Here is a 71,360-nt window from a genome sequence, read left to right on the forward strand (position 1 = left end):
AATGTCTGCTCAGTAATTGATGGGCGAAATTTACCGGTAATTTCTAATGTATTCACGTGTCTGTGACTCAGTCTGATACTCCAAGGTAGGCCTAAGTGGGCAGGAAGGTGGAGGGGGAGTCTTCTTTGATTGTAAACACATGACCACAGCAAGACTTAAAAAAAAAAAATCCTGCCCAGTAGGCTATGCCATTAAAATAATTACTCAGGAAAAGTTGCCATGCCAAAACCTATGGCGACAGACAGCCAATGAACCTTCAATATGTGTGGCTTTTTACAAAAATGCTTATAGCTAAATCACAAAAATCCACTGGCCCAATGAAAACACATGGAAGAAATACAGTTCCATATACTGAGGAATTAATGTATTCAAATCAATGGTTAAGAAAGGGTCAAACAATCTGAAATTTTGGAAGAAGCAGACTGCTTCTGAACAAAGCGGTACATCTTATGTTTAGCTGTGTATAAAACTGATATTAACAAGAAAACCAAACAGGCAGAACCCGTGGGTCTGATCCTTTCTGCTTTCTGTTGGGGTGAGTTTATCATAGCCCTATTAACTTGAGAAACAAAGTATTGCTAAGCGCGTAGGCCTAGCTAGCCTACATAGCATAGCCTACGTCAGAGTCATTAGCCAAATATCTATGACGCTAATGGCGATTTTCGTTATGCCTGGAATGTTATATTTAAACAATGTTTAAAGTGGCAATCCTTAATTTTTAAGTTTTGGTGGGTCTGGTGACATCTGTGATGACTGGTGGTCACAAAGGTTCGTTTTCACACTATCTACTAACTATAAAATATTACAGGAACACGTCAAGTGCTCAGAAGATAATCCAGCGCGTTTTAGACAAATAATACTGCCTAGAGACAACCAAAAATGTTGTCTTGTGTCGGTAGTTTGAGAAACACATCAAGCTTTATTTCAAAGACGCTTTTTGGATTTTAGGCGCTTGCTTTTTGCATTCGGTATGCAAGTTCCTATGCGTGCATCATCGCATTTGAATCGGTGCAGAACAAATTAACTGAATAAACAAAACAAAAAATAAAATTAATTGATATACATATACATATGTACATGTACAGCCTCTGGAGCCAAGCAGCTTTTGAGTTACTTAAAGTGTCTTGCTTTAGACCTTGAGCTACTGATTGCCTGGCTGGTTATCAAAAAAGTCTCTAAAATGTACTTTGTTTCACATAAAATTGTTTGGACCAATCAAATTAACTAATATAATGTGGAAAAACCTGCAGAAAGTGAACGCTCAGTGTATTTAGATGTAATTGAAAACAGCACCCTCTAGTGCACACTCATTTCATTGTACTTTTGCTGAGATTGAAACACTTAAATGGTCTTGTCGTCCCAGGGTTGTTTCTATCTTTTTGGGGGGCTTAAACGAGATATTGTTTGGGGAACCCCTTATTTCTAGCACTGCCTCAAGAACTCGGATGAATCCTGTGGATAAATTAGATCAAGAGCATGGTTTCTTACAAAATACTTATCACTGGTAACATTTACATGAGTAAAAACAAATTACATTAGTAATATTTCTAAATATTTCTATTGCACACATTAAATATAGGATTGGGTCAAGTATAATAAATGAATGTACCTGGCATCAAGATAAAACTGAAAAAAACTTTAAATAAAACACAAATTCAGAGTTCACAACAGCTTACAGTAAGTGTGGCTCCAATCAAAAATTCATGAGCTGCTGTTTAGATGGGTTTTGAAAATTTTCAGAAGGACAAGAGTCATGGGCTGTTTAGATGAGTTTATATCATTTTCAGAATGACAAAATTCATGAGTGATTAAAATGGGTGTAGAACATTTTCAGGAGGGCTTCTGTTCAGTGTGAATTTCTGAATGAGTTTTAGAACACCTGCTGATGAGAGCAATGGTTCCTGAGACTGAACATGACAATCTTGTTGTAGATATGCAGTGCCCTCCAAAATGTTTGGGATGAAAACATCTTTCTTGATTTGGCTCTGTACTCCACAATTCTAGATTTGTAATGAATGTACATGTCAAAAGTGCAGATTCTCAGCTTTTATTAAAGGGTATTTTCATACCTTTTGGTTTCAACATATCAAAATTACACAGCACTTTTTCTACATAGCCCCCCACTAAAATAGTTGAATACAGAGGCAAATCAAAAAAAGAAAAAAGCCTGTGTCTTTGTCCCAAACATTATAGAGTGCACTGTAGTGTATTTACTGTATCCTGGTGCTTTACATTTCATTACAAAAGCCATGGTGGAACTGCCCCTCTGGCAATTTGGTCAGTCCACTTTTGGACCATCCATAATCGCAGTACCCACCCCCACCCCCTCCCTCCTGGCCATGACTGGAAGCACTGCTTACGCGAACCTATGGATCCCTGTCAAAAATCCTGTCTAAATGAGCCAGTTAATGGTGTCCACTTTGCCCAGATGAGCGCTTGGTAGCCAAATCTTAGGCATCTTTATTTAAGGTTGAATAATAATTTGTGTCCCATTTTAAGCTGACTAGCATTTTTGACTATGCTTCTTTTTTTTTCTTTCACCCTTAAGTTGGGTTCCTGAATTGCTTCAGTAAATGCAAAGCTGTACACATGTGTTGAATACTAAAAGATTCATAGACTTCTAGCTCTTCTGTCTGCATGCCGGACAAATATACTCTAAACTGGATAGAAAGGGATTCCAGGCGAGAAATTTCTGACGTGAGCAATAACTTGTGTTCTGGTTCAGGTCAATTGGCTTTTTGTCAAGTCACCACCCCAACCATTTGCAACGATTAAGTAATAACTACTAATTAAACACAGGTGATGATTGACAGCAATGTATTAAATTTAGTGCCATTATTTAGGGCCATAGACAAATATTGTACAGGCAGGGGATGTTTGATTTTGTTACAAACAGTTAGAAATTTGAGAGCTTGTACATAGCCTTCACAGAATTTAATACGTTTCAAATAAGAAATTCAGCAAGTCGTACCAATAATAGATTAATCTGAGGCAGAGATATATTAGATAAATGAAATAAATGGCAAATGTCGTGTACACAGTTAAAAGAAAAATTCAAAGTTCTAAAGTAATTACATTTGATCATTGATAGTTATTTAACATTGACTGACAGAACATCCATGTGAAAAGATTCAAGACTCATCATCTGCATTGGCAGTTAATTCCAACAGACAAATATTGTTTTGCCTTTTAAGATTAGTAAATATTTTTTTGACTGTTTGAAATTCACCCAGTGCCATTGAAGTGCTATGATCTTGAGCCAGTAATTTGCAGTTGCCCTGCTTGAATCTGCACTTCCTCTCAAAACCTGGAACTGAGTCTTATGGTAAGGTTGTCATGCCGATTCTGTACATTTCCTTGGGATCAAAAATACTGAGCGAGTGTTTTGATCCCAAGACATTTTATGAGCTACTTGATGGAAATATGACTTATTTTTGAGTCGATTAAGGTTTTAATGCATTACAGGTCATTCTGTAAGGTAGCAAGGTGCATCGGCAAAAAGGCTTTCATATCTGTTGTGCTGTATTTTCCTTTGAGAGAAAATAAAGCATCCACATTTAATTGTCCCATCTGTTTATTCATGTGTGGCTACAGGTATGCTCTCAGTTGTTTTGAAAGGTTTTTTCATTTAGATTTTCTAAAAAGCTTTTTTTCTAAGCCTCCCAGCTGATGGTATTTAAAAAATATACAATGATAAAAAAAAATAAAAATTTAGCTTCACCCATTTCTTCCAGTGGAAGTTTTGCACTTAAGAACACATCTGTTAAATATGGAATGACATCCAGCCACCACTCCCCCATTCCCCCTCTGGTCTCATCTCAGACCTTAATTGATGTTTGCTTGTTTTTAATTGTTAGCCTGTTAGTTATCCCCTGTGTGATTTGTTGTTAAATCCATGTTGACGTTGTGATTTCATCCATGTGTGCAGCCTTTCTGGCGAATCATTCTACACTTCACTCAAAATCATGCTTTCCCTAGTGTGCGTGTTTGACATTTCATCCATGTTCCATGTTTCTTTGAAAAAAAAAAAAACGGAGACATTTGCATTACATTACAGGCATTTTGCAGATGCTCTTACCCAGAATGACTTACACAACTTTTTACATTGCATTCATTTATACACTGAAGCAGTGCAGGTTAAGTTGCTCAGGGTGCAAAGGCAGTGTCCTGGGAATCAAACCTGTGACCTTGTGGTTACCAGAACAGTTCCTTACTTACATTATACTACACTGAATGGTGATCTACCTACTGTATAACAGATTTATAACTTGATCCCTTTTGGGAGCTAACCTGGTCAGCTAGCTACGTAGCTAGATACTTCTATTGGCTAGCTTGCTAGATAGTCTGATAAACAAGCTAGATAGATGACCCAGCCATCTAGCTAACTAGATGGATAATCCAGTCAGCAATCTGGATTCTAATTCAAAGTCATTTAAATAATGTACTCAGCCAAGACAAGCCAGTGACACAATAAAAAATACTCCCAAGAATAACTATCCCCTTTTGCCTCGCTGTCTGTCTGACTTTCATTGTTTCACTTCCCATTAACTGAACACTGCCCTGATTGGACGCACCGGAATAGCACATGTCCAATCAAATGGTAAATGGACTGCATTTATATAGCGCCTTTATCCAAAGCGCTTTACAATTGATGCCTCTCATTCGCCAGAGCAGTTAGGGATTAGGTGTCTTGCTCAAGGACACTTCGACACGCCCAGGGCGGGGTTTGAACCGGCAACCCTCCGACTGCCAGACGATCGGTCTTACCTCCTGAGCTATGTCGCCCCAAAATGATCAGATGAATGTGTGAAGCCGAGTGAACTTGTGTGATCCCTAGACCTTAAACCAGAGAGGCTCAAGTGTGAAACCAACTAATAAATGTGCAAAATGTAAATGAGAAAAAAAAACAATTTATGCACTCATACGCTTCGTATTATCCCCTTGGCATAAATCAAAGAGACAAATAATTATATCTGAACAGTTTCAAAAACTTTGCTCACGGGAAGAACGACTGACAATGCACTTGCGCTCAGAATATGTGTATTTGTAAGTTGCATTTAATTTTCTATAAATAATTGAGCTTTTATTTGCTTTTAGTAGGTTATGCTTCATTTTGTATACGTGATTTCACGCTTTTCTCGTGGTGTAGGAAGTCGTGTTTCATTTTCCAGGTTCAGCACATGGGCGTGGCGATGGTGCCGCGAGTCGCGTTGGTGCCTCGTAGCAGGAAGGTTCTGAGGTCGAGTCCGCTGCGTCTCCTTTCGGACTACGCGTGCCGTCCCCGCGTCCGCACAGGCTTCCTCCCACGGCCCAAACACATGCAGGTCAGGCTGGTCTAAATCATCTGTGGGCCGTTAATGTGTGAGTGAAGTAGGAATGTGTGTGTGCCCTGCGATGGATTGGTGCCCTGTCTGTGGTGTATTCCTGCCTTCCGTCTACTGCATGCTGGGCTAGGCTCCAGCCCTCCCCCCGGGAGTTGTAAGTGCTTTTAAAATGGATGGATGGATTGTTTAGCTTTAAACGGATTGATCTTTTGAAAGTTGACTTTTATTTTGACAGTGATTTTATCAAATGGCTTCAGTGGATTAATTCATCGATAGAGTGAAGTGTAATTAATTGCAGTGTTTAATAGCCTCGTGCCCATGCTCCCTCTGTCAGGGAATCGGGTTTCGATCGCTGTTCCCCTGGATAAATCGAGATGAGTTCTGGTCTTGCTCTGTGTGGCTGCTCTGTCTCGAAGTCCTGGGCCCTTTTAGGGAGCGTAATGTCGCTACATGAATCTGAAACATGGAGAGATTAGACCCACCCGGTAGTGATTTAATCTCAGTGTGGCAAACAATAATCCCCCCCACCCCCACCCCATCTCACTAGCAGAGCTGGGGGAGAGGAGGGGAGGGGAGGGGAGGGGGGTGGGGGGAGGGAGCTGGAAAGGTGACGGTGGAGAGATGGATTGAGGGAAAAGATTAAACAAAAGCAGAGAGCCATTCTGATGAACTGCTGTGCTCTATGTAACAGTGCCTTACACTTATTTTGACAATATTTTTTATATTTACTAATTATTATTATTATTACTATTATTATTATTATTATTACTATTATTATTATTATTGTAATAATAATAATAATAATACGGCTTCTTAAATAATTAGTTGTCCTCTTTAGCATTCCCTGCACTGTCTTCAGTTGATAACTTAACTTATGTTGAAAAATATGATAAAAACAGAATTGGACAACAGCAGTATGTTTAACAGTGGTAATGTACTGTACTAAGTGTGTTTCTTTACAAAACCTGACATCACACACCTTCCTTTCTGAATACTCTGTTCTACAATGTAGTTGCTAGTAATTTATATCTCTAGCAAGCATGAAATAAGATAAAATTATATTAAAATAAATATAAACAACCGTACCCTCATTTATTCCAAAATGTTTACTGTCTCTTTACAGCTAACTGTAAGTATGGCTGCCTGCTTGAATGCTATTTTTATTTTTTGATGAGTTTTGATTTGACATTTTTAACGCTACGGAATGTGTGCATTCGTAATGTATTACCGTGAATCCTTATGTGGAAAAACCTAATTTAAGGGCAATAATGTTTTCCATCTGATTCTGTTTCATTATACTGCCTCTGCATTTGCTGAAAACATTAGCTGTGTACCACAAAACACCAATAGATGGCATTGTATGTCAGCTCCAATGCTGTCCAATGCTAGAACACGGAGGATAGCTCTGTTAAGGCAGGTTGGATGGCTGCGGGTGCAGGTAAGTTATGTCTGTGCTCTGCTGCTTATGTCTGCAGCTCTATGCCCCATTCTTCCCTTCGGAACTTTGTATTGGCTGAGCTTGATCGAGGTCTGTCCAATCAGAAGCACGGTTCCACAATCCTGGTCTCGGAGCTGAGGTTCTAGAACTCTGGTCGCAAAGGTGAACTGTGAATTTGTACATGAGACCCCCATCTCCCTGGCAACTTCATTGATATCCATTGAAGACATTGTTGCCATATTTATGTCCCATGAATACACAGGTATTACTGAAATGGATCAGTTAAATAATTAGAATACTTTGAACCAAATCATAATTGGTATTTTGATTTAGAAGGGTCTTGTTTGAGAACAAGGCGGCCCTGCTTCCTTTCTCTTTAATCCCACGGCCAAATTAAAGTTTCTGATTTTCTGAGAACTTTTTGGAATGAGCATTATTATAATCTTATTTATATTCACCGCCATCTGCCAGGGGTCCTGTCTGGCAGTGATGCTCCAGCAAATTCAAATTCTGCTGCGTTGGCTGTTTACTCGGTAAATGTAGCTGTGTTATTCACGTTGTGTGTTGTGTATCACGCGCAGTGAGTACACCATGCTATTTGTTCTTTATTGTGTCTGCTGATTGATCCAGAATTGTAACCAATCAGAAGTGTAAACTTTGAAGCCCCAAGCTGCCACAATGTCCACCTCTACAAACTGAAGAAAGTCTTTTAATAGCATATTTTATTTCCTATTTAAATGCACGATTCATTTTATCCTTCACACAGCTTCCAATAAGTTTTATTTTATAGCTTGTGTTGCCAGATTGAATATAAATATTCAATTTATTTTGTTAGTTTTTTTTTTGTTGTTGTTTTGAGTTTACTGGAGATAAATATGGTCTATAGTAGTCATCTTACACAAAGCCAATCAGATTGTGTTTGTCAAGAAGTGCAGAAGCCTTGTTTATAATGCCATAGGAAAATCTTCCCCAGATTACTGCATGCAAATGCGTCAGTGATTGTGGGGTCAAATCTACCTCCAGCTTTTAAAGATATGGGTTATGAGTCCTTCATTCCAGATGTCAAAGATAATCTTTCTCTCTCCTTATCCCTTCTTCACATCCTATCACTCTTTCACTTTTGCTTACTCTCCTACTCCTTTTTCACACATGATCTATGTCTATCTATCTCTCACTCCTCTCCTCTACATCACTAACCACCCCCTCCCTGAGAGAAAACAGGAGAAGAACAATATCAATCTTCTGTGATCTGTGAAGGGATTACAGGGCCTTCACACACAGTCTGTCATTAGCATGTCAGGGACAGTTCAACACACAAAGATGCTTTTCTTGGTGATCACAAAGCGAGGAAAGGAATGGCATTTCAAAAGAGAGTGATGATTTCAGAACAACGAGGAATGCTTCAGTGTGGGGAAAATAAGTTTATCTTCTTTCAGCATATTTCACAAAATTGTTTATGACTAATTCTAAGCAGCAGCTACACAATCTAAATCATTCCATGTGTTTTATTTGGTCAATGGTAGATGGTTATTAATTAATTCCAATATATGGTCTCATTTGGATACATTTATATAATGTATAAAAGGCAGATGTGTGTGCAAAATGTGTAAAAGTTTGACATGGTGTGCGTTGCTCCATGTCTAAGATAGACATTAACATGTGCGGGAAAAATGTTAATGATTTCCTGTATCTTATTTCTCTCTTTCTGCACTACGCGATGTACCGACAGGGGTTCGTGGTTTCACCAGTAGAGGGAGGAATACACAGAGCGTCGTTGAAGGACTGCGTATTTGTGTACTCCCTGTGAAGACATGGCATTTTAAATAGTTCCAAAGAGGTTCTTTTTCGCGCTTTCGTTCTGTCCCCTATCACCTTGACGCCGGGAAGAACAGTCATCCTGACAAATTTTCCAATTGCCATTGCACTATTTAGTGTAAGATAAATATATGTGTATATTTGCAGTATTCAAATATGTATGTGTAAATAAAACGAATACTCTAATTAAAAAGTAAATAAAAAGCTCACAAATAAATAATATTACAGTATGCGTGCACTTTACAGATGTCCAGCATTTTATGTCGACGTTTCATTTGGCACAAGTGCTTGCCCGTCCCTTCCCTTTAATAAGTTTCTAGGCTACCATCCCCTTTAAATGACTCGATTTGTCTGTAATCCCGAATTGATGGTTTAAATGCGGATAGGTATCGGGAACCCAGGGAGGACGGGAGATTCAAACATTACGTTAACAAACATTTTTTGTCTATTTTTTCCAACCAAACTGTCCAGCTTGTTGCCTTTAAAAACATAGTAACGATTCCAGTGTCTCGAATAGCAAATATATTTCTTTTTAACTGTATTTGATATTGGGAAGTGTCATGTGAAGCGCTCCATCCAAATGCATCAGGAGTTGGCGGAACTGAAATGTTCTTTTTATACTGTAGAGATGTTAACATTTATAACAAAGTATTTTATATGCGAATAATTTACCCGAAGTAACACAAAAAGGAGTATGTTTCTTTCAATGTGAATTGGAGAGAACAGGATCCAGCGGCCGAAGTCCGACATGTATGACAAAAACCGCAAAAGTAAGAACGCGTTATCTCATTACTTTTATTTAATATTGGATGGGTGGTATTTTGTTAATATCGATTTAATATGCATAATGTATAACTGAAGTACCTTTTTACATGTTTGCAGTCAATTATGAATATTGGCAAAAGATTGTAGCCTATATCCTACTACCTGTCACTATTAGAGCTCTCAACGGTCAACGCGTTTGTGCGTATGTGTGTTTGTGTGTATTTTTTTTTTTCGTGTATAATTTAAGGTGAGACAATAAATATTCGGCCATTACCAAGACAAGTGATATAGTTACACTGACCCAAGTGACCCAAAAGTTAATTCCAAGAGTTAAAAGCGAATAAAACTCTTGTTCTGATATCTTGTTCAAATGATGCGTATTCTATTTGTTCTAATTATGCATTACTGGTTGTTTTTAAATTCTCTGTTGTGTCGGTATACTAATTTGATATATTAGCCAGGGATTTCAAAACTACCCATAGATGTCCAATGTGGTGACTGGTAACTTGACTATCCTATCTGTTGGGAGTGAATGGACACTGGACACTGAGCAGTTCAACATTACGTTTCCAAATTGGACTTGATCACAGTAAACTTGTTCTTCTGTAAAAATTACGTTATAATTTTAAACAATTTTCTTTTTGGCCCTCGTCATGGCTGTTCAACTGGAAAACAAGATTGATGGTCAGGCAAAATATAAAGCCATTTCACTTACATTTTATTGACTTGTACTTGCAAACAGAATTCACAGGAAAATAGTTTGTGATCCGTCTTTAATTTTGGTATTCGCAAAACGGCCTAATGTTGTCTAGAGTGTTCTGTGCTATGCTGCTATATGCTTTTGATTGCTATTCAAGGCCCAAGACCATAGGCTACGAGATTAGTCAATGTAATTGTTAAGTAACATCGTGTAACTGCGCTAACAGAGCAAAAAGTTGCAGTACTAGTGAATATGAAATTGATTATTTATGATGTAAATACTTTATTTCCGACTGCTGAGGCGGTGTGAACATCCGCACAACAAAGTTTGTGGAGGCCCGTGTCGTTCCTGCCCTCTGTATCCAGGTGTCAATCTTTTAGCGACAGTCGTGATATTTACTTTCCTGTCCTAGTTATTGCATTACCATATAACATATTTCCCTTTTTGTTTGTGAATATGGGACCCACAGATTTGTGATTCTGTGTGTGTGTGGGTGTGTACTGATCTCTCATACGTGTATTTTAGGGAAGCTGGGGGCACTGTTTCAGACACAGGTCTTGAAAAGTCAAGATGTGATTTAGCATTATGACTGCGCAGGACCATGTGAACGTGTTCATGTTTTGGTCCTTTTTTATGTGGTAATGTACATGTACCGTAACTATTACTGTACATATGACGTGGTGGGTTGTATGATTCTCCATACATTGTGTAACGCTTGCATGATAATATATATCTGATGATAATGATAATAATAAAACAATGCATTTACAGCATTTGGAAAGGAAGACACGTGTGATTCTGCCCTCTCCTCGGTTTCAGTGCGGTTTACTTTACCAGCGTTACATTGAGCCTCAAGCCGGGCACCCACCGCACGCGTCGCGTATGCGTCGCGTAAACAGCAGGGCGAAGCAGCACGGCGCGACGCGTAGGGTGTCTCCACTGGTTCCGTTTGTGTCGCGCAAAGGCTTGCGTAAAAGCTATATATTCCTAGTAGCTCTCGCAGTCTGCAGTGGGCTTTTACATCGTGTATTTCACGTTTGTTCACGACTGTTGATTATGGGTTAAGTGAATACTTTGGTGAGAGACCTTTTTCAGTTTGTTAATTTGGTAATATTTCGTTAACTCGTAAATAGCCTACGTGAGAAAGTAAACGCTTTCAAGAAGTACCATAAACTTAAATCGCAACGTAGCCTGCATAACAATCAATCTCAAACTGTATTAATTTATTTGCTTGGTTAACAAGCGTGCCAATTTCATGAAGAATATGTAATGATCATAATAATAATAAATAATCCGTAATCAACCATTGGGAATTCCCGTGTTGTCTTGCCATTCACGTCAAAACATTTATAGGATCAGATTTAGTAAAATCAGCTAATCATGAAAAAGTCAGTAACAGTTTTAATCTTGAAGGGATATGAACACCACAACGCCATGAACACCGGAAGCTTTGAAGTACAAGTGCAATAAAGGCTTGCTTACAACTTCATTTATAAAATAGGTGCATTTTCATCGGCAAAACCACTAAATAATCTGATTTTTTTAAAGCTCTGTGGATTATCTGATTTTTATTAACAAGCCCTTTTTGAAAGCACGGCGAACGAAGACATCGGAGAAGTCAAATAGGCTGAGCAATGGTTGGTTAAAAACTATCTTCCAATACTCGAGCTAACAAACCGCTGCTCGGTGCATTCCCTTTTACGTCACTCAATAGCCTACGTCTTTCTGTGGTGTATTTTCAAATTTACCCCACCCCCTCCGCAAAATAAGACAGCGAAACTAAGTTTGCCTTTTCCCCAGGTTCCAGTTATTTATTTATTTATTTTTACAAAACGAAAAGGCTTGTATTTTTTTTTTTTTTTTGGTGCTTATAAAATATCTGGGAGGTAACTAGGGACACACCCCCAGTAATGTTTGCCTTTTCCCCAGGTTCCAGTTATTTATTTATTTATTTTTACAAAACGAAAAGGCTTGTATTTTTTTTTTTTTTTTTTGGTGCTTATAAAATATCTGGGAGGTAACTAGGGACACACCCCCAGTAATATAAGGATGAAATATAAATCAGAGCATGTATAACTAGCATTTTAGAGCATATTTCTGTGTATAAACAGGCCATCGTGACGCGCGACAAGCCGAAAAAATAGAACTGAAGCGAAAAACTACGCTTCAGTTCGCTTGTGTCGCGCGAGCTTCGCAGCCGGTACGCGACGCGTTCGCATCTGGTGGAGACGACGTCGCCCGCTGCCGTTGTAATAACAGTACTTCAACTACGCTTCAGTTACGCGCGTAATACGCGCGTAGTGCGCTCGCGGCCGATACGCGTGCGGTGGGTGCCCGGCTTCACACTTCACTTCCGTTATTTGCACCCCCGATGGTATACGAAAAGAACGGATGGGGCCGGCGTTTTTGGGGAAGGTTGCCGTCGGGTTCCATGGCGCTCTGTCCAGGGCCGGTGTCACTGACTTGGGCAAGACCAAAAAACGTGAAACGTGGGGGAGGGGCACCCTTACCTCTGCTCACTTTAATGCTCTTACAAAGATCTCACACCGCACCATCTTATCTTCGTCTAATAGGATTTACGCCCCGCGGCTCAGGCCGTATGGTAATAATATAATTATAATAAGCCCTTAGAGTAGTTGTGTGTGTGTGTGTGTGTGTGTGTGTAGAAAGAGAGAGAGTGTTAACCTTGGTCTGCTGGGCTCAATGCCATTGGCTGGTTTGTGCTCATGGGACCACAGGTACTAGCACACAAACCCTGTCCCAGAATGCCGTTCTCTCCCACAATCCTGTTGGCGCTCGCTGTTCGAGCGCAAAAGTAGGTCACAGCTGTCCTCCGCTGCCCAGCTTTTCAACCTCGGTTAGAGTCTTTCGCTCATCTGCCCGTGCGTTGCTTCGCGTTCTCTCACCTTCACTCTGTGCCACCTCGCCCGCTCGATCTGCCTTTTCTTTAATCTGCTTCTTATTTTCACATTTTAATCGTATTCATGTGGATGGACGAGTACTCTTTCTGAGGCATGATCACTGTCTGATGTTCAGAAACGGTTCTGCGGTGATTGTCTACACCTGTGTCAGTATAAATATAGAAAATAACCAGTTTTCTGTGACTCACAGATCACGGCTTTAATACGTGGGTTAATGGGTTCCCTGACTTTGTTGGTTTGTTACACTGTTGTCTGTGGTTGGTTATGCATGTGATTTGGTGGAGGCAGTTTCCCTCTACAGTGTGTCAGTACTGCAGTGAGAGGCAATGGACCTCATTCACAAAACCTTTTCTTAAATTTTCACAAAACTTTTTTACCTTTGTTCTTAAAAATGTTCCTACAAAAAACCAATATGAGATGCACGACACAAGTGCAGACCTTTGTTTTTGTGCATGTCCCAGGTATATGAGATGTGGACAAATACAGGTAAGAGAAAAATGACGAATGCCGAAATGTTCTTCTTACACGCAGTTTACGATCAAATGTGATGGTGCACATGTTTCGGGAATGAGGCCCAATGACTCTGAGGTGGGTGCATCAGTACTGTGGTCAGTGTCTCTCTGAGGTATGTGCGTCAGTACTGCGGTTAGGGTCTGTGTTTTCCCCAGGCATGTGTGTGTCCATGCCTCCCTGCGGTGGTGTGCACGTAGGGAAGTGTTGAGCAGATGTTCTCTGTTCCACAGGCAATGGACCGGAAGGGTTCTCCAACGCCAGCGAGGCGGAAGGCGGAGGTGACGAGGAAGAGGAGGAGGAGGAGGAGGAGGAGGAGGAAGGAGAGGGGGATGACGGAGGAGACGACGAGAACGGCGATATGGCGTGGCAGGACTCGGGGGAGAACGGAGGGATGAGGATGAACAGGACCGTCACGATGAACTCCACCACCAGCTCCACCGGCACACAACGCAAACGGAGCCAGCACGCCAAGAAGCAGGCACCAGGGGGCAGCACTGTGCAGCGCGCGCCCCGGGCCCTCTTCTGCCTGCGCCTCAACAACCCCATCCGCAGGGCGGCGCTCTCCATCGTGGAGTGGAAGTATCCACGCTGAGGAAGTACTTACTGACAGGGGTGATAAAGTACATACTGATTGTGGTGAAGTACATACTGACAATGGTGATAAAGTACAACCTGACTGGTGATAAAGTACATACTGACAGTAGTGAATGAGTACATATTGACTGTGGTGATAAAGTACATACTGACAGTAGTGATAAAGTACATACTAACAGTAGTAATAAAATTCATACTGACAGTAGTGATAAAGTACATACTAACAGTAGTAATAAAATTCATACTGATAGTAGTAATAAAGTGCATACTGGCAGTAACGATAAAGTACATACTGACAATAGTGATAAAGTACATACTGACAGTGGTGATACAATAGACTGCAATAACATTCAGTTAAGCTTTCGTTTCATGTTAAGGGAAGAATGTCAGAACTTGAAGAAGAGAGCAAGAAAAAAAACTTAAACTTTTCTTGCTTAAAACCACTTTTTCCTTCTGTGCTTCAAGTGTAGGTGAAGTTTATTTTTCCCTTTTGCTGCTACAGTTTCCGTGCGCATTCCGTGAGAGTTTTGTGAGGTAGCGTCAGAGCCCCATGTTTCCCTTAAGGGTGTTGAAGTCGCACAGAGACGGGTGTGCGCTGTCTCAGTGGAGTTGGTTGGTTTCCTTAAACGCCCCCCAAAGGCCTTTCGATGTCTTCATCCTGCTCGCCATCTTCGCTAACTGCGTGGCACTGGGCGTGTCCAAACCCTTCCCGGAGGACGACTCCAACGCCACCAACCACGACCTGGTGAGTAGGGACGATGATGAAGATGGTGATAGCGCTGATAATGATGATGATGGTGGTGGTGGTAAAGGTGATATGGTTAGTCATCTGTATATTTTCTTGTGATCTTTATGGCATGTTTGGACGGTAGTCACTCAAAATAATTATGTCTCATAATAACAGGTACACGATTAAAAGTGATAATTATAATGTAATGATGATTACAGGAGGTAAAATTGCAGAAAGCTGGGATTGGAGTGTTTCGTAATGAAAACACTAGAATTTGAGGTATCTGATCTTAAAGACGTTCTCATATCCGGACAACATTACATTTTGCACATTCCTTTTTTGCGTTAGTTATTTTTTCCTCACTTTAATCCCATTTGATGGAATTTGCGCCTGTTTTGAAGAGGTAATAATCCCACGTGCTTCATTCAGATTTGATCCAATAAAGAGATTTTCCTCATTCTGCTCATCTCTGTGTAGCTGTGGGGGGCAGATTCTTCTCTGCAACGTGTTACACCTCACGACTCCTCTTTCACCTCACAACCCCATTACACCACACAAAGTCCATTACACCACACAGAATTCATTACACCACACAAAGTCAGTTACACCACACAAAGTCCATTACACCACACTGCACCCCGGTACAGCTATTTTTATGCACATTATTTGTCACTAGTGCTGCCTAAAGACCATCTCAGTGACAATGTATTTATGCTTAGGACACAATACAAGACGCTTTCCATTGATAATCTTTTGGCATATGCTTAGTGTTATTTTTAACAGCACCACTGTATAATAATAAATAATAAGAAACCAATGGACATCTCAATTTTAAAATGTAAAGGCACACAATGTGACATATTGGCTGGGGGCAGAGGGGGTAACATCATAAATAGCCTATTTGCATCAACCAAAAAAAAACTCTGATATCATCTTATTATTCTTGTTAATATCATTCATACTCTACATATCTCAGGTATTTTGGGATTGCCATGGTTACTCTTGTTTGTTTGTGCTTGTACCATCCTAGCGTCATTGGAGGCTTCTGACTGTTCTGTTGGGCAGTCTTAGCAGCTGCTTCCTCTGTGAAAACACAGTTGTTTGTATTTGGATTAGTGAATGACTTTTCAGCCCATCTACTCTCATTATTTACTTACTTCCTTAGAAACTTTGCCAACCCTGTAGCATCTTCGCTAACTGTTTCTCCTGAGAACCTCAGTCTTAACAAATGAGACTGCAGTCTTAAGCGTTTTCTTTGGATGCTCCTGGAAACTGATGCGGTCTAGGGGTTATCAACCAAGGTGGACTGAGTGTGGTAAAATGGCACAGGTCCCTAACATTTCTACCCACGATCTTTAAGTCTGTTAGAGCTTATTATACACTATTTACTGTACATTGTGTCTGCAGTTATTAATATTCATGGGAAGGCTCTTTCCCTAATCGCTGATGATAATGAACAGTTCTGCTTTAGCCCACATGGGATTCCCGGCCTGACTGTATTAATGCAGCTAATTAATGAGCCCAGACCCCTGTGGGTTTTCTCTCAGTTTTCTGTGCTTTTGTATGTTCTGCTGGTTGCCATATAGAAAGCATGGGAATCTTCATTTATCCAGTCTCTCCACAGGGATCCCTGAGCAAACCCCCTCCCTCCCAAGACTGAGGGCAGGGTCACTCCAATGGTCCGTGGCTAATGGTTTTAGCGTATGCTAGGCAGTGTAGCCCAAGGTTTTAGCATTGAGTTGTGTAGCTAATGGTTTTAGCACTGACTTGTGTAGCTAATGGTTTTAGCATTGTGTTGTGTAGCTCATGGTTTTAGCATTGTGTTGATGGGTTTAGAATTGTCTTGTGTAGCTCATGGTTTTAGCATTGTCTTGTGTAGGTCATGGTTTTATCATTGAGTTGTGTGGTTCTGGTTTGTGGTAGTGTGGCTAACGGCGTGAGCCTGTATTAGCCAGTGGAATAAAAGCACTGGTCCTGTGCAGAAAGGGAAATAATCCTCTCCCTGTACGACACATTACTGCCAACATCATCTGCAGCCTGGCGAAGGCCAGCTGAGGCTACTGGGGAGGAGGAGCGGGGCATGAAAGGGGAGTGAAGGGTTTCAGGAGGATAGGAAGGTTGAAACGGAGGAAAGGGGAGAGTGAGAGTGAGAGCTGAAATTGAGAGATGGAAACGGGGTTTTGGGGCAAGGGGCAGGGAGATGGAGGGAGTTACAGGATGAGAGAGAGTTGGGGGGATGTTGAAACTGCCTGTTCGTTTGGCTGCTCTGGGCCTCGATAAGCAGCTTACTCTCCCCCTCCCTCTCCCCCTCTCACTCCCACTCTCTCTCCCTCCCTCTCTCCCACTCTCACTTCCACTCCCTCTCCCCCTCTCCATCTCCCCATCTCTCCCTTCCTTCTGCTGTCCATCTCTTTCTCCCTCTCATCATATTTGCCCCCTCCTCTCTCTGAGCCATCCCTCTCTGCATCTCCTCTTTCTGTCCTTCTCAATCTCATTGTTGAGGTGTGTGTGTATGTGTGTGTGTGTTTGTGTGCGTGTGTGTGCGTGCATGTGCATGTACGTGTGTGTGTGTGTGTGTGTGTGTGCATGTGTTTGTGCGTGTGAGTGTGTGTTTTTGTGTGTGTGTGCGTGTGTGCGTGCATGTGCATGTGTGTGTGCATGTGCGTGTGTGCGTGCGTGTGTGTGTGCATGTGCGTGTGAGTGTGTGTGTGTGTGTGTGTGTATGCATGCACCAGTCTGAACCCAGATTATGACGGATTGGTAATCCTCTGGAAGTCCACATTAAGCTCCCCTCTGGGGTGCAGCTATTGCCCTGCTCTCGGCTACACCACCACCCAACTACACCACCCTGGACCCACCTACACCACCTCGCACCCAACTACACCTACCTGCCCTCCACCCAGCTACACCACCACCCAAATACACCACCCTGGACCCACCTGCATCACCTTACACCCAACTACAACTGCCTGCCCTCCACCCAGCTACACCACCCCAAAATACACCACCCTGGACCCACCTGCATCACCTTACACCCAATTACACCTGCCTGCCCTCCACCCTGCTACACCACCCCCCAAATACACCACCCTGGACCCACCTGCACCACCTCACACCCAATTACACCTGCCTGCTCTCCACCCTGCTACACCACCACCCTGCTACACCACCCTGGACCCACCTGCATCACCTGACACCCAACTACACCTGCCTGCCCTCCACCCAGCTACTCCTTCCTGCTCTCCGTCTGTGGGCAATGTTCAGCTCCTGTTAAGAAAATTCACCTGCTGAATAATTAGAACCAGAGCATGTGTTAATTATGGATTTTAACTTTGAGCTGCAGCTCTCTGTGGTTTAAGTCCTGATCCCCCACCCCAGCTGATGGAAAGCTGTAAAGCTTCTGTACAGTAAACTTGTGTGTCCCCCCTGTTGTATTTCAGCCTGATACTCTAGATTCTGTTTAGCATTAGCTTGGGTCTGTCTCAGTATCCTCTGGCCTGGGGTTACTGTTAGTCAGGACCCTGCTCATTTAACTCAGATGGGTACGCTTGCAATGCAAGAGCACGTGCAGCTAGTCACTCTGGATAAGACTCTCTGCTAGGGGAAAGTAAATGGCAATAATCAACCCCGTATGGATGCGTGAGCATTTATCTGGAACAGCGCGTTTCATCGTAACCTTCCGTAGAGGGATGAGTATGAGTGAAACTGAACTGAATTTGGCCAAATTGAGTCGGACTGACTGACTCATGCGGCCTGGGGTGCGCCTGTGACCCTGCAGGAGCAAGTGGAGTACGTCTTTCTGATCATCTTCACCGTGGAGACCTTTCTGAAGATCCTGGCGTACGGGTTAGTCATGCACCCCACCTCCTACATCCGCAACGGCTGGAACATGCTGGACTTCGTCATCGTCATCGTGGGGTACGCTGCATCTCTTTTCCCTTTCTCCGTTTTCTCTGGTACTCTGAGTCTCTCCCCCCGGTTCTCCCCTCAGCCCTCCCCCCGGCCCTCTCCTCCAGCTCCTCCCGCCAGCCTTCCCCGATTGGTACACAAAACATTTAAATATTGACACAATAACTTAATAAATCAGCACTTGGGGAGACATTAGACGAAGAGCAACTCCAGTAACTACATGTTCTTGTGGGGAAAAATGATTGACTTCATATTTTGACTGCATTGTTACCATTGATCTACATTGGAACGGGAGGCTGAAAGACCTGGACTGGAGCCAACCGCTGTCGCTAGTGAGCTGCGTCTCTCAACAAAACCAGGAAGTGAGCTTCAAAAAACAAAGCCCAGTTTTGGCCGCTTAGATTTGACTGACAAGGCAACATGTCGAACGCTGTTTGTTGGAACAGCGAGCTTTAAAGCAGTGGGCAATGCAGTCCAGATTCACAGGCTATAGATCCTTTACACGGCCCGGGCTTCAGTTTGGGCTGACCGACCCTGTGTGTTCCTCATGGTTTTATGGCTGAGATTACCCATGGGGCAGTGGGCCATAGTTACCCATCATGTAGTGGGCTGGCATGCAGTGAAAGTGTTCACTTCTGAAGCTCCTTGTTCATCAGAGGGCACGTTCAAAGGAAATAATGTCAAAATTTTGTTAAATTTTCTTATGTAGGTTTATTTATGTGGGAGTAACCAAACTATTATTGGTACATAAGAAGCATGCAAAATTAATTTATTTCCATATGTAATTGTTATGATGCTTTTTTAGCTTTTCATCTGTATTTATTATGCGTATACAAAAAATTGATCCAACATTCAAAGGATTGTAGCTTAACCATGGATTACTGACACAGGGACGCTGCTAAATTTGCTTCATCTTGACGGGCGAGCTGAATCTTAAAATGGAAGCCGAAGCTGGATTCCACACGGAGAAGAGGAACAGAGTGAATATGTTGGTACTGAGGATAGCTGTAGCTCATTTCAACCCCTCTCCAAACATCAGTGAAGACGATGTGGCACTTTACTGGACTTAATGTGCCTTTGTGTGTAGCATGAAGCTTTGCGGTTCATTTCGAATGGAGGGGGAACGTTTTGGGTCCAAACTAATTTGAGATAATGTCGCTCTGAGGGGACTGGGGTGGGGGGATGGGACTGCCCTCACTGATTGTACCAGGGAAAGAGAGTCATCGAAATGCGCTTTATTTTTTGGAAAGTATATCACTTTTTATCAAAAGTGGAGGTCTATGAAAGCACTTGATAGAGTAAGAGCTGGCTAACATACTAAAACACGCATTTCAGAAATGACAATATACGCATTCAAACGATTCCGTTAATAATGCGATGTGGCCAGCAGCCAATCCCGTTTGTCCGTGCTAAATCCCCTCTGCCTGTTCCTTTCCGACCCGCGACTCACTGAGGTGTGTGTGTGTGTGTGTGCGCTCGTGAGCCCAGCTTTGCGCATGGACAGCGCTGAAGTGTGTGTGTGTGCGCTCGCGAATCCAGCTTTGCGCACGGACAGCGCTGAGGCGGGGCTTAGGAGGTACGGCCAACTCACGCTGCTCTTTTATTGATTGGCAGGAGTGCCAGCCAGTTAAAACTGAATTACAAATCACTTGCTGGTTTTCAATTTGAAGCAATTTTTTCTACTTTCTCATTTTCTGTGAGATTTTCATCCTTTCCCCCCAGCAATCGATATCGCCAAAATAAATTGGAAAAGTGTCCAAAGACCTAACAATCATCATATTTTGTGACCAGTCAGCACACCCATATGAGATATATCTTGACACTTTCTCATTTGTTAGAAATTATGCCTTTTTTAAATTCTGTGGTGCTTTGGAATTCTCCACCCCAATTTTTCGCAGTAATAGAGCTCCATCAAGCGTTTCACCAAATGCAAGTTTTGGGTTGTTTCGTGAAATGCCAGCGATGCATTCAGATTAGCCGTTAGCCAGAAGAGAAACAGATGAAAAAGCGAAATTATTTAAGGTCAGCAGAGAATTATCTTAGCCGTGTACTGTATGAAGCGGGAAAGTGTAATTATGGGGAAACAACAGGAAGTAAACAGCTTGTCACATATATGACATCATCGGCTTTGCACTGAACTATGGCAGATTGTGGCAAGGAACTGGCTGCGTACGCTGACCTTCAAATGAAGCTCAGAGGAATGGGAATATCAAAACGTGTAAACGTGTGTGTATGTACGCCTGTGTAAGCGTGTGTGTGTGTAGGTACGCCTGTGTAAGCGTGTGTGTGTCTATGTAAGCGTGTGCGTGTGTGTGTGTTGCAGGTTGTTCAGCGTGGTGCTGGAGACGATGACCCACAGGCCGGGGGATGCGCATCACATGGCGGGGAAGCCGGGGGGGCTGGATGTGAAGGCCCTGAGAGCCTTCAGAGTGCTCCGCCCCCTCAGACTGGTCTCAGGAGTACCCAGTGCGTCCCTGCGCCCTCACACACTCACACACTCACTCACTGCGCCCTCACACACTCACACACTGCGCCCTCACACACTCACACACTGCGCCCTCACACACTCACACACTCACTGCACCCTCACACACACTTACTGTACACTGACACACTCACACACACACACACACACTCACTCACTCACTGTGCCCTCACACACTCACTCACTGCGCCCTCACACACACACTCACTCACTGCGCCCTCACACACACACACTCACTGCACCCTCACACACTCACTCACACACTGTGCCCTCACACACTCACTCACTGCGCCCTCACACACACACTCACTGCACCCTCACACACACTCACACACTGCGCCCTCACACACACTTACTGTACACTGACACACTCACACACACACACACTCACTCACTGAACACACGTACACACACACTTACTGTACACTCACACTCACACTCACTGCGCCCTCACACACACTCACTGACTGTACACACACACACACACACTGTATACACACACACTCACTCACTGAACACATACTGCACCCACACACACTCACACACACTCACACACGCACTCACACACACACACACACACACACACACTGTATACACACACACATACACACACTGTATACACACACACACGCACTGGCACACATGGACACGCATACTGCTGTGTTCTCTGTGTTTTTGGTGTCAATATCAGCTTTTGTGTGTGTGTGCGTGTGTGTGTGTGTGTGTGTGTGTGTGCGCACGTGTGTCCAGGTCTCCAGATCGTGTTGAACTCCATCATGAAGGCCATGGTGCCCCTGCTGCACATCGCCCTGCTGGTCCTCTTCGTCATCATCATCTACGCCATCATCGGCCTGGAGCTCTTCATCGGCAGGATGCACAGGACCTGCTACTACATCGGCACAGGTCCCCACAACGCAGCTCCTGCGTCAGCTTCTCCCATCAAACACACTTCGACAACAAATTATATTCAGAGACATGCTTGGGTCATGTGACTGTGTGGTCATGTGACTGCTTGGTCAGACTCTAAAGCTCTCTGGTCCTGCTGGTTTCCTCACCAGCTCCATAATGTTTGGGCCAAGAACTTTTTTTTTTTCTTGATATGGTTCTGTATTATTTTTACTATTTTGTACAATTTTAGATCAAACAATAGAAGTTTTTTTTTTAATACACTTTGGTTAAAACGACAGGACTTTTATACATACGTAGCCCCCCTATTTCTGGGTGCCGTAATGTTTGGGACATATTAATGTTATGTAAATGAAAGTCGTCATGTTTAGTGCTTTGCTTGCAATGATTGCATGGATGCAATGAGCTCACTGTATACAGAAGCAATTCAGGTTATGTAGCTGAAGGCAGTGAGATTGAACCTGCAACCTTTAGGTTACCAGCCCAGTTAATTATGAATGGACGCATTTCTTCTGAAGGGCTCCTATTCGACGAAAACGTTATTAATCGCGCTGTAGTGTACGATTATGGCAGCACTGTACAGTTGCCGTAGCATTGTGTAGGAGTGTGTCCGGACTTAAAGAACACAACTGAAGGATGCGTTTCTCAAGTCTACTTGTGTCTTTCAAATGGTCCAAGGAACATGTCGTCAGTTAATTTAATCTGCATATCTCTCTAAACCAGTGTTTCTCAACCCTGGTCCTGGGGACATGTTTTAGATGTTTCCCTGCTCCAACACACCTGATTCAAATTAATGGGTCGTCATCAAGCTCTGCAGAAGCCTGATAACGACCCATTCGTTTGAATCAGGTGTGTTGGAGCAGGGAGACATCTAAAACATGCAGGTCAGTGGGTCTCCAGGACCAGGGTTGAGAAACACTGCTCTAAACCTAACAGTCTGACCTCAATCGATTACGTAAACCAATAACTATCGCTTAGGATGTACATTGCAAGGCTTTTAGCAGATGCTCTTATCCAGTGCGACTTGCACAACGTTTTACATTGCAACGGCAATGTCCTACCTAGGAATCGAACCTGTGACCTTTCGGTTACAAGACCAGCTCCTTACCCATTACGCTACACTGCCGCCCCCATGTGCAGTTAGCCGTGTCCCGCGCATTGTAGCCTCGTAGCATTTAGCTTGCCGTTGTTCCTGTCGCGGCGGCGGCGGTCAGGTGACGCCCGCGGCCGTCTCTCTCTCTCTCTCTTTCAGACATCAACGTGGAGGACGACCCCGTGCCGTGCGCCTTCGCCGGGCACGGCCGGCAGTGCGCCGTCAACGGCTCCGAGTGCCGGGGAAAGTGGGACGGGCCCAACGGCGGCATCACCAACTTCGACAACTTCTTCTTCGCCATGCTCACGGTCTTCCAGTGCATCACCATGGAGGGCTGGACCGACGTGCTCTACTGGGTAATTCCCCCCGCGTGTCTCCTTCAGCGATGTCCCGAGCCAGGTTTCCAGACCCGAATCCGAGTACAGTACCGTTCGGTACCGGCCAACACCGATCCGATGCGGATATTTTTGTTGTCATTTGAATTTTTAAACTCGTTAGACTGGCTGGCCTACACACAAGAACACTCAGCTCTGCCTTAAATCAGTAAAACAATTCTATGGCAGGCAAGATGAGCTTATACGAATTATAAAGAAAATGAATAATTCTGCTTGAGAATAAATAGGCCTAAATACAGGTGCACAATATGCTGGTCCTCTTCGTCATCATCATCTACGTCATCATCGGCCTGGAGCTCTTCATTGGCAGGATGCACAGGACCTGCTGCTACATCGGCTCAGGTCCCCACAACGCAGCTACTGCGTCTGCTTCCCCCATCAAACGCACTTCAACAAGAAATTATATTCAGAGACATGCTTGGGTCATGTGACTGTGTGGTCATGTGACTGCTTGGTCGGACTCTAAAGCTCTCTGGTCCTGCTGGTGTCCTCACCAGCGCCATCATTTTTGAGCTAAAAACTTTTTTCTTTCTTGCCAATGGTTCTGCAAAACCACACATTGCTACAGATATAGCCTACCTAAAAATGAGGTAGGCTATACCACCCAGCCCTTTAAAGTGGTGTAAAAGCATTAGCATCAAGCTTGAAGATTCCAATAAAAGATTTTTAAAAATAACTGAAAAGTCTGTTTCTGTACCTCTGTGCACCTGTGTCTCTGTGTTCCGGTGCTAATCTCTCTCTCCCTCCCTCTCTCTCTCATTCCCTCCCTCCCTCTCTCACTCATTCCCTCCCTCCCTCTCTCTCTAGATGAATGATGCTATTGGCTTTGAGTTACCCTGGGTCTACTTTGTCAGCCTGGTCATCTTTGGCTCTTTCTTTGTGCTCAACCTGGTGTTGGGTGTGCTGAGCGGGTGAGTGTCCTAAAACTCAGCAATCAATGCAGTGTATGCTTGTTTATTTATTTGTGGGTGTGTGTGTGTGTGCATGTGCGTGCGTGCCTGTGTGTCCACGTGTATGTGTGTGTGCACGTGTGTACCTGTGCACGTGTGTAATAGGCTGTTGTTTCCCCAGAGAGTTCTCTAAGGAGAGGGAGAAGGCGAAGGCTCGCGGGGACTTTCAGAAACTGCGTGAGAAGCAGCAGATGGAGGAGGATCTGTGTGGGTACATGGAGTGGATCACTCAGGCCGAGGACGTGGACGAGGAGGATGAGGACGGCAGTAGACGTGAGTCTAACCCTGCCCAGCCTGTGGTCCCTGAATCACTGCTCTCTGTCCTCACTCCGAATCACTGCTGCTCTCTCTCTCCTCACTGTTGCTCTCTCTCTCCTCTCTCTGACTCACTGCTGCTCTCTCTCTCCTCACTCTGACTCACTGCTGCTCTCTCTGTAGGTCTCACATTGGGGGACCTGTCTGATAAGAAGAGAGGGAAGTTTGGCTGGTTCAGTCATTCCAATGAAACACATGGTATTTTCTCTATTCTTTTTCTGTCTGTCTGTTCACACGTGTTGCACTCAGAAATGTGCCTGTAACTGGGGTTCTCATCTTTCACTGGCTGTTTCTCTCTTGCTCTCTCTCTCATTCGTTCTCTCATTCAGCAAGTCTTCCTGCCAGTGAGACAGCATCTGAGAACACTGAGAACATTGATGAAGAACACACCGACTGCTGTGCAGCCTGCTGGTAACACCCTGAACACTACTCACCACCTGAACACCACCTCCACCTGAACACTCTCCTCACCTAATCACTCTACCCCCACCTGAACACTCGACTCTCACCTGAACACTCTACCCCTACCTGAACACTACTCACCACCTGAACACCACTTCTGCCTGAACACTCCAGCCCCACCTGAACACCGCCTCCGCCTGAACACTCTACCCTTTCCTGAACATTCTACCCCCACCTCAACACTCTACCCACATATGAACACTCTACACCTACCTGAACACTCTACCCCCACCTGAATACTACTCACCACCTGAACACCACCTCTGCCTGAACACTCTACCCTTTCCTGAACACAACCTCTGCCTGAACAATCTACCCCCACCTCAACACTCTACCGCCGCCTAAACACTCTCTGCCCCCACCTGGACAGCGTTCAGGTTTGCTCATTTTTCATATTTTAAAATCAGAACTATTGTTTTGAAGGGAAAATGCATGAGGAAATTAATCACCGAGGATAATTACCAAAGCTAATTCAGGGAAGCTCTGTATCTGTGTGGACGTTGAGAACTGATTTGTTTTTGTTGAATTGCATTATTCCTCTGTAATTTACTTAATTATTTACTTATTTTCAATATTGCTGCCAGTGCTCGGATTATGAAAAACCCTCTCTGGTGAGTCTGATGTCGACATGCATTATATAATCATTCGTATTTAGTGTCTGTTTAGGGAGGGTTCTGATTGCATGTTTGGCCCTGTTAGGCTGTGTGATCCTGTTAGTGTGTCCTAATGTGTGGTAATGTTAGCACATGGAGTCCTGTTAGTGAGTGGGGTTCAGCTCCCAGACAATAGGGCCTAGGACCATCAAACCACTGCTAAAGTGTTCACAGACAGCGGCCCCGAGACGCAGAGCCTATGCTTCGGGCGTTACCACCCCGCGCGATTTTACACGAATATTTCCAACTGTGACTTTAAGCTGCCATTCGGAAAAAAATGCAGGAGGAGGCTCTGTTAGCAGATTGAGCCATGTTAGCATGTGTGGTTCTGTTAGCACATTGTGCAGAAACACACACTGACGTGGAATCCTGTTATCATGTAAGATCCTATGAGTGTGAGGTCCTGTTGGGGCGTGGGGTCCAGTTAGCACATGTGCATGGTGAACTGTTAGCATGTGAGGCACTGTTAGCGCATGGGGCACTGTTAGCACATGGGGCTCTGTTAGCATGTGGGGCACTGTTAGCGCATGGAGCACTGTTAGCATGTGGGGTCCTCTTAGCGCATGGGGCACTATTAGCATGTGGGGCACGTTAGCATGTGGGGTCCTCTTAGCGCATGGGGCACTATTAGCATGTGGGGCACGTTAGCATGTGGGGTCCTCTTAGCGCATGAGGCACTGTTAGCATGCGGGGCACTGTTAGCGCATGGAGCACTGTTAGCATGTGGGGTCCTCTTAGCGCATGGGGCGCTGTTAGCATATGAGGCACTGTTAGCATGTGGGGCACTGTTAGCATGTGGGGTCCTCTTAGCGCATGAGGCACTGTTAGCATGTGGGGTCCTCTTAGCGCATGAGGCACTGTTAGCACATGAGGCACTGTTAGCATGTGGGGTCCTCTTAGCGCATGGGGCACTGTTAGCATGTGGGGTCCTCTTAGCGCATGAGGCACTGTTAGCATGTGGGGTCCTCTTAGCGCATGAGGCACTGTTAGCATGTGGGGTCCTCTTAGCGCATGAGGCACTGTTAGCATGTGAGGCACTGTTAGCACATGGGGCACTGTTAGCATGTGAGGCACTGTTAGCGCATGGGGCACTGTTAGCATGTGAGGCACTGTTAGCGCATGGGGCACTGTTAGCATGTGGGGTCCTCTTAGTGCATGAGGCACTGTTAGCATTTAGGGCACTGTTAGCATGTGGGACACTGTTAGCGCATGGGGCACTGTTAGCATGTGGGGTCCTCCTAGTGCATGAGGCACTGTTAGCATTTAGGGCACTGTTAGCACATGGGGCACTGTTAATATGTGGGGCACTGTTAGCATGTGGGGTCCTGCTCATGCGTTCTGACGTTATTGTGTGCAGCCGGATTGTGCGCCGCTGGAATCGCGCCAGCCGCAGGAATTGCCGCGTCGCGGTGAAGTCGGTCACCTTCTACTGGCTGGTGCTGCTCCTCGTGTTCCTCAACACCGTCACCAGTGCGTCTGAGCATTACAACCAACCTGAGTGGCTCACTGAAGTCCAGGGTGGGTTCTGCCCTCTGTGCCAGTCCCTGTCCTCCACCCACTAACCATGTCTGCATCACCCAGTAACTGTGTGTGTCTACCACCCAATAACTGTGTGTTTGTCTTCTACCCAATAACTATGAGTCTGCACCACTCAATAACCGTGTGGTTGCACCACCCAGGACAGGTCTACATCACCCAATAACTGTGTCTAAATCACCCAATAACTAACACTCTTTCTCTCTGTCTCTCTCTCCTCCTCCTCTCTCTCTCCCCCCCTCTCTCTCTCTCTCTCTCTCCCTCCCTCCCTCTCTACTTCCTCCAGACATTGCCAATAAGGTGCTGCTGTCTCTGTTCACGGTGGAGATGTTGCTGAAGATGTACAGCCTGGGGCTGCAGGTGTACTTCGTGGCCTTCTTCAACCGCTTCGACTGCTTCGTGGTGTGCGGCGGCATCGTGGAGACCATCCTGGTGGAGCTGGAGATCATGCCCCCTCTGGGGATCTCCGTGCTGCGATGCGTGCGTCTGCTGCGCATATTTAAGGTCACACGGTACGTTATGAGCGCTCCGATTGGCTGTCGCTGCCCGATAATAGCCTGTCACCTGCACAGGCCGGTGGGTGGGCCTGATGGTTTGACTGGCGCGTTTGTGCGATGCAGAATTAGTGGACTTGTGCAGCGCTTGCATTGAAAAAAAACCCAACGGCATGCAGACATTCTTGCCCTTTTAGCTGACCCTTGACCTCTTCCCCAGCCACTGGACGGCTCTGTCCAACCTGGTGGCGTCGCTGCTGAACTCCATGAAATCCATCGCCTCGCTGCTGCTGCTCCTCTTCCTCTTCCTCATCATCTTCGCCCTCCTGGGGATGCAGCTCTTTGGCGGGAAGTTCAACTTCGACGAGACGCAGACCAAGCGCAGCACCTTCGACACCTTCCCACAGGCCCTGCTCACCTGCTTTCAGGTGACCGCCCCCCCCCCCACCCCCCGCACCGCTCCCCCACATCCCCCACACCCACATCCTGTACTCTCCAGCATATGCAGTATGTTATCCTTCGCACATTATACACTTTATATCCCGGTGAAGTACACTGAAATAGATCAAGGGGTTGCCCTTGATAAGCAGAAATCAGGTGTCTTAGCGCTGGACCAGCCCTAGTCGGATAAGATTGGAGGCCCCTGATGCAGTGTGATGGGGTATTACAGTATCATTCCACTGGAAACCAATGGAGATGGAACGTCCTGTGCTTTCTCCACCTGACTGCCTGTGTAATTCCTGCTGGGCCGGTTAGTTCTGCTCTAGTGATATAGTTACATTTTTATCTCCGTACGTGACCCCGTTAAGCCTATTTATTCTATTCTCTGTCTCCTAGCAAATTTTTTTTTCCTTTTCAGAACTGTTATAGATCTTAGTATCTTTAAATAATTTGAAACCAATTAAAAATATATATATATAGCTTAATGTGAAGCAGGACTACAGACTGGTTGCAGAATGCTGCAGGTTGGAGGATATTTCCACCCGGTGAATCCTGTGGTCTGCCGGCCGTTTTGGCCTGAGGGTTTAGGGTTAGGGTTATACCTGCCCAGGGACAACAGATGTAAATTAGCTGCTAGCTAACTCTGGTGCGATTACCTTTTAATTGTGCACTGTCTGTAAAAATAAAAAATAAAAAATAAATAAATATTTGAAGCAGGATATTTCCACCCGGTGAAGCCTGTGGTCTGCAGGCGGTTCTGGGCTGGCTGAGGGGGTGACTTCCTCCTCGTCTGTGCGCGCAGATCCTGACGGGGGAGGACTGGAACGTGGTGATGTACGACGGCATCATGGCGTACGGAGGGCCCAACTTCCCCGGGATGATCGTCTGCATATACTTCGTCATTCTGTTCATCTGCGGAAACTGTATCCTCCACTCCGCGGGATCTTCCGAAGTCGCCCGCGCTCCTCTATCCCTCTACGTCTGTCCGTCTGTCCGTCCGTCTGTCTGTCTCTCTCTCGGCCCCGTGCCTGCAATTCCAGGTCATTCCTCCGGTCACTTCTGGTCCCGCTGTGGTGGAGTGAGCTTCCCTCTGCAGTCAGTACAGCAGAAAACCCTGCCCATCTTCCACTGCTGTCAGAACAGCATAAACCTTGCCCATCTTCCCACTGCAGTCAGAACAGCAGAAAATCCTGCCCATCTTTCACTGCAGTCAGAACAGCAGAAACCCTGCCCATCTTCCACTGCAGTCAGAACAGCAGAAAACCCTGCCCATGTTCCCACTGCAGTCAGAACAGCAGAAACCCTGCCCATATTCCCACTGCAGTCAGAACAGCAGAAACCCTACCCATCTTCCACTGCAGTCAGGACAGCAGAAACCCTGCCCATCTCCCCACTGCAGTCAGAACAGCAGAAACGCTGCCCATCTCCCCACTGCAGTCAGAACAGCAGAAACCCTGCCCATCATCCCACTGCAGTCAGAACAGCAGAAACCCTGTCCATCCTCCCCACTGCAGTCAGAACAGCAGAAACCCTACCCATCTTACCACTGCAGTCAGGACAGCAGAAACCCTGCCCATCTCCCCACTGCAGTCAGAACAGCAGAAACCCTGCCCATCTTCCCACTGCAGTCAGGACAGCAGAAACCCTGCCCATCTTCCCACTGCAGTCAGAACAGCAGAAACCCTGCCCATCTCCCCACTGCAGTCAGAACAGCAGAAACCCTACCCATCTTCCCACTGCAGACTGAAGAGTCACCTCTATAGTTTGCATCATGTCTGACCCTCTTTCGCTGCCCTTTCTTTCATCATTGATGTTCCTTTGGAGTTAATGGTGTTGTGTTATTTGTTTTGGTTACCATGCAGATTGTTGGCATGTTAGGTTAACAGATTATGAATGGGCCTTCAGTGCCTACTTGCTTATAATTGCACTCCTGTATTCCTATGACTAACAATGATGTTCTCCGCTTCTGTCAGTCTCTCTGGACAAGAGCTTCGGCTAAGTGTAATGTAATGTGATGTAATGTGATGTAATGTCTCGCTCTCTCTCCCGCTGTCTCTGTGGGTTCCTTGACCGCCCCTGTCAGACATCCTGCTAAACGTCTTCTTGGCCATCGCTGTGGATAACCTGGCCAGCGGGGATGGAGATGGGAAAAAGAAAAAGTAAGGAGTGAGAGGCCGGAGTGTAGCACAGTGGGTAAGGAACTAGACTTGTAACCGAAAGGTCGCAGGTTCGATTCCCGGGTAAGGACACTGCCGTTGTACCCTTGAGCAAGGTACTTAACCTGCATTGCTTCAGTATACATCCAGCTGTATAAATGGATGCAATGTAAATGCTATGTAAAAAGTTGTGTAAGTCGCTCTGGATAAGAGCGTCTGCTAAATGCCTGTAATGTAATGTAATGTAATGAGAGAGGGGAGGAGGAGTGGATGGAGGGAGAGCAGACGGGGGGGAGAGCACAGAGCGCACGCGTGTTCAGAACCTGGTTCTGTGCTGAGGGACCATGTTGTTTTGGTTTTTCAGAGTTGAAAAAGAGGTGGAGGCTGAAGATATAAAGGTAAAATGTTTCTGCAGTAGAAACACTGTTCCCCTGTGGTTCTGCCCAGATCTGTCAGATAAACTGTAGTGACTCCTCCTGTACGCACTCTTTAGTATTAGTGGAGTAACTCCTCCTGTACTCACTCTTTAGTATTAGTGGAGTAACTCCTCCTGTACTCACTCTTTAGTATTAGTGGAGTAACCCCTCCTGTACTCACTCTTTAGTATTAGTGGAGTATCCATTCATGTGTTCTCTGTAGTATTAGTAAAGTAACCCCTCTTGTAGTTGATCTCTAGTATAAGTGAACCTCCTCCTTCTGGTATTTACTCCTTCTCTATGCAGGTTGATATTGAAGAGTATGAGGAAGAGGAAGAGCCAGAGGAGGGTGAAGAGGCAGGTGAGTATGAGACAAAAATGTGCTCACAGTAGACAAATGTCATAACATAACCACATCTGTTAATGTGAAGTATTTGAGGAGAGTTGCCTGTTTTAAGGTGTTTGAAGAGAAGTGACTGTGTTCTTAAGCAGAGGTGACTGTGTGTATAAGGTGTTTAAGGAGAGCTGACTGTGTTTATAAGCAGATGTGACTGTGTTTATAAAAAGAGGTGACTGTGTTTTTATAAGGTGTTTAATGACTGTGTTTATAAGCATAGGTGACTGTGTTTATAAAAAGAGGTGACTGTGTTTTTATAAGGTGTTTAATGACTGTGTTTATAAGCAGAGGTGACTGTGTTTATTAGCAAGGTGACTCTGTTGTTCTCACATATGCTCTGTCTCCCCCCAGAGGAGGTTAATGAGCTGGATTTAAATGTGGCTGATTTCGTACCTCCCAAAGAAAAAGTTCTCCCTATTCCTGAAGGAAGTGCCTTCTTCTGCCTCAGCAACACTAACCCGTGAGTTACTGCACACACACTACACAAACACTGCACTTACATTGCACACACACAACACATACACTGCACTCACATTACACACACACTACACATACGCTGCACTCACATTAAACACACAGTACACATACACTGCACTCACACTGCACACACACTACACAAACACTGCACTCACATTGCACACACGCTACACACATACTGCACTCACATTGCACACACACTACACATACACTGCACTCACATTACACACACACTACACATACGCTGCACTCACACTGCACACACACTACACATGCTGCACTCACTGCACACACACTACGCATACACTGCACTCATACTGCAGTGACTGCACACACACTACACATACGCTGAACTCACACTGCACACACACTACACATATGCTACACTCACATTGCACACACACTACACTAGACTCTTCTGCATATGGCAGCACACACAACACATGTTCCTCACAAACACACACACACACACACACTGCACACGCTACTCATGCTGCACACATGCTACACACGCTCCACACGCTCTAATTTTAAAGTTATTCCTGATACCGTACGCACATTACACACATGTACCACCGTAAGGTGCCTGCTCCCTTGCTGTTATAGTGTTAAGCAGTGCAGATAATGCTACACGTCTGCGATGACGTCATGAACTGGGCACTCCACAAATGGGCGGGGCACTCGGCATTCTGGGATTGATTCAGTCCAACAGCCTCCCATCAGTTTCATTCACTCAGATCATTAGCAGTATAAAACTATGGGAATTAAACTTCCAACAATTGCAGTTTTTGACTTTCTGTGCTTTCTTATAATCCCTTCTACACGCGCTACTTCTCTCCATGTCTTTTCTCCACCCCCTCTTATCTTTCTCTTTTTCTCTGTGCCTGTTTTTCTTCCCTCTCTCTTTCTCTCAGGATTCGAGTCGGCTGCCACGTCTTGATCCATCACCACATCTTCACCAACCTCATCCTGGTCTTCATCATCCTCAGCAGCATCTCATTGGCTGCGGAGGATCCAATCAGAGCTCACTCCTTCAGGAACAACGTAAGGTTCCTGCAGTCACGTTACAGAAAGCAGCGCATCTACTGTGGATCTGTGATTTTTACAAGTTAGCCAGCATTTGCCGGAAAAGTGCCTTTTCATGACTAACCTGTATATACTCAGTCTGGTGTGTGTCCTTTCAATTCATGTGTACACTTGAAGAAGTACGTGTTCCTTAGGGTGATCAAACTCCAAGTTTGATCTGTTCTGTAAAAGGAGCAGCAGGTGTGTGAGATGTGGAGATTGGCTATGTAGTTAATGACATGAACGGTGCCAGAGTTTGAGATGGTGCTCATCGCTGATTGGCTACAGAGGGCTAATGGACTCGTGTTCTCTGTGTCTCTCCCAACAGGTCCTTGGCTATGCGGACTATGCCTTCACATCCATATTCACCGTGGAGATCTTGCTGAAGGTAAAACGGTCTGTGGCCTTACGAGGTTTTGTTGTTCATTTTTGTGGCTAAAATTCACGTAACGTGGACATGTAATCAGCCGAATCATCTCTTTGGTTATGCATGAACCAGATAACCGATTTAACATTATGATACAGATGGAGAAAAAGTGTTAAGTGGTGTAACGGTCAGTGTGTTAACCTCCTCTCTTCTCGGTCTAGTTGAGCGTACACAGTGTTAAGTGATAGCAGTCAGTGTGTTAACCTCCTCTCTCTCTGGTCTAGTTGAGCGTACACAGTGTTAAGTGATAGCGGTCAGTGTGTTAACCTCCTCTCTTCCTGGTCTAGATTACTGTACACGGTATTAAGTAATGTAGCGGTCAGTGTGTTAACCTCCTCTCTCTCTGGTCTAGTTGAGCGTGTGTGTTAACATCCTCTCTCTCTGGTCTAGTTGAGCATACACGGTGTTAAGTGATAGCGGTCAGTGTGTTAACCTCTCTCTCTGGTCTAGTTGAGCGTACACAGTGTTAAGTGATAGCGGTCAGTGTGTTAACCTCCTCTCTCTCTGGTCTAGTTGAGCGTGTGTGTTAACATCCTCTCTCTCTGGTCTAGTTGAGCATACAGTGTTAAGTGATAGTGGTCAGTGTGTTAACCTCCTCTCTCTGGTCTAGTTGAGCGTACACAGTGTTAAGTGATAGTGGTCAGTGTGTTAACCTCCTCTCTCTGGTCTAGTTGAGCGTACACAGTGTTAAGTGATAGTGGTCAGTGTGTTAACCTCCTCTCTCTGGTCTAGTTGAGCGTACACAGTGTTAAGTGATAGCGGTCAGTGTGTTAACCTCCTCTCTCTCTGGTCTAGTTGAGCATACACAGTGTTAAGTGATAGCGGTCAGTGTGTTAACCTCCTCTGTTCCTGGTGTAGTTGAGCGTACACGGTGTTAAGTGATAGCGGTCAGTGTGTTAACCTCCTCTCTTCTCGGTCTAGTTGAGCGTACTCAGTGTTAAGTGACAGCGGTCAGTGTATTAACCTCCTCTCTCTCTGGTCTAGTTGAGCGTACACAGTGTTAAGTGATAGCGGTCAGTGTGTTAACCTCCTCTCTCTCTGATCTAGTTGAGCGTACACAGTGTTAAGTGATAGCGGTCAGTGTGTTAACCTCCTCTCTCTCTGGTCTAGTTGAGCGTACACAGTGTTAAGTGATAGCGGTCAGTGTGTTAACCTCCTCTCTCTCTGGTCTAGTTGAGCGTACACAGTGTTAAGTGATAGCGGTCAGTGTGTTAACCTCCTCTCTCTCTGGTCTAGTTGAGCGTACACAGTGTTAAGTGATAGCGGTCAGTGTGTTAACCTCCTTTCTCCTTCTCGGTCTAGATGACCGTACATGGTGCTTTTCTGCACCAGGGATCTTTCTGCAGGAACTGGTTCAACCTTCTGGACCTGCTGGTCGTCAGTGTGTCGCTGGTCTCCTTCTTCCTTCAGTGAGTGCGAAACGCGTCCGGTCCTCCTTACCGACATGGTTCAGGTCACGGTCAACATGACCGGGTCCCACGGTCACTGCAGCAAAAGATGGAACTGCATTTTTAATCAGCGCTGCCCGGAGATGCAGTGTTTCTCTTTGTGTGTATCGTATGCACAAACGGTCCACTGGGGAAAACAGTATAACAGAAGGCAGAGAAAATACCAGAAAATTCAAACATGGCGTACAATGCCTGCCACCATGATTCACACCTTTGGTAAAGATGAACAAAGAAGACTGCCTAAATAAGCAATGCAATACTATAAGTACTGAACACAGGGATGGAAATACTTGTGAATATTTTGATTTATTCCACTGTGCGAGTCCTTTTGGAGGGCACTGGATATTGTACTCAAAGGCGACCTCTGTTGGACAAAGGCGCATATTGCACCTGAAACTCCCGTTTGATGAGTGACAGACAGATCATATTTCGTTTTTACGCCTGTCGCCTGTGTGTGTTTCACAAAGCGAGGGGGACATCACTGTTTTTTTTCAGTGATGTTCAAAATGCTTTTATGCAGTTAGATTTGTGGGATTTTATGGAAGTATACAAAAGTTAGGGCAATCTTATTTTACATTGTGGTGTTATATTTGGTTTTTGTCTGCTGTCCCTTTCTCTCAGCTCGAGCACGATCTCCGTGGTAAAGATTCTCCGGGTCCTTCGAGTTCTTAGGCCTCTACGAGCCATTAACAGAGCCAAGGGCCTGAAGGTGTGTGTGTGTGTGTGTGTGTGTGTGTGTGTGTGTCTGTGTGTGTGTGTGCGTGTGTGCGTGTGTGTGTGTGTGTGCATGTGTGTGTGTCTTTGTGGGGGGGTGTTGTGTGTGTGTATGTTTTTGATAGTATGTTCATGTTCTTCCATGGATGAGTGTGCGTCTGTGTTTTCAGCCTCGTAGAATGTCTAAAAGTTTCAGTTTAAAGATTATGTCTAATGTGTGTGTGTGTGTGTGTGTGTGACTGTCTGTCTCCAGCACGTGGTGCAGTGCGTCTTTGTGGCCATCCGGACCATTGGGAACATCATGATTGTCACCACACTGCTGCAGTTCATGTTCGCCTGCATCGGAGTGCAACTCTTTAAGGTACTTATGAAAATACAATATTACACTAGACAGTCTGATTACAGGTGATACTACTACACTTCAGTGATTATGCTACAGGCGGTCTGGATATGCAATATTACATTATCTGACTAGGTCCGACTATAGTTGATATACAATTTCACTTCAGTATGTTTGCACTACACAGTTTGATTACATTTAGAAATACATTTAGAAAATGCAGTTAGAAAGTCTGGTTGCAGTGAATGTGATTACACCACACACTCTCTGTGCCATTTTACCTCGTTACTGTCGTCTTCCCTGATTTCCTGTGTTTGCTTGAGTTCCCTTGATTTCCTGTGTTTGCTTGTGTTCCAGGGGAAATTTTACCGCTGTACCGATGAGGCAAAAAGCACCCCAGACCAGTGCAAGTGAGTCATTCTGTACCCCCCAATACTCTGACCGCACCCCCGAGACTGTGACTGCACCCCCAACACTCTGACAACACCTGCAACATTCTGATCACACCCCCAGCACTCTGTCCACACCACCAACTCTGTGACACACCTGCAACACTGTGACCATCCCCTGAGACTGTGACCACACCCCCAAAAGTGTGACCACCGCCCTAAGAGACTGTGACCACACCTCCAACAGTGTGACCACACCCATGAGACTGTGACCGCACCCCCAAGACTGTCACTGCACCCCAAACGGTGTGACCACACCTGCAACACTCCCACACCCCCAGCATTGTGACTGCACTTCCCCAACACCTCCACCATACCACATGGCACCATGACTGCACGCCAAGGCGACTGTAAAGCCCCCCACCCCCAAGTCACGTGTTGGGGTTTTCCTTCCAGGGGGACCTTCGTGGTGTACAAGGACGGCGACGTGACACAGCCCATGGTGAGGGAGAGGATCTGGCTGAACAGCGACTTCAACTTCGACAACGTGCTGATGGGCATGATGGCGCTGTTCACCGTGTCCACCTTCGAGGGCTGGCCAGCGTGAGTGCGCGCGCAAACGGATCATTCCGGAACACATTCGTTCCAGTCCAGGTCCATTCCCAGCTGTAGTCCCTTTAACCAATGTTGGGAAGTAATTTAGCCGCATGTAATAAAACTAGTAGTTTTTTTTTTTGCAGAAGCTCACTGGCAGTTCAACTACATTCAGATTTGTGTAGTGGTTGTAGTAGTTTATTGTACTTTATTGTCATTTTGAGGTGTAGTTTACTGGAACTACCAACTACTTTTGGCCCTAAAATATGTTTTTATAAACCCCTTTGACCAAATCCTGCCTCCTCTCTCTCTTTTCCCTCTCATCCTGATTGGTGAGAAGCGCTCTGCTCCGCTATAGTTGCCAACGGTCAACTGCCAATTGCTACGCATTGAACTACATTTTTTGAGTAATTACTAATTAGTAGTTTCGCAAGCTACATTTATCTTTAGGGCAGCTGTGCTGTATGGTTGGACTGCTTTCAGTTTGTAGCAATTGGCAGTTTGTACCACAGTGCTTTCAGAGTAGTTTGAACAGTGAGCACTGGAGCCAGACCTTTTGGGGGCCCTAAGCATTGCCACCCGGAGAGGGGGGGTCGTCATTGCAGACCTGTTGGGGGGTGGGGTTGGGGGTGACAGGGCTCCTGAAGGACCCCCCCCCCCATGTGTGGGCCTGGCTTTAGCACCAGGTCATCTGCAGGGAATCTGAGTTGTGAAAAGCGAGAATAGGGAAGTAGAGTCCACCAATACTTCCGCCATTTTGTGTACGGAAATAGAGGAAAAGCCATTGGAAAAATCTGCTGATTTTCTCTCCCCTTCTTTCTCTCAGGCTTCTGTACAAGGCCATCGATGCCAACGGCGAGAACCACGGTCCCATCTACAACTACCGCATAGAGATCTCCATCTTCTTCATCGTCTACATCATCATCATCGCCTTCTTCATGATGAACATCTTTGTGGGTTTCGTCATCATCACCTTCCGCGAACAGGGGGAGCAGGAGTACAAGAACTGCGAGTTGGACAAGAACCAGGTCCGTTGTCACTTCCAAAACACTATCAGTAGTGGTTTTATCTTTGACGTAATGTCTTATAGTACATCACAATGAACTGACAAAGTGATATTTACTTAAATTGTGAAAGGCCCTTGAAAACTGACTTTAAAAATAGCCAATAACATAATTGTAAATGTAAATTTTCCAATGAATAGATTGGTAAATATATCTTCTCTCATTTTGGTAGGGTGTTATAGCTGTTTACTAGTTATCGCGTGGTGTAACGTTGGTGTAGTAAGACTCCTCCTCTCCTTCTCTCCTTCAGAGGCAGTGCGTAGAGTATGCTCTGAAAGCTCAGCCCCTGAAAGTGTACATCCCTAAAAACCCGGTCCAGTACAAGTTCTGGTCCATAGTGAACTCCACTGCGTTCGAGTACATCATGTTCGTCCTGATTCTGCTCAACACCGTGACGCTGGCTGTGCAGGTATTCAGAGAGTGAGCCAGACACATGTACGGCCTTCGCAAAACAGAAATGGACGTGATGTTCGAATTATGCTTCACTGGCAGGGCCGTGGAACATTACTGTATGTGATATAGCAGTTATTCATTAAAGGGCAGTGTAACATTACTGTGTGTGATATAGCAGTTATTTATTAAAGGGCAGTGGAACATTACTGTGTGTCATATTGCAGTTATTATTTAAATGGCAGTGGAACATTACTGTGTGTGATATGGCAGTTATTTGGTGACAGGTGGAAGATGATAGTGTCTCTCTGTCTCTCAGCACTATGAGCAGTCAAAACGCTTCAGCTATACCATGGACATCCTCAACATGGTCTTCACTGGGCTTTTCACTTTTGAAATGGTCCTCAAGATCCTTGCCCTCAGACCAAGGGTAAGGTTGCATCGTGTATCTCCTCTCCCTCATCTGTCTTTCCTTTCTCTTCCTCTTTGTCTTTTTTATTTTTTCTGAGGTAATGAGCACATCCAGGTGGTTGTAGCAGTTTGCGCTTGCTTGAGTAGTACTTTCTTGTGACTGGGCTTATGTCTGGAGACCTGTAGATTTAGTTCAAAGTAGTTGACAGGGCCCGTGTCTGACAGTACTGCCCTATCAGCTGAGCTTGGCAGCCTGCCACCTATGTGTGTGACAGCAGTAGTCATCTACAGCTTCCAGCTACAGTATATATATATATATGTATGTATAATATAAATTTTCTTTGTTTCTTGTAGACATTTTTTTTGTAATTAATAAAGTTTTACCTCTTCCTTCAGCACTATTTCATTGATGCCTGGAATTCATTTGATGCTCTTATTGTGGTGGGCAGTGTCGTGGACATCGTGGTCACAGAGTTTAGCGTGAGTCTGATAACTTGTCAAATTTTTAAATTATTATTACTGTGAATGTGGTCATGCAATTTGGTGCAATTCTTACATTTGTATGCTATGTTTAATCATGTGTAAATTTATTAAAAGCTAGTTATTCATAATTCACTACAGTGACCATGCTTTGTCTGCATGTTGAGCCTTTGTCCCTTCCTCATGTTCATCACCATCTTCCTCATTTGAATATTTTTTCACTGTCAGAGATAGGCCACTTGTGGAAAGATAAACTAAAACATTGTGTTTCTATGTATCAGAAAGGGACTGATATTCTCTGTTACATCTTATTTTTTTTAATTTTCCTCCTTTGTCTCTCTTTCTCTCTTTCTCTATCTCTCTCAGAGCTCGGAAGACAGCTCCCGAGTGTCCATCACTTTCTTTCGTTTGTTCCGAGTAATGCGATTGGTTAAACTGCTTAGCAAGGGGGAGGGCATCCGCACACTGCTGTGGACCTTTGTGAAGTCCCTCCAGGTTAGAGGTCAAAGGTCATGAGACCACAGTTAGATCGTAAAAAATTGTGAATGTGAGGTAAAGCAAATTAGCGGGAACAAATTATCCTCTGAACAGATTGTCTCTTTACATAACCTGGCATCACATGTACAGCCCACACATACTGTATAAACATACACTCCCACTCGTACCCACACACACACACACGGATGCTGTTCAGAACATTAGTCCTGACCTAACTGTTTTTCTGAGGTAGTCATTCTCTACACTGTCTTAGGATGTCCTGTATTTGGTGCTCCTATGTATTTCAGAAATATGAGATGCAATATATTTGTCCCAAATCTTACCCTCTATCATTCTCTCTCTCTCCCTGTCTCCCTCGCTCTCTCTCTCTCTCTCTTTTATACACAGGCCTTGCCTTATGTTGCCCTCCTCATTGCTATGATATTCTTCATCTATGCTGTCATTGGCATGCAAGTGAGTCTCTCTCTGTCTCTCTCTCTTTCTCTCTGTCTCTCTCTCATCTAATCATTATTCTGTGCATGTGGGAAATATTGTAAGGGTATGCTGAAGAAGTAGTTTATATTTTTATCACTTTAATAACGACTATTATTTATCCTACTCTCTGCTCTAGACCTTTGGTAAGATAGCCATGCAGGACTACACCCAGATCAACAGAAACAACAACTTCCAGACCTTCCCACAAGCTGTACTTCTACTGTTCAGGTAAAAAACCTACCAAAAAACTACAGTTCCCACAATCCTCATTACTCCAACTCTTCAGGTAACTAATAAAACTACAGCTCCCATACTCCACAGTACTGCTACTGTTCATGTAACTCTCATCCGGAACTAAAGTTGCCCAATCATCAGATCTGCTACTGTTCAGGTGACACTCAACATAAACTACAGCTCCCACAATCCTCAGTACTGCTACAGTTCAAGCAGCACAACAGGCTACAGCTGGGGACATGCTGGTACCTGGTGTTTTCAGGTGTGCGACAGGAGAGGCGTGGCAGGAGATCATGCTGGCCAGCCTGCCAGGGAAACGCTGTGACCCGGAGTCGGACTACGAGCAGGGAGAGGAGTTCACCTGCGGGAGCAACTTCGCCATCGTCTACTTCATCAGCTTCTTCATGCTCTGTGCCTTTCTGGTACGTTCCGCAAGACCTTACATCACGCATCAGCATTCAGCACTCTCTCATCCAGACAACTCTACACTCATCCAGAGAAATTTACACAGCTCTACGCTCATCTAGAGAAACTCACACAGCTCTACGCTCATCCAGAGAAACGTACACAGCTCTACACTCATCCAGAGAGACTTACACAGCTACCATCTTGAACTTACCGCTTATTTTTCCCTTTCGACTAGAGTAGATTGCCGTTCGCTCGTTGACTTAAGTAGCTCATCAGCTTAACCCTCCACTGGGTCACAGTTACTATCTGGAATTGCTCTCCTCACTGGACGACTTAAACTTGCTCTCTAGATTTACACGTCTACTATGTTCCGCTTATGGTAATCACACACTTGTTGTAACAGTCGCTCTGATAGAGAACGTCACACTCCTGTAATCTAGAGACTACACAGCTCTACGCTCATAGAGAGAAACTTACACAGCTCTGCACTCATCCAGAGAGACTTACACAGCTCTACGCTCATACAGAGAAACTTACACAGCTCTACGCTCATCCAGAGAAACTTACACAGCTCTACGCTCATCCAGAGAAACTTACACAGCTCTACACTCATCTAGAGAGACTTACACAGCTCTACGCTCATCTAGAGAAACTTACACAGCTCTACACTCATCTAGAGAAACTTACACAGCTCTACGCTCATCTAGAGAGACTTACACAGCTCTACGCTCATCTAGAGAAACTTACACAGCTCTACGCTCATCTAGAGAGACTTACACAGCTCTACGCTCATCTAGATAAACTTACACAGCTCTGTACTCATCCAGAGAAACTTACACAGCTCTACACTCATCCAGAGAAACTCACACAACTCTACGCTCATCGAAACTTACACAGCTCTACGCTCATCCAGAGAAACTTACACAGCTCTACGCTCATAGAGAGAAACTCACACAGCTCTACGCTCATCCAGAGAAACTTACACAGCTCTACGCTCATCCAGAGAAACTTACACAGCTCTACGCTCATCCAGAGAAACTTACACAGCTCTACACTCATCCAGAGAAACTTACACAGCTCTACGCTCATCCAGAGAAACTTACACAGCTCTACGCTCATCCAGAGAAACTTACACAGCTCTACACTCATCTAGAGAAACTTACACAGCTCTACGCTCATCCAGAGAAACTCACACAGCTCTACGCTCATCCAGAGAAACTTACACAGCTCTACGCTCATCCAGAGAAACTTACACAGCTCTACTCTCATCCAGAGAAACTTACACAGCTCTCCGCTCATCAGTGATGCGTTTCACATGGCCTCTGCCGTTTAATTGTTTACTACCTGGATGAAAGGATGAAAGATCGCCAATATGTGCCGTGGTGGCGGTTGTTCTTATTATGCTTAAAAAACTTTGATTCCCTCCACACACTGCTCAAACTGCCTATACACCCTACATCAGTGGTCTCCAACCCTGGTCCTGGAGAGCCACAGGGTCTGCTGGTTTTTGTTTTCACCTTAAAATCAGCACCCAACTGAGACCCAAGACACCAGGTGAGTTGAGTTAACTGTGTAATCAACTGCTCTAATTGATTCATGAAGTGCAGAGTCACTATGAAAACCAGCAGACCCTGTAGCTCTCCAGGACCAGGGTTGGAGACCACTGCCCTACACACATGCACTCTGCACTCATATGGTACATGCATTCTATGCATGTCATGCACGTGACTACATAGGCACTCCAGAGTGTACACGCACTGCATGTGGTCCCTACATACACTGTGTGCAGTCTGAACGGTCCCCACATACATTCCTGTATGCCTTCGACACACACTGCACTGGGCCTGGGCTGCAGGAGCGTAGTGAGTGTTTACATATGCTGTTATTTTTGTTCACACCCATTTCCCAGATCATTAACCTGTTCGTCGCTGTCATCATGGACAACTTTGACTACCTGACCCGTGATTGGTCCATCCTGGGCCCGCACCACCTGGATGAGTTCAAAAGGATCTGGGCAGAGTATGACCCCGAGGCCAAGTAAGGGCGTGTGCGGCGTGTGCGGCGTGTGCGGGGGTTACGTAGAGTGTGCGGCTGTGTTTAAGGCACGTGTGGCTGTGTGTGTGGTTGTGTGGCTCTGTGTGTGGTTGTGTTTAAATAGTGGGCGGTTGTGTTTAATACGTGTGTGGTTCTCCTTGGTGTGTAGCAGTATGTGTGACTGTGTTAATGGTGTGCGTGTGATTATGTTGAAGTCGAAGGTGTGTGTGGTTGTGTCAATGGTTGTGTTTCAGATGTGTGTGGTTGTCTGTGGTTGTGTAGCAGTGTGTGGTTGGGTTAGTGGTTGTGTTTCAGATGTGTGTGGTTGTGTAATAGTGTGTGGTTGTTTCAGATATGTGTGGTTGTTTGTGGGTGTGCAGCAGTGTGTGGATGTTTCTGGTTGTGTAGGAGAATGTGCCATTATGTTTAAGGTGTTTGGATGTTTGTGGTTGTGTAAGGTGTGTGGATGTCTGTGGATGTGTAGGAGTGTGTGGTTGTTTCAGATATGTGTGGTTGTTTGTGGTTGTGTAGGAGTGTGTGGGTGTTGGTGGTTGTGTAGGAGTGTCTGGGTGTCGGTGGTTGTGTAGAAGTGTGTGGCTGTTTGTGGTTTGTGGTTGTGTAGGAGTCTGTGGTTGTTTGTGGTTGTGGTTGTTTCAGATGTGTGGTTGTTTGTGGATGTGTAGGAGTGTGCAGTTGTTTGTGGTTGTGTAGGAGTGTGTGCAGTTGTTGGGTAGTGTTTCAGAGGGGTGTGTTTGTATTGTGTAGGAGTGTGTGCGGTCGTTGGGTAGTGTTTCAGAGGGGTGTGTCTGTGTTGTGTAGGAGTGTGTGCGGTCGTTGGGTAGTGTTTCAGAGGGGTGCGTCTGTGTTGTGTAGGAGTGTGTGCGGTTGTTAGGTAGTGTTTCAGAGGGGTGTGTTTGTGTTGTGTAGGAGTGTGTGCGGTTGTTGGGTAGTGTTTCAGAGGGGTGTGTCTGTGTTGTGTAGGAGTGTGTGCGGTTGTTGGGTAGTGTTTCAGAGGGGTGGTATTGTGTTGTGTAGGAGTGTGTGCGGTTGTTGGGTAGTGTTTCAGAGGGGTGTGTTTGTGTTGTGTAGGAGTGTGTGCGGTTGTTGGGTAGTGTTTCAGAGGGGTGTGTTTGTGTTGTGTAGGAGTGTGTGCGGTTGTTGGGTAGTGTTTCAGAGGGGTGTGTTTGTGTTGTGTAGGAGTGTGTGCGGTTGTTGATTATTGTTTTAGAGGGGTGTGTTTGTGTTGTGTAGGAGTGTGTGCGGTTGTTGGGTAGTGTTTCAGAGGGGTGTGTTTGTGTTGTGTAGGAGTGTGTGCGGTTGTTGATTAGTGTTTCAGAGGGGTGTGTTTGTGTTGTGTAGGAGTGTGTGCGGTTGTTGGGTAGTGTTTCAGAGGGGTGTGTTTGTGTTGTGTAGGAGTGTGTGCGGTTGTTGGGTAGTGTTTCAGAGGGGTGTGTTTGTGTTGTGTAGTAGTGTGTGTGGTCGTTGGGTAGTGTTTCAGAGGGGTGTGTTTGTGTTGTGTAGGAGTGTGTGCGGTCGTTGGGTAGTGTTTCAGAGGGGTGTGTCTGTGTTGTGTAGGAGTGTGTGCGGTCGTTGGGTAGTGTTTCAGAGGGGTGCGTCTGTGTTGTGTAGGAGTGTGTGCGGTTGTTGGGTAGTGTTTCAGAGGGGTGTGTTTGTGTTGTGTAGGAGTGTATGCGGTTGTTGAGTAGTGTTTCAGAGGGGTGTGTTTGTGTTGTGTAGGAGTGTGTGCGGTTGTTGGGTAGTGTTTCAGAGGGGTGTGTCTGTGTTGTGTAGGAGTGTGTGCGGTTGTTGGGTAGTGTTTCAGAGGGGTGTGTGTGTCGTGTAGGAGTGTGTGCGGTTGTTGCTTAGTGTTTCAGAGGGGTGTGTTTGTGTTGTGTAGGAGTGTGTGCGGTTGTTGGGTAGTGTTTCAGAGGGGTGTGTTTGTGTTGTGTAGGAGTGTGTGCGGTTGTTGGGTAGTGTTTCAGAGGGGTGTGTTTGTGTTGTGTAGGAGTGTGCGGTTGTTGATTAGTGTTTCAGAGGGGGGTGTTTGTGTTGTGTAGGAGTGTGTGCGGTTGTTGGGTAGTGTTTCAGAGGGGTGTGTTTGTGTTGTGTAGGAGTGTGTGCGGTTGTTGATTAGTGTTTCAGAGGGGTGTGTTTGTGTTGTGTAGTAGTGTGTGCGGTTGTTGGGTAGTGTTTCAGAGGGGTGTGTGTGTCGTGTAGGAGTGTGTGCGGTCGTTGGGTAGTGTTTCAGAGGGGTGTGTTTGTGTTGTGTAGGAGTGTGTGCGGTTGTTGGGTAGTGTTTCAGAGGGGTGTGTTTGTGTTGTGTAGGAGTGTGTGCGGTTGTTGGGTAGTGTTTCAGAGGGGTGGTATTGTGTTGTGTAGGAGTGTGTGCGGTTGTTGGGTACTGTTTCAGAGGGGTGGTATTGTGTTGTGTAGGAGTGTGTGCGGTTGTTGGGTAGTGTTTCAGAGGGGTGGTATTGTGTTGTGTAGGAGTGTGTGCGGTTGTTGGGTAGTGTTTCAGAGGGGTGTGTTTGTGTTGTGTAGGAGTGTGTGCGGTCGTTGGGTAGTGTTTCAGAGGGGTGTGTTTGTGTTGTGTAGGAGTGTGTGCGGTCGTTGGGTAGTGTTTCAGAGGGGTGTGTTTGTGTTGTAGGGGTCGTATTAAGCATCTGGACGTGGTCGCACTGCTGCGCAGAATCCAGCCCCCTCTGGGTTTTGGGAAACTCTGCCCTCACCGCGTCGCCTGCAAAGTAAGACCCAACACGCCCGCTACTCTCAGTGTGACTGACCGCTGCTCTCAGTGTGACTGACCGCTACTCTCAGTGTGACTGACCGCACCAGAGCGCTACTCTCAGTGTGACTGACCGCACCAGAGCGCTACTCTCAGTGTGACTGACCGCTACTCTCAGTGTGACTGACCGCTGCTCTCAGTGTGACTGACCGCTACTCTCAGTGTGACTGACCGCTACTCTCAGTGTGACTGACCGCTACTCTGTGTGACTGACCGCTACTTTAACCAAACACGAGGCTCCCACCACGGAATTGTGGGTACTCTCTGTGACGTCAGTATTCACTGACTACTACAGCACATGTACAATCGGAATCAGAAACACGACTTTGCATAATTACTGAGATCAAACGGGCTGTGATAATCCAAAGGAGGGAGCTCACAATAAACACCATCTGGCATCGCTTCCCGGCCAGTTTGGTGACTCACGTGTGTGTGCGTCCATGTGTGTGGGCGTTTGTCTGCATGCGTGTGTGTGCCCGCGTACATGCTCGACCGTGTGTCTGTGTGTGCGTGTGTGTGCCCGCGTACATGCTCGACCGTGTGTCAGTGCGTGTGTGTGTGTGTACCCATGTACATGCTCGATGGTGTGTCAGTGCGCGTGTGTGTGTGTACCCATGTACATGCTCGACTGTGTGTCTGTGCGCGTGTGTGTGCCAGTGTACACGCTGGACCCTGTGTCTGTGCACGTGTGTGCCTGTGTACATGCTGGAACGTGTGTCTGTGCGTGTGTGTGTGTGTACCCATGTACATGCTCGATCGTGTGTCTGTGCGCGCGTGTGTGCCCGTGTACACGCTGGACCGTGTGTCTGTGCGTGTGTGTGTGCCCGTGTACACACTGGACCGTGTGTCTGTGCGCGTGTGTGTGCCCGCATACATGCTCGACCGTGTGTCTGTGTGTGCGTGTGTGTGCCCGTGTACACGCTGGACCGTGTGTCTGTGCTCGTGTGTGTGTGCCCACGTACGTGCTCGATCGTGTGTCTGTGCGTGTGTGTGTGTGTGTGTGTGCCTGTGTACACACTGGACCATGTGTCTGTGCGTGTGTGTGCATGTGTGTGCCCGTGTACGTGCTCGCCCGTGTGTCTGTGTGTGCGTGTGTGTGTGTGCGTGTGCACGTGTACGTGCTCGCCTGTGCGTCTGTGCGTACGTCGGTCGGGACGGCAGGAAGATGAATCAGGCAGACGCGTGCGCGTGTGACTGCTCCTCCGGCCCGTTCCCCTGCAGTAGATGTGAAAGGTGAGGTGTGTGGTCCCGCTGCCAGTGTGAGGCGTTTGCGCTTCACCTGCTGCGTGGCGGGCGTGCTGAGCGCTTGTGCCCTCTCCCCCCCCCCCGCCAGCGGCTCGTGGCCATGAACATGCCCCTGAACGCGGACGGCACGGTGACCTTCAACGCCACGCTGTTTGCGCTGGTCAGGACCGCCCTGAAAATCAAAACTGAAGGTGAGGCTAACTCGGTCCGGAGAATCCCTGCATGCAACAGGTGGTACGCGGTAGAACATCTGTACGCTGGTCAGGCGCTCTTCAGGTGCGAAGAAATGTTAGGACGGCGCTTGATGTTCGCTTGTGTCCAAAGGGCTGCTAGGTTAGCAGCGATAAATTAGCTTGCAGTTTCATCTGTCTGAATGGCTTTACTGCCGCCGTCGACGTCATCTCCCTGTATTTAGCGACATTTAAGAATGTGACTTCATCGAGATGATGTGTCATTTCCTTATATTTAGCGACATTTAAGAATGTGACTCCATCAACTTAACGTGTCGTCTTCCTATATTTAGCTACTATTTAGAATGTAACGTTCTGGTCTCACACTTAGGTGGCCCACCTAAGACATTTCAATGCAGGAAAAACCCTGCAGTTACATTCTACAATTACCTATATTTACTTAACTTGTTATTCATCTGTTGGTTTATTTATCTGTCGGGGGAGGGGATTTTGGCTGGTGAAAATGCAGAGTGTTTAATGACTTTGGAAAGCCGCTGGCCGCAGTGTCCGGTGAGCCAGAAGGTTAACGCCGAGCCCTGGATATAATCCCTCCACAGGAAACACTGATCAGGAGAACGAGGAGCTCCGCGTCATCATCAAAAAAATCTGGAAACGGATGAAACCCAAAATCCTGGATGAAGTTATCCCCCCCCTCAAGGGTAGAGCACCTGACTTACACACTCAGTACACACACTCACTATTGCTCCCACTCACACACACTCATACACACACACACACACACACACACACACACGTACTCAGTATACACACACTCTCTCTCTCACACACACACACACACACACACACTCATACACACACACACTCTCTCTCTCTCACACACACAGACACACACACACTCACACACTCTCACACACACATACACACTTCCTCACACACACACACGCACACTCCCTCTCTCTCACACACATACACACACACACACACACACACACAGACACACTCACTCACTCACACACACACTCACATGGGCTTACTGTACTGCATCAGCAGCCCATTGAGAGCCTCAGCGCTCTGCCGCATGCCTGCTGTGGCATCATAACGGGCGTAATCTGGGCATCAGGCCGATGCCAACAAGCCCCATCAGCCAGTACCGCTTTCACCCAGATGCCATCGGGCATCCCTGCACACACGCTCGCTACCCAGATACTCACATTTGTTTATTATCGCAAACTACAGTCGAGTAAATCATGCCCGAATTAGCAATGATAATAAATCTCTGGTCTAAAGTTGACCGTTTCTCTCTCTGGCGTTAACGTGCCGTTTCTCACGCAGAGGAGGAAGTGACCGTGGGCAAATTCTACGCCACCTTCCTGATCCAGGACTACTTCAGGAAGTTCCGTAAGAGGAAGGAGAAATGCGCTCTGGGAGAGCCCGACGTCAACAACTCCTCCGCTCTGCAGGTAGAAGGACTTCCTGTGCTTCGGGTTGGCTATCGGGACGCCACTCGCAAAATGGCTGACGAGCCGCGAAAGTGCTGTTTTGCCATCGCTGTCTCGGTCTCCGGATGTGAACTTCAGCAAAAAACGAATGTGTGATTTGAATTAAAAAAGGCGGTCCACATGCATGGGCTGAAGTATCTGATGGATATTGAAAGATTCTGTATGGAGAAATGGTCAAAGATTCCCCCAAATGCATACGCACAGCATATATACTGTGTCTCACTCTCTCCGTGTGTAACTTTGTGTGTGTGTATAGTTCAGCATATATACTGTGCCTCTCTCTCTCTCTCTCTGTGTGTGTGTGTGTGTGTGTGTGTATATAGTACAGCATATATACTGTGCCTCTCTCTCTCTGTGTATGTGCGTGTGCATGTGCATGTGCGTGCGTGAATATGTGTGTGTGTGTGTGTGTGTGTGTGTGTGTGTGTGTGTGTTTATAGTACAGCATATATACTGTGTCTCTCTCTCTCTCTCCGTGTGTATCTGTGTCAGGCGGGGCTGCGTACTCTGCAGGATCTGGGGCCAGAAATGAGACTGGCTATGTCCTGCGACATGGAGGAGGAAGAAGAGGAAGAGGAGGCTTTGGAGGAAGAGCCAGAGGAGCACGCAGATCAATACGAGGTCTGTGACCTCTGACCCTTCCCCGTTCTCTGCACCGCCCAGCTCTCCTTGCTGATTAGCTTTCTCTCTGTCATTCTTTCTCCTGACAGAAGGACGGAGTGTTTGCAGGTCACACTGACCCCGCCCCTAAAGACAGGCGTGGCTCTACAGCCCTGTCCTCTCCCAGTACCCCGGGGGCGGGGCCAGGGGAGGGCCTGTCCAATGGGGGCCTGTCTCACAGGTCTCTCTCCGGCCTGAGCAAAGCGGCTAACGGCGGCGGAGTGAAGGACAGCGAGAGCCTGGGAGGGGCGGACCTCGACCGGCCTGGTGCTGTCCGTCACCCTCCTCACCGTCCCAGCATGCACCTCCCCAGGCCCGCCTCCAACAGGTCAGTACAGCAGAGTGACGGCACCGCCAATCATCCCCAAGCCCCGCCCACTGCCCATCCCCAACAGGTCAGTACAGCAGGGCGTTGGCACTGCCAATCATCCCCAAGCCCCGCCCACGACCTGTCTCCAATTGGTCAGTACGGAAGAGCGACAGCGCTGCCAATCCTGTCTAGCCCTCACGCAAAAAAACACGCATGGATTTATCATTTTCACCTGTCAATTAAAATCTGAAAGAGAATATCACGTGTGAACTGGACATTTTCACACGTGATTGGCTTTTTTCACACGTGAATGAAAATTTCCACGTGCGACAACAAAACGTGACATAAAGTCACGTGATGTGAAATTCCACATTTTCGCGTGTAAAAACGAAACGTGTGACTTGAAATAGCGCAGGTTCCGTTTTCCTGCTCTCGTCTTGTTTAGTGGGATTATTTTTACAGTTCCACGCACTCCTCATATGTTGGGCGCTCACATGTGGGTTTTGAGGGGAGCGGCCCGACGTGGCAGCAGCAGTCCCCGCCTCGTCGCTCGGTAGCGCCCCCCTGTGGCGGATCGAGCGGCAGAGGTCTGCCCGCACCAGCGCGCTGGTTACGCGGTCTTTTACCGCTGCAGGGACAGCGCAGTCCCACTTACGTAATGCGCGGTGTAAAAAAGCACCAGCTGGCCGCGCGCGTTTACATCGGCGCGTTCTGAGTCGCGCTCCCCCTAGTGGACGGAGGCCTGCGCAGCGACAGACATCAGCACCGGAGCTAAGAAGACTGGGGAATTTAAAAGTTTCCAGAAGACCCTGGTCAAACATAGGTGCTGCACACGCTTATAATTCTACTGATCTTTTCATCACTGCATCTCAAAATTATTATTATTATACATAATATCACCATAGAAACCAGAACCACCTGTGTTCAACTGGGTCGTCTTTTTTTGATGCTCTTCAAACAGTAATTAGTAGGATTTCATACATATGACACACTGTGCAATTAGACCTATTTTAGGTATAACGCACTAGGGAGAGTTGTTCTGGGGGTGTGTTATTACTGTGTAATTTCTGTCATGTTACTGTAGCACTGCAGTGTCCCACTGATAAGTTAATGATTAGGGTTATAAACTCATCCAGAACTCATCATCTGAATAATTGTAATTATGAATATGTATTGTGTGCAATACGGAACACAGCTGTGAACGATCTCTTTTCTGTGTTCCAGCAGAATTCGCTACTATGATAAGGACCTCAGGTAAGATCTTTACCTTCTCTCTCCCTCTCTTTTCCCCTCTCTGTCTCTCTCCCCCCTCCTCTTTCTCTCTCTCTCTCTTTCTCTGTGTTCAGGCTCTGTGTGGATCTTTAACGTAGTCCACAGCAGTGATGCCGGAACCTTCTGCGTTTCTCGAGGCCTTTTGAAACAGATTTGTCCCCCTTTTTTTGTTCTCCCCCCGTCTCATCCCTTCTTCCAGGAGGGACTCCGGTGAGGGATATCCCCGCTCGACTCCCCGACAGGATGGCGTGACGGACGAAGGAGAGGAGAGGTATCACAGGGATGGGGAGACGGAGAGCTCGGGCCTCAGAGACAGGTACGTTTGTTAGAGAGCTGCAGACGACCGCTTCTCCCTTCGCTTGTTTATATTAATGGCATCACTTCCTGCGATGATCTCGCTCTGAGCGTGAATCGATGAGTTTGTGGCATCACTGTGTGTGACACATCTTTCTCTCTCTGTCTCTCTCGGGCTCTCTCTGTCGGTCTCTCACTCTCTCAAATTTTCGAATTCAAGTTGCTTTATCGGTAGGAAATACATATGCAAATATTGCCAAAGCATCAGAAATCAGTGTCTCTGTCTGTGCCTCTCTCTCCCTCTCTCTCTTTCTCTCTTTCTCCCCTCTCCCCTCTCCTCTCCCTCTCCTCTCTCTCTCCTTTCTATCTCTCTCTCTTTCTCTCTTTCCCTCCCTCTCCCTCTCTCTCTCTCTCTCTCTCTCTCTTTCTCTCCCTCTCTGTCTCTCTCTCTTTCTCTCCCTCTCCCTCTCTCTCTCTCTCACTCTCTCTCTCTCCCTTTCTGTCTCTCTCTCTTTCTCTCCCTCTCTCTCTCACTGCTCGTCCTCTTTTTTTGTCTCAGGCACTTCGGCGCAGACAGTCCCCCAGTGTACCCTGGGAGACGCGAGAGCCTGTATGACTCACTCGCCCCCGGCCACACGCTCTACGGTGCTCACTATGGCAACGGCTACGGCGAAGGCCGACGGACGGCTCGCCGACGCCTCCTTCCCGCTACGCCCACCGGTAAAACGCGCGGATATGAGCCTCCGGCGCCGGGCGCGTTGTGTGTGGGAGTGTGTGCGGCTGAATCCAGGATGTTCGGTCGGGTTTGGCTGGGTTTTATGCATACCATTAATTTCAGTAAAAAACTACATACGCAAGCATCCTCCGGGATTGAGTTTGAGTGCTCGGTTTTTTTAATATATGAGTGTTTGTTTTAAATACACACTATTGTACGTACGGCAAACATTGATTTTCATTCAATGCAATTTGTAAACTGAACATTCAAAACTTTTTTAAAATGTACATTTATGCATTTTTCACAATTTGAAATGTTTTCAAAACAATGTTTAACAACAATGCAATTGTCACCTAAAGATGGGCAATATGAATTTGTAAGGATGCTCTGATTGTAGTACTATAAAAATAGTATTTCTGTTGTACCCTCTATAGTATTATAGAAACTATTATATATGCGAGCTCGCCTTCGATATCAGGCGTAAGCACAGTGTCTGAGATCGGTCTCATGTGTGTCTCTCTATGTCTCACACACACAGGGCATAAGCACAGTGTCTGTGATTGGTCTCATGTGTGTCTCTCTATGTCTCACACACACAGGGCGTAAGCACAGTGTCTGTGATCGGTCTCATGTGTGTCTCTCTGTGTCTCACACACACAGGGCGTAAGCACAGTGTCTGTGATCGGTCTCATGTGTGACTCTCTGTGTCTCACACACACAGGGCGTAAGCACAGTGTCTGTGATCGGTCTCATGTGTGTCTCTCTATGTCTCACACATACAGGGCGTAAGCACAGTTTCTGTGATCGGTCTCATGTGTGTCTCTCTTGTCTCACACACACACGTAGGGTTGACAACGTAATTGGATTCCTGTCTCAACACAGGCTACAGTTCTGTGATCGGTCTCATGTGTGTCTCTCTATGTCTCACACATACAGGGCATCCAGTCTGTGTCTGTGATCGGTCTCATGTGTGTCTCTCTGTGTCTCACACACACAGGGCGTAAGCAGTCTGGATCGGTTCTGTGTCGTCTCATGTGTGTCTCTCTGTGTCTCACACACACAGGGCGTAAGCACAGTGTCTGTGATCGGTCTCATGTGTGTCTCCTGTGTCTCCACACACACAGGGGTCGTAACACAGTGCTTCTGATCGGTCTCATGTGTGTCTCTCTGTGTCTCACACATACAGGGCATCCAGTCTGTGTCTGTGATCGGTCTCATGTGTGTCTCTCTGTGTCTCACACACACAGGGCGTAAGCACAGTGTCTGTGATCGGTCTCATGTGTGTCTCTCTATGTCTCACACATACAGGGCGTAAGCCTGCCTTTAATATCCAGTGTTTGCGGCGCCAGGGCAGCAGCGATGACCTCCCCATTCCCGGGACGTACCATCAGAACTCCCCCCCCTGCCGCGCGCGCACACAGGTAGCGCCCCGCGCACCCGAAAACCCGCCGACATTTCGCCATCATGTCGCTCAATTCGGACGTTGTACCGGTCCGAAACACAGAACAGATCAGATTAGACGTGCGCAGTGCAGCATGAAATGCTAATAGAATTTACATTTAGGGTTGTACCTGATCTCACAACGAAAAGCTTCAAATGTTTTTTTACGTGGAAATGTAAAAATGTGTCATTCCATTCATATCTTTATCGGGATATTTTTGGAAGGTGCTTTAGGGGCCGCTGTCCCTCAGGGTTTGACGGACAGCGTAGTTTGCCGCCTCCCCTCCACTCGAAGCGTGAGCTGTTTTTCAGCACTGGGAATAATGTTAGAGAAACGCAGCTACTCTTTCTGCCCAGAATGTGATTGAATGCTTTACCCTGGGGACCAGGGCTGTAAGTAAATTGAACTCAAAGATTAAAATGGTTATTTTTTGTTAATATTAATTATCATCTTCATCATCATCTTTCATCATCAGCAATTACTTTAAGCTTGTTGAAGGTTGTTAAAAAATTATGCATTACGTAGTTGTTGTTGTTATTTACATTTACATTTTATACAAATTGTTGCTCTCTCTCTGTCCCTCTCTTTCCCTCTCTTTCTCTCTCCCCCTCTCTGTCTTCTCTCTCCCCCCTCCTCTCTCTCTTCTCTCCCTCTTTCTCTCTCTCTCTGCTCTCTCTCTCCCTCTCTCTCTCTCAGACGTATGGCAGTTATGATTCTCGGCGCAGCAGCAGCAGCTCCTGCGCATCGTGGGCCAACCCTAACCCTCGCCGCGGCCGCCTGCTCTACGCCCCCCTCATCCTGGTGGAGGAGGACGGGCTGGGTGGCGGGGCGGGGGGCGGGGCCGCGGGCGCCTGGGGGGACACGAAGGCGGGCGGCGGCCGGCCGGGCTGGTACGGGGGGGCCTCGGCGGACCCTGGCCCCCACCCCTGCCGGGCGTACACCACCCTGAGGGTGCCCACCCAGCTCCGCCCCCACTACAGCGACAAGAGGGGCAGCGCTGACAGCCTGGTGGAAGCGGTGAGGCCCTCTGCTTTTAGCGGCTAACCGCGGCTAACCGCGTAGCGACCGTGGCTCAGAGCCCTTCAGCGGCTAACCGCACAGCTACTGTGGCTCAGGGCCCTTCAGCGGCTAACCGAGCTGTGACTGTGGCTCAGGGCCCTTCAGCGGCTAACCGAGCTGTGACTGTGGCTCAGGGCCCTTCAGCGGCTAACCGAGCTGTGACTGTGGCTCAGGGCCCTTCAGCGGCTAACCGAGCTGTGACTGTGGCTCAGGGCCCTTCGCGGCTAACCGGCTGGACTGTGGCTCAGGCCTTCAGCGTACGGCTGTGACTGTGGCTCAGGGCCCTTCTGCGGCTAACCGCGCTGTGACTGTGGCTCAGGGCCCTTCAGCGGCTAACCGCGCTGTGACTGTGGCTCAGGGCCCTTCAGCGGCTAACCGCGCTGTGACTGTGGCTCAGAGCCCTTCAGCGGCTAACCGCGTAGTGACCGTGGCTCAGGGCCCTTCAGCGGCTAACCATGGCTAACCGCGTAGCGACCGTGGCTCAGGGCCCTTCAGCAGCTAACCGCGTAGCGACCGTGGCTCAGAGCCCTTCAGCGGCTAACCGCGCAGCGACCGTGGCTCAGAGCCCTTCAGCGGCTAACCGCACAGCGACTGTGGCTCAGGGCCCTTCAGCGGCTAACTACTGTGGCTCTGATCCTGGGCCCTCTGCACAGAAAGACACCTCCCCCCGAATCGCTCCCCGCCAACTGGTGTGTGGGCGTGTCTGTGTGTGAACGGGTGAATGAGACACGTTAATGGTGAAGCGCTTTGTGTAGCTGTAGTTGCTGGAAAAAGTGCTAAATAAATGCAGTCCGTTCACCATTTACAAAAATCTCATAGATGCAAGTTCCCCTTGCGAAGCCCTCGGTGATGTCCTGCACAGACTGGTGATGTTCCCGATGTAACTCTCGCCATGGAAACATCAGTATCATGCCATTCGCCATGTTTACGACATGATATACGCCATGGAAATATTTGTATTGTAACATTTGCTATGGAAACATTAGCATGGTGGCACACGGCGTGCATGTGTTCATGACTGAACAGTCGCCATGGGAACATTAGCACTGTAACAATGGCCACGGCAGCTTGAGCACCGTAGCGCATTTCAATGGAAACGTTAGCGGGGCGGCTAGGTTTGGAGGGGCAGTCCCTGGCCTTGCTATGAGCCTCAGTGTTCCTCTGTCCCCCCCCCGCAGGTCCTCATATCAGAAGGCCTGGGGCTGTACGCGAAGGATCCCAAATTCGTGGCCTTCGCCAAGCGGGAGATCGCCGACGCCTGTCACATGACCGTCGACGAGATGGAGAGCGCGGCCAGCGACCTGCTGAGCCGGGGGGGCGGAGGCGGGGGCAGCGGGGGCTTCCTCAACCACCCGGACATGGGGCCCCTGTACAGCGACGAGGAGCCAATCAGGGGGCGGGACGAGGACGAGCTGGCGGACGAGATGACCTGCGTCACCTCCTTCTGAGAGGCCACCGGGGGGCAGCAGAGGACCCCCGACACGCTCCTGCAGCGCTGCGCTGCGATACCAGGGCTGAGGAAGAGGAGGATGAAGGGCCAAACTAACATGTTTAAATACAGGGTATTGAGATAGAGACGGATATCTAGGGGAAGCAGTATCGTGATGCACCAGACTCAGGATGACAGAAGGGGGGAGACAGCTGTGAGCACCACAGAGGAAGTGACCCACCTCTGTAAGAGAGTCACTGTGAGCGTGAGGTCAAAGGTCAGCGGGGTACAGGTGGCACAGATGCTCTTTCTCTGCGTGTGGAAATTCTGCATTTTACTGGAGTCAGCCACAGTAGGTTTTATCGGTTACTGGTACAGTGCGTTAAAAATGTGGGCGGTGCTCGCCTCGATTAAATCAACTTGCTGACCGGATTCTGTACAAGAGGGGAAATGCGTAATAATAAAACTTAAAAGAAATTATTTTTTTAGTGGAAAGTGATGGTTCAACCCCCACTCAGCTCTGTATTACTGTACGTTACTCAGCGTTCTGTGGTGTCTTCTACCATTTTAACAGCATACCATCGCGTAACGTGGCATTACACTGCATTTTTTAAACTTCAACATTCTTATCAGTGCTACAGGTTTAAAAAAAAATAAATAACTCTTTAGCCAAAAGGATTTTTAAATAGTCCCTGACACCACCCCAACCCCCCTGTCGCCCCCCTGGCCAACAGGATATAGTTGAGTCATAGAATTCCATCATTTCAGTTCTCAAATATTCTTTCCCTCAATAAAAATACAGTAAATAAGGTCATAACGGGATGTGAATAAATAAAGGATTTTGTGCTGTGCATGCAGACATTAATATTAAAGAGCTCAGATGTTTTGCTGCGCGTACTTCTGGAAAGGCTTGTCTGTTTAGAGCAACCCATATGAGCAGTACTGTCAATGTAGGCCTCAACAGCAACAGCTACAGCCTCTACTATCATCACAGTTACTTAGGATACGACCCCTAGAGTAACTAAGGACACGACCTCTACAGCCTCTACAGTTACTAAGGATACGCCCTAGAGTAACTAAGGCTACGACCTCTACAGCCTCTACAGTTACTAAGGATACGCCCTTTAGAGTAACTGAGGTTACAACCTCTACAGCCTCTACAGTTATTGAGAATGCAATCTCTACAGCCTCTACAGTTACTAAGGATATGACCTTTACAGTCACTAAGGATGCAACATTTACAGTCACTAAGGTTACAACCTCTACAGCCTGTACAGTTATTGAAAATGCAATCTCTACAGCCTCTACAGTTACTAAGGATATGACCTTTACAGTCACTAAGGATATGACCTCTACAGCCTCTATAGCTCTGCTCTTTGATGTTCTAGCCTCTGCAGCTGCTGGGAATTAGGCCCTACAGTTGTACCTATATAGGAAAGAGCCTCTATAGCCTCCAAGGCTGGGCTCACTGGAGTCTCTATGACCTCCAGACTGACATGGACTCAACAGTGCCCCACATATGAATCCTAAATTGTGTTTGTTGTGTCTAACACACACATACATTTGCATCACATTTTTATTTATTATTTTCCTAATTGTCATTATTTTGTTTTATTCAGATACTTTGCTATGATTGTTGGACCATAGTTCAAGCTGAGATTTAAATCCGGTTGTAACTGTGTAAATGGCATAAAGGATTCTGTTTTGTTAATGAATGAAATGTGAAAAGAAAACAAAGGATTGTGTATTACCATTGAACAAGGTGTCTGTTTTATTTATGTTTTTATTTACAGGCTGAATCAAGAAATGTTTTTTCCAATATTAAAGTTTTTAATTTTGTTGTCCTTTATCCTCATGGAAGTACAAATGAAGGGGTTTATGTATTTTTTAAATATAAGAAATACTTAAGCTAAAACTAACAAAAAGGTATTTTGTAGCATGACTTTGGCAGCAGTGACAGCCAGACTGTGTGTGCGGTAGGGTTAGGGATGGGAGCAGTGACAGCCAGACTGTGTGTGCGGTAGGGTTAGGGATGGGAGCAGTGACAGCCAGACTGTGTGTGCGGTAGGGTTAGGGATGGGAGCAGTGACAGCCAGACTGTGTGTGCGGTAGGGTTAGGGTTGGGAGCAGTGACAGCCAGACTGTGTGTGCGGTAGGGTTAGGGTTGGGAGCAGTGACAGCCAGACTGTGTGTGCGGTAGGGTTAGGGTTGGGAGCAGTGACAGCCAGACTGTGTGTGCGGTAGGGTTAGGGTTGGGAGCAGTGACAGCCAGACTGTGTGTGCGGTAGGGTTAGGGATGGGAGCAGTGACAGCCAGACTGTGTGAGTGCATGTGTGCGTTAGGAGCAGATCTGATAAGCCAGCTCACAAAATTCTGGCACCATCTGAAACATTCAATATGAACCTGCAGCCATATGGTACGTACTTCAGCTCCTACAGAGGACTACAGTACGAACGAAAAGAACATAATATGGAGCACTAGGAAAGCAATGTTTAATGGGTAGGAAACTGGCCCTGTAACCTTTGAGCAAGGAACTCAACCTGCATTGCTTCTGTATGTACGTTATCCAGGTGTACAAATGGATGCAATGTGAAAAATTTCTTTAAAGAAATTTGTGTAAGTCGCTCTGGATGAGGGCGTCTGCTAAATGCCAGTAATATGAAGCTGATTTGAGATCACAGTGTTTTGTTTGGCTTCTAGCCACGGAGCTTTAACGCGTCGCTTTGCTCATGGCTATCAGAGCCAAGCTGCTCCTCATGATTTCACACACAAATTAGCGAAGTAATCTGCAGTCGTTACCCCGTGCTTTACCTGCGGATAAAACGCGTATCTGGAGCAGAAGACTCGGGCGTCCGCATGAGGACGTGTAATTACAGTACAGACAGATGTGCCCAGAGGCAAACAGCTGTCCCGCTCTGGCCCTTCAAAGACACGTACGGGGCGTGTCCCTAATTTGGCGGGCCTGATTCTACTTATTAGAAGGTCCAGGAGACCCGTTGAATGAGGTGTGCTTTGTTAGGGTTGGAGTGAAAACCTACAGGATGGTAGATCTCCAGGAGCAGGGTTGAGCAGCCCTGCGTGTGGGCTGTGAGAGTGTGTGTTGGTGTGAGTGTGGGATTGAGCGCACATGGGTTTAGTGCCGTGGGTGTTAGCGCTGGTGTGAGGGAGTGTGTGGGTGCTATTGTGGATGTGAGTGAGTGTTCATGTGTTAGTGTGGATGTGAGTGGGTGTGAATGTGTTAGTGTGGGTGTGAGTGAGTGTTCATGTGTTAGTGTGGGTGTGAATGTGTTAGTGTGAGTGTGAGTGGGTGTTCATGTGTTAGTGTGGATGTGAGTGTTCATGTGTTAGTGTGGGTGTGAGTGGGTGTTCATGTGTTAGTGTGCGTGTGATGGGTGTGCATGTGTTAGTGTGGGTGTGAGTGGGTGTTCATGTGTTAGTGTGGGTGTGAGTGTGCATGTGTTAGTGTGGGTGTGAGTGGGTGTGCATGTGTTAGTGTGGGTGTGAGTGGGTGTGAATGTGTTAGTGTGGGTGTGAGTGGGTGTTCATGTGTTAGTGTGGGTGTGAGTGTGCATGTGTTAGTGTGGGTGTGAGTGGGTGTGAATGTGTTAGTGTGGGTGTGAGTGAGTGTTCATGTGTTAGTGTGGGTGTGAGTGGGCGTGTTAGTGTGAGTGTGAGTGAGTGCATGTGTTAGTGTGGGTGTGAGTGGGTGTGAATGTGTTAGTGTGGATGTGAGTGGGTGTTCATGTGTTAGTGTGGATGTGAGTGAGTGTTCATGTGTTAGTGTGAGTGTGAGTGAGTGTGCATGTGTTAGTGTGGGTGTGAGTGGGCGTGTTAGTGTGGGTGTGAGTGAGTGTTCATGTGTTAGTGTGGGTGTGAGTGGGCGTGTTAGTGTGAGTGTGAGTGAGTGCATGTGTTAGTGTGGGTGTGAGTGGGTGTGAATGTGTTAGTGTGGGTGTGAGTGGGTGTTCATGTGTTAGTGTGGATGTGAGTGGGTATGAATATGTTAGTGTGAGTGTGAGTGGGTGTGAATGTGTTAGTGTGGGTGTGAGTGGGTGTGAATCTGTTAGTGTGGGTGTGAGTGGGTGTTCATGTGTTAGTGTGGGTGTGAGTGGGTGTGAATGTGTTAGTGTGGATGTGATTGGGTGTGAATGTGTTAGTGTGGATGTGAGTGGGTGTGAATGTGTTAGTGTGGGTGTGAGTGAGTGTGAATGTGTTAATGTGGGTGTGAGTGAGTGTGCATGTGTTAGTGTGGGTGTGAGTGAATGTGCATGTGTTAGTGTGGGTGTGAGTGAGTGTGAATGTGATGTGCACATGAGGGAAAGGCGTGTTGATGATGTGGTCAGTGAAAAATAAGGCGCAGTCAGGGAAGTAGGGGTGGGTCTCCATTGGCCCGTCATTAAGCTCTATTACATTTTCACAAGCTCACGAGTATGGAGGAAAATAAGGTTCAAAAGTTTTGAATTTGGGAACACATTGAATTTTACCGATTCTAATTTTTTAATTGTGAAATTAATACATTTGAATTTTTAACCATGAATTAAATGCATTCAAATTCATATATTTTGAAAACTTATTTTAATTTATATACAAGGTCTGATGATTTTAGTTGATGTGAAAATGGGAAATGTGAATTTGTATGCTTAAAAGGGGATGTTTCCATTTGTATTATCCTTCAGTAGTCTTCATTTAAAAGTAATTTGAGTGTTGAACAGTATTATTACCAAAAACGGAAGCGTAAGGTATCATTGGTGTATGCATGCAGTACACAATCCTATATTACGTTCAACGCCCTAAACCACTTCGTGACGCAATAACGCTGTTCCCGTCTCCTTGTCTTGCGCCCACCGACGGCTGTTCCGAATGCGACGCCCCCTCCCCGTATTCTACTGGTCCTCTATCTGCGAGCAAGATGGAAACCGTAAACCAGGTAGGTCTTCGAAAAACAAATTACAGTATATATGCATTTTATTGTGAGAAGCACCACAGCTCATAGCCTAATAAATAATTGTTGGTTTTAAAAAAGGGTATTAGCGAGGTAGGGGAAACTGCGCTTTGACAGAATGCAGCTCTTTGAAGAGCGCCAGAGCTGGTGTTCGTGTTCGTCAGATCCGATGAGGAGAAAAAACGCCGCAATACAAAGCTACCTGCAAAACGTGTGATTTTTAAACGATTCTTGCCAATATTGGACCAAGATAACCGCGTAATAGTATACAGCATACATCATTTATATTAATGACAAAATAAATATTTACGAGTAGTAACGTTGTTGACACATACCACAGTCATAATTGTGGTATGGTGCAGGGCAACGCATTGAATATAACCGGACTTATATGCAAGACCTTTTGTGGCTAGTTGTATAAAAATACTATTTGTGTATTTTATGCCTACATTTAGACCACGTAAACAGAATACGTGAAGTACTGTCAGATTTGGAACATGTAGGCCTGTGTAATGGTTGCGATTCCACGTTAAAATGGCAGCTCATATTTATTTATCCTTCTCAAATTAATATTTTGAAATATTTCCAATGCCAATTTTCTGAATTCAGGTAGGCCTGTTGCACCATCGGTCGGATTAAAATATGCAGACTGTCGGTGTGGTATTCAGATGGGGGATGGGAAATTTAGCTTTGTGCAGGGGGTAATAAATGGAAATGATTTTTTAGGTAATACAGTGTCTTCACCAATGCGATAATTAGCGAGCTATGTCGTATGTGTCATCTTAAACTGTATTATATCGCCACTGTTATTTTCGCATCTATCTTTAAAACTAGAGGGTAACGGATAAATGGAGGTGATGAGAATAACGAGTGATGCTGATAGGTTTAGACGAATAAACCTGAGGCGTAGGGTTCTTGGCGTCGTATTACACCACACCTTGCTAGCGACGGCAACCACACTTGAATCAGCAGAAAATAAATCATTGGAAATATACTTGTGTTACTTGCACGGAGGGCGCGTGTAATTTATTATGTAAAGGTCGCGATGGCGAAACAGCTTTGTCCGAGTCCCTCCGCTCCATTAGACTGGCTATTATTATCTCTTCTCTGCCTAAACCTGTGAATGTAGCGTACGGTATGATCATTTCAGACCGAAAATTAGGACCAAATATTTTAATTTTATATTGTGTTCTAAGGACAAATTACTTATCGGCAGTTGCGATTAATTTAATGTAATGGAAATGGCAACAAATCAGTTTGCTTTGCAGGGCTGTCGCAAATTGCTGTCACATGTATCTCTAGCTGCACCGCACCCAAGTGCACGCAATAAAGAAGATGGGTGAACAGCTGCGCTTCACAGCCGTGTTGTTGTGTATGTTCACATTATGTCTGCCCGTATCTCACACAAGGCATTCATATCGTTTTCACCCTATTTGGCTGCCTCAGAAGCCATAATACAAGGAGGCATTTCAAGTTAAAAGCCTATTATAGCGCCGAGTTGGTATAATTGACTTCCCTCAGTGCTCTTAGGGTTTCAGTCTCCTTTGCTCCGCAGTTTGTTCCACGTATACTCTTGTTTTTTTTCCTTCGTTTGATCAATACCTACGTATTTGAATGTTGCAGCAAATGTTCCCTGGAGCGCTAGAAACAATGGCTGTGTTCCCTTATTGGTTACTTGTGTTCCAGTTTGGACGCATAACAATTAAGGTCGTTTATTGTGTGTCATGACTGCGTTCCGAACTGCAAGTAGGCTATACATATGGGAACATGGCCATTCGCTGTTACTCCCAAACAGAAAACTTGACGGGGGCTTCCAAAATCCATTTTGTAGGGAGGTTGGTATCACGTGATTCGAGAGAACTCCACAAAAAAGGTTTGTTGAAACTACCTTTCACGTGCCATTGGATGACTATTGTTTAAATAATCCAATTTGCAAAGATGACGCGTTTTGTACAATGTCAAGAAACGTAACTTTTTATCAATGAATCTAGGCGCATCTCCTTTTTAGTGTCGCAATTACATACTGTGGCAAAATACCTTATGATCCAGGCGTAGATCTGTACAGTACATCGTTTTTTTTTTACCAAGAATGCAATTGCCATATTAGGATGTGGTTCATAACTGTATAAAAATACCTGATCAAGTAATCATCACTAATTATACTGTATAATAATTAATAACCAAAGATAGCAGATAACTCCCAAAACAGATCAGCTTGTACTGTCTGCCCCTGATTAATTAAAATAACCGACAGCACTGGAAGCACTGTAGACTGTTTAGCGTGAGTACTAAGCCTGTGTTAACTGTTCCTTTGTGTGTTGACAGCTGGTTGCCACTGGGCAGTTCCGTATTCTCAAAGTACCCCTGGGGTTCATAAAGATCCTGGAATGGGTAAGTCAAAATGGAGAAGCCAAGTGGCTCATGGGAACAAAGGTGAATGAACATGGCCTTTATGTGTGAAGCACAATGTGTACGGAGGCGCATCAGTTATAATCCGCCCTGAAATTTTCCAGAGACTGAGAGACTGATGGCCTAATGTGTATATGGGCTGAACAACAGTACAGCACCTTTACGCCTGCACCCCTGACCATGAATAATAATAATAACAATAACAATAATAATAATAACAATAATAGATCTGGTGCATAGACACGGATACGATTTTAGCTGTAGCCACCAAATCTGAAATTTCCCCAAGATTGGGAACTGGTCAAGAATAATATATTTGCGAAAATGAACCACTTCTAATCATTGAAGCATCTTTATATATATCAAATATGCATTTGGTTTATAAATGCAAAAAATACTTTGATAGATGCCATAATGTATATTACACTGTTTTGTGTGACTGCTCTTATGCTGAATGTGTGTTTAGAGTTGAATTGATGGATTGCTGCCTAAATTTTGGAGATCAATTTCACAGGAGTGGTGTTCCATACCATAATTAAATGGTCCTTCATGTTAAAGATTCAAACCTTTTTGTAAATAAAGTATTCAATTGTCAGTTTAGACATTTTTTACCATGAGCTTGAATTTTTTACAAAGCTTGTCAAAATTTCTATGGAAGGGGTAAGGGAAGTGGACACCTGTGACATCATGTGATCTAACAGGAAGTGGACACCTGTGACATCATGTGATCTAACAGGAAGTGGACACCTGTGACATCATGTGATCTGACAGAGGCTCCTCAGATGAGATTTAAATGAAATACGCAAATATGTCTAGTTATCAATATAGAGCTGTAATTTTTACATGAAATATTGCATTGAGACATGGCTTGGGCATAGCTTTATGTTTTTAGTGCCGTGGATATTTTTAGAGCTGCATGCAGTAACTGGCAGCCCTACCACCAGGCCTTCTCATGTTGAAGTGGTGATGCTAAGTGGGTGTGGCTTTGGTTAGAACATGAACGGGAGATCTGTGGAAACTAAGTTGCTGCCAGAGCAGGTCCTGGCGGGCTAAGTAGCAAACACAATGTCACAGCGCTGTGATGGGGACACTGTCCTGTAGGAGGTGCCTTCCCTTGGGGGGGCGATGTTGAACTGCAGTCCTGACTCATAAAGATTCCATGGCTCATTCTGAATAAGCATCCTGATCAAATTCACACAAAACTAGCTCTGCAGCTAGCCACAATTCACCCCTAAATCTGATTGGCTATACAATCCCTTTCATTGCTACCCACGTTGACTCCCCAGGTCCTCATGGGAAAGAAGGAGAACTGAGTTCTCGGTTCACCTACCTGGTTAAGTAATTTTTTAGAAGTCCTGCCTGGGGGTGGGAGGGTTTAATTTTTCCAGGGTTACAGCTGCAAAGTTTTTCCAAACAGCATCTCGCATATATGTGCAATATGGCAGATGCACAGAACCACATTTTGGTTTAGAAAAATATGCAGACTTTTCATAATTTTCATTAAATGAAGAAATTTTTCAATCTAAGCCACTGAAAAGCCAGCATCGTAGATTTAATTGAAATGAGTGAATTGGTCCACCGTGATTGGTTCACAGTGCGGTCAGTCACAGGCTCTTGAGTCCTGTGCATCTGAAGGTTGGTGTTTTCCCTGGTTGTTGGGTCTGCGGAGGTTGTTGCTAATGTTTCTAGGTTTCTCCTTTTTATGGTCCGAAATGACTGCTTCCATGAGGCAACCAATGTGAGCCGCCAAGCCAGTTGGCGAGTTGTTTTCCTATAACTGGGGAAAAATGCAATCGTCTTAACTTTTCGTTGGACTAAAAACAGCCAACGGGTCTGTTCTCTCAAACTACCCTGACGTTTCTGTCATGCTTTCGATGCGTTATCGTGCTCATGTATGTGGCTTAACACGCTGTGCTGCACACCGACGTCAGATCCGCAGTGTGTGCAGTGTGCGTAAAACTCAGAGATCTGGATGAATATTCGTGAAAGCCCACTGCTCTGTGTATTCTTCGGTGGGTTTTTGGGCGGTGTCTTCTTTGTTGCCACCGTTGCAGATGAGTGTGAGAATGCAGACTGCTGGAGAATGTGTGCAGCTAGCTATTCACAAGTTTCCTGTGAGAATTCGCTTTGCTCCAGGTTGACAGTTCTTCAAGAAGGCTTTTACATTTTAGCTAGCGATCAGCTGATTTCAATGGCACTCATTTCAAGAAACTTTGTGGAGAATTACCATGGGCGGCAGAGTGGGTGGACAATGCAGAGTTTACTTAGAAGGTGGGTACCTTACCAAAAACTGGTCTGATTAGCTAGCTAGCTTAATTGCAAATTATGTAACAAGCAACCTGTTAAAATAGCTTACTAATTACAATAGTCTGCTAAGGAGGCTCATGCTTAATTAGCTACACTAGCGAGTGTATGGCAAGCAGTTGGTCAGTTGATGCTTATATATGTTATTATGCTCTGCCAGTCGGCTACATGCTTGTCAGGTTAGGTATACGCCTGCCACTGCCCTTGACCACGGCATTGGCCTCAGAAGTGGAGTTCGTCCCCAGGCACTGCGCTGTGGCTGCCCATTGTTCCGGTTGGGTCAAACTCAGAGGACAAACTACCCCAACGGGTCAATAATGTGTTACTTACTCAGAAGTATAGACTTATGTATATATCTGAAATGTAGTTAACCAGCTTTAGCTACTATGAGCATTAGCATACAGCACCACTGGAATTCTTTGGGCTACCATGGTAACTTGTTTGTTTAAAATCCAATTTTGGAATTCTGAAGTATGTTGAATAAATGGTAACCATTTTACAAATCTTAATAAGCTCGGTTAAAAAGTATAAATAATATCGTTTTGAAAAATGCAAGCAAAGAGGTGTAAGGAAGTTTAGGATAGATACGTTTGGTATGACTAGCTTAAAAGCTGTTGGATGAGATGTGTCCATAAGGAATGGAATAAATGTAAACGTAATTACCTTTCAGCAATGAACACATGAAGCTATGTGTGATTTGTGCAGTTTATATTGAGAACTGTAATTTGAAATGCCAGCTCGTGTTCATTTCTGTAGTTCTTTATCATTAGATAAAGACAGACTTGTGAAACAGGCTGCTTGGGACATATTTGACTGCATGTTGCTAAGAATTAACAGTCCTTCAGTGGAGAAGTGGAGTACTGGAGGCAAATGTTCTGTGAGAGAGCCAGATTGGTGTGCAGCTACCCATAATGCATGTGGTTTTAAAGAAAGTCGTGGGTTGTTGTGGTATTGCAAATAATTGTATTTATGTTTGGGAAAACATACTATTTTTCTGCTACTGATACTGTTTAGCTCTGTAAATAGTATAGTGAGTGTTTGATAAAAATGCTCTATTAACATGTGCATGTAGTTTGCCATATAAAGCTGGCTCCCCCCCTCGAAGGCTAACTGTTTTTGTGCAGGGCACCCTGGTGCTATGCTACACCAGCTACTTTTCCTTATTGTCCATGGTGTTAAGTAGGCTACTCTCAGGGGCTAAGTATTGCTGGCAGTGGTCTTCCACAGCACGTCCTTCCTAGTAGATGCTGCATGAGTGAGCATGTGACTGGACAGCCCACGACTCACAGTGCACGGGCAGCTGACTGCCTCGAGCTCCCACACAGTCCATCGCCATTGTGATACCAAAGCTGTGTGTGCGTTAGGTTGGGAATGCTGGGGTTCGGCCCCTGCTGAACAGAACGTTGCACAGAACGGCGTGGCCGACTTTATTGCCAATGCGGAAAAGAAAGGCGTGCATCGGAGGTCAGGAACGCAATCCTTTGCAAGGAATGCTGGGAAAGTCCAGACTTCGGGAAACGCGTGGGCTCCTGTTAGCGCAACGTGCGCCTCACGGGAGAAATTAACCAATCCCCTGCTCCCGCTCCAAACTGTTACTCGAACAGTTTGGCGGCTGTTTCCTCCAAATCACTGCTGAGAAGATTCGGGACTTCTGACTAACTGTTCAGTTTGGGTACATACAAGGTTCAGGTTAAGTTGCTGCCTACGGCCACAGGCTGCAAAAATACTTCCGGAAATGACATGAATGGGAAAAGTCCACCCATGTCTTGCAATAAAGAGGTAATCCAGTCAGGAAAATACTTCACGCTGGATCTGGTTGTAAGGGTCTTACTGATCGAGTTCCTGCAGAAAGACTAGGCTTGCTGACCATTACATTACATTACATTACAGGCATTTAGCAGACGCTCTTATCCAGAGTGACTTACACAACTTTTACACAGCATTTACATTGCATCCATTTATACAGCTGGATATGCACTGAAGCAATTCAGGTTAAGTACCTTGCTCAAGGGTACAACAGCAGTGTCCTACCCAGGAATCGAACCTGTGACCTTTCGGTTACAAGCCCAGTTCCTTACTCACAGTGCTACACTGCCGCCCACAACACCGTACTGAAATAGCATTACTTACAGCGATCCCTTGTACCCTCCCAGAGAAACTGCAGCAAGCTTACTTTTCCACCATCGAGCTCCATGCTCCTGCTCTGCTTTTCGCTCGAGGCCTGTCAGAGTTCAGGAGAGGCCTCAGCCTGTGCTGTATCTGCCCAGGACTTGTACAGTTACTCTGCCAGTATGGATGGAAAATAGCAAACGATGTTAAACAGGACAGAATACCTCTGTTTATATAACCTGTAAAATATGTTATAATATTATTGATTAAAAACATGTCAACCCTTGACTGTGAACTCTGATAATGCTTTGTGGACTTCACCTTTTATTGGCTCTTTCAAAGGCATAAGCCACTGCCCAAGGTAGATATGTAAATTATGCTTTTAACATAACACAGCATAACATAACACAGCAGCATAACATAACATAATGACGAGAACAGGCCATTCAGCCCAACAAAGCTCACCATTTTTATTATTGCTCTGATTGCCTATAGACTACAGGGTATGTAACACCATATCAAGCCTGGTCTTGAAAATCCCCAGAGTTTCTGCCTCTACTATGTGACCTAACTTCACTTGACCGTGATTTAAAGACAGTTAAGCTCTAGCTACTTTATATTTTTAATGTGTGTCAAATTTTACTTTATCATTGACATCGTAAAGACTGAAAATGTTGATGAATACAGCTGATGCAAAATAATGTGTTTCTGAGTAGCTTCTAAGCTGATAGATCTACCTTGTTGATTAATTCATTTTGGGCATGAAAGGTTCCAAATATGAATTTATTCAGCAATTATCTAATAAAATGGGTTATTAGTCTTTATAATTCATGTCATGAAATCACACTTCTGATTCTCTGACTAAACTGTGCTAAATAAATGTACTTTATGTGAGCTCGTTCTTCACTCTGTTCTCCGATAGTCTTCTCTATCTGATGTTTGTGCTCTAAGAACGCCAATCCTCTGGGTATTTTAAAACATTTTATAACAAAATAAACATGTGCACACACGCGCACTTACACACACACACACACGCACACAAACGCATTCACACACACGCACACGAACGCATTCACACACACACACACACACGCACACTTACACACATACACACACACGCGCACTTACACACACATACACACACGCGCGCACACGAACGCATTCACACACACACACACACACACACAGACTGACCCACAACTATATCTCCATCTGTGGAATGATGGCGATTGTTCATGCCAATTCATTGGGTGCAGAATGATTGTGTGAGTGTGTGTGTGTGTGTGCGTGTGAGTGTGTGTGCAGTGGCGGTAGACGTTGCTACAGTGTGAATAAAAATGCGGCGGTATCAGTAAATAACGAGTATCTCTCTCCGTCTCTCTCAGATCTTTGCTATCTTTGCCTTTGCCACGTGCGGCAGCTACTCTGGGATGTTTAAGATGAGCGTGGAGTGTAAGAACAGGAGCGACAGCAACCTGAACATCGAGGTGGAATTTCAGTACCCCTTCCGGTGAGTGTTCAAGTCAGTAGTGTTTCTGTCTTCAGGTCTGCGGTGTTTGTCCAGGTCAGTTGTGTGCGCGTTCAGGTGAGTGCTGTTTGTGTGTCTTTGTTCAGGTCAGTAGTGTTTCTGTGTTCAGGGGGGTGCTGTTTGTGTTTCTGTGTTCAGGTCAGCGGTGTTTCTGTGTTCACGGGGGTGCTGTTTATGTTTCTGTGTTCAGGTCAGCGGTGTGTGCGTGTTCAGGTCTGTGCTTTGGTGTGTTTAGGTCAGTGGTGCCATTGTAATCCATTGTAACCTCTGTCTGTCTGTCTGTCTGTCTGTGTGCGTTTTGCAGGCTGCACCAGGTGTATTTTGACGCCCCCACCTGTACGGGGGGGCAGGAGCGGCAGTTCCTGGTGGGGGACTACTCCTCCTCGGCAGAGTTCTTCGTCACCATCGGCGTCTTCTCCTTCCTCTACTCCATGGCGGCGCTGGCCTTCTACGTCTTCGCTTTCGAGAAATACCGCGAGAACAACAAGGCGCCCCTGATCGTGAGTGAAATCCCCGTCGCGTTTGGGTTTGGGTGCTCTGTTCGTCCCCGCCCCTTCCTGACGCTGGGTCGACGGGGGTGACGTCCGGTCGTCTCTAACGCTCCTCTCTCTGGGCCGGCGGCCCCGCCCCCCCCGTCTGTCCCGGCAGGATTTCGGGGTGACCTGCTTCTTCACCTTCATGTGGCTGGTGAGCTCGGCCGCCTGGGCCAAGGGCCTGTCGGACGTGAAGACGGCCACCGACCCCGAGCGCGTGGTCACCCTCATCCCTGCCTGCGGCAAGGTGGAGAACCAGTGCCGCGAGGTCCACGACCCCGTCATGTCCGGCCTCAACACCTCCGCGGTGAGTCCCCCGCCCCCCCCCCGCCGCGAGACGGCCCGTCGTGCTCGCGTTTTCGGTAACGCGGTTCGAAAATTGAGCGGCCGTAGACGTGCTGCTCGCTGTTTATTGCAAAGCTTGAGTCCGTAGTGTGGCATGTGTGTCACATCCACACTGGATCGTGTGTGTCACATCTACGCTGGATCGTGGGTCTCACATCTACGCTGGATCCTGGGTGTCACATCCACGCTGGATCCTGGGTGTCACATCCACACTGGATCGTGTGTGTCACATCTACGCTGGATCGTGGGTCTCACATACACACTGGATCGGAGGTGTCACATCTGCAGTGAACCCCAAAAGTCTTCTGTTCACTGTGAAAGGTCCCTGATCCTTATAGCAGAAGCCACGTCTAACATCATGTCTGTTTTTCCATTTGTAAATGAATGAGCTCTAATCTAATCTCCTTGCCTTTGACCTTTTGACCTTGTCCGTAGGTGTTTGGTTACCTGAATCTGATCCTGTGGGGGGGAAACCTGTGGTTCGTGTTCAAAGAGACGGGCATCGTCGCTCCCTTCATGCGCGCCCCCCCTGCCCAGGAGAAGCAGCCTGCCCCCGAGTCCTTCGGCCAGCCGGGGGGGTATGTCCAGGAGGACCCCTACGCCAGCTCCCAGGGGGGCTACCAGCCAGACTACAGCCAGCAGGGGGGCGGGTACAATCAGGGTGGGGAATTCGGACAAGGAGGATATGTCCAGCAGGGGGCGCCAACCTCCTTCTCAAACCAGATGTGAGCCAGACAGCCAGCCCTGGTGAGTAACTGCCAGAACAATTACAGCACTGACCATTACTACTGACCCAACACAGGACTGACCATTACCATTGACCCAACACAGCCCTGACCCAACACAGCACTGACAATTACTACTGACCTGACACAGCACTGGCCATTCCCAGTGACCCAACACCTCAGTGACGCTTACCACTGACTCTACATAGCACTGACTATTACCACTGACCCAACACAGCACTGACCATTACCACTAATCAACACAGTAGCCCATTTCCACTGACCCAGTAGAGCACTGACCATTACCCCTGGCCAGCATATCACTGACCAACACAGCAGATTGCTCCCACCAACCCAACAAAGCACTGCACTCGGCACTTAAAACATTAAAGCTAAATAATATATAGGTTTCCTCAAAGTTTCTGGGTATTTTATGTTTTAATCTTGTGTTTAAGTTAGTACATTCTCTGGATGTAAAATATATTTTCAAAATAAGAATTGAAATGATCACATTTATTTGCTAAATATACCCGTTGTATGTTAATATTCATCCATTCTGAATGGCAATGCAGTTAGCATGTGCATTGCCCTGTAAAAAGCCAAAGCTTTGTTCTCTCATCATTGCAGAAACTCTGCTTGTCTTTCTCAACAGGAGGAGAACGGCAGTGGAACTGGGCAGAGCCGTGCCTGAGGCCTTCCCATAATTCCAC

At 46.2% G+C, this 71,360-nt stretch overlaps 2 protein-coding genes across 7 annotated transcripts in view; both read left to right on the top strand.

The window, feature by feature from the left end:
• The first annotated feature begins 8,933 nt into the window (after nt 1-8,933).
• On the top strand, nt 8,934-57,622 carry cacna1fb (calcium channel, voltage-dependent, L type, alpha 1F subunit). 6 transcript variants are annotated; one of them, XR_010324223.1, is made up of 49 exons: nt 8,934-9,347; nt 13,707-14,055; nt 14,710-14,815; nt 18,579-18,718; nt 21,033-21,175; nt 21,945-22,097; nt 23,353-23,549; nt 24,396-24,499; nt 24,660-24,811; nt 24,977-25,051; nt 25,183-25,264; nt 25,900-25,926; nt 27,326-27,486; nt 27,791-28,016; nt 28,219-28,426; nt 29,242-29,362; nt 30,523-30,598; nt 30,960-30,993; nt 31,318-31,372; nt 31,760-31,868; nt 32,800-32,929; nt 33,279-33,338; nt 34,680-34,786; nt 35,447-35,534; nt 35,793-35,900; nt 36,237-36,289; nt 36,725-36,871; nt 37,689-37,890; nt 38,177-38,335; nt 38,636-38,746; nt 39,124-39,207; nt 39,574-39,702; nt 40,093-40,158; nt 40,316-40,407; nt 40,676-40,835; nt 42,731-42,858; nt 45,503-45,599; nt 46,974-47,076; nt 47,673-47,774; nt 48,409-48,536; nt 49,068-49,196; nt 49,286-49,563; nt 50,770-50,799; nt 51,017-51,133; nt 51,671-51,831; nt 53,135-53,247; nt 53,964-54,284; nt 55,505-57,007; nt 57,098-57,622. XR_010324223.1 is itself a non-coding variant. In XM_064299812.1 (48 exons), the coding sequence occupies exons 1-48, from the start codon at nt 9,326-9,328 to the stop codon at nt 55,772-55,774; spliced, it is 6,213 nt and encodes a 2,070-aa protein (XP_064155882.1). In that variant the 5' UTR covers nt 8,934-9,325; the 3' UTR covers nt 55,775-57,622. The 6 variants fall into 6 exon arrangements, 5 of the variants coding, with proteins under 5 accessions (XP_064155882.1, XP_064155885.1, XP_064155883.1 ...); XM_064299812.1 differs by having other exon boundaries at nt 55,505-57,622; XM_064299815.1 differs by having other exon boundaries at nt 51,017-51,088; nt 55,505-57,622.
• A 2,945-nt stretch (nt 57,623-60,567) lies between these two features.
• LOC135234844 (synaptophysin-like) overlaps nt 60,568-71,360 on the top strand; it is an 11,759-nt gene continuing 966 nt past the window's right edge. The window contains exons 1-7 of the mRNA XM_064299830.1: nt 60,568-60,682; nt 63,023-63,088; nt 68,905-69,029; nt 69,352-69,547; nt 69,696-69,887; nt 70,361-70,672; nt 71,303-71,360. The exon at nt 71,303-71,360 is cut by the window's right edge and continues 966 nt beyond it. Coding sequence (XP_064155900.1) covers nt 60,665-60,682; nt 63,023-63,088; nt 68,905-69,029; nt 69,352-69,547; nt 69,696-69,887; nt 70,361-70,654 — 891 coding nt within the window. The 5' untranslated portion in view covers nt 60,568-60,664 and the 3' untranslated portion in view covers nt 70,655-70,672; nt 71,303-71,360. The remainder of the gene's footprint in view (nt 60,683-63,022; nt 63,089-68,904; nt 69,030-69,351; nt 69,548-69,695; nt 69,888-70,360; nt 70,673-71,302) is intronic.

Source organism: Anguilla rostrata, chromosome 11 (genome assembly GCF_018555375.3).
Source record: "Anguilla rostrata isolate EN2019 chromosome 11, ASM1855537v3, whole genome shotgun sequence".
In the NCBI taxonomy this organism is placed as follows: domain Eukaryota; kingdom Metazoa; phylum Chordata; class Actinopteri; order Anguilliformes; family Anguillidae; genus Anguilla; species Anguilla rostrata.

Coding starts and splice junctions, on each gene's coding strand:
- cacna1fb (XM_064299812.1), top strand. CDS start 9,326: ATGTATGACAAAAACCGCAAAA. Junction 18,719..21,032: donor TTCGTCATCGTCATCGTGGG/GTACGCTGCATC, acceptor TGTGTGTTGCAG/GTTGTTCAGCGTGGTGCTGG. Junction 22,098..23,352: donor CTGCTACTACATCGGCACAG/GTCCCCACAACG, acceptor TCTCTCTTTCAG/ACATCAACGTGGAGGACGAC.